We start from the raw sequence: 64,103 nt of genomic DNA on the forward strand, positions 1-64,103 counted from the left end.
AGTAGAGTTCAGAGTATAGTAACTAATCAGTGATAAGAAATATTTTTTGATGAGAATACTGCTATTMTAAGCCTCAATGTAAAATAAGCCAAGTGATGCTTATATAGTTCATCCAGTAAAAATATTTGTAGTAAGCTGTTGACTGAGTCTCTAAATATCTARGGAGTCTGGCTCAGGTCCTTTTAACAAACAGAAGGCTTCCAAATCTTGAAACACTTAATCCGTGTCAAAGCGAGCAGGAATAAATGGACAAATTSTAGGCACAGGGACACATGCCTAAATGCTGACCAGATTGTGACTATGTCTAAAGAAATGATTGCTCTAGCATCTACCAAGAACAGGAATTGGTATAATAAAGAGAAAACCAACATCATGCTTTATCCTTGTTGCCTTCAGTAAACGGAACATCTTGCCAGCGCGCATGGGATCTTTTTTCCCACCAAGAAATAAAMAATAAACATTTAAGAGCATTTAAGAGCATAGAGATGACGTTAAAAAAAGGAAAAAAGAAAAATAGAGAGAGAAAGAGAAAAAATATTTGATTGTTCATTGGATGTTTTAGTAGCTCTGGGGAGGCTATTGGTAGAAAAGCCTGTGTAGAGCTCTTGGCAAAAGGCTTCTCAAACTGAARATGCTCTCGATTCCCCTGCAGCTGAAAGAGGGAGATCAAAGTCTGGAAGGGAGATAGATAGTCTAGGTGGACACTATGTCCATGAGGTGGAATTAATACACATACCCTTGAACCATTTTGAATAATATTATTTTTAAATTTTTTTGATGCCTTTACTTGAGTTCCTTTATTGCTTCAAGACATAGGAGTATTTAAGAGCATTAATTTAGAAGTTCTAATCACCTGTAATGTAATCCTGAATTAATAGCTAGGAAATAGGACAGTGGAGGTTTAGACTGCACTCAAGAAAGACAAGCCTCTAAGTGGTAACTTTATTTTTGGTGGTATTTCCACTTCGGATTCATTGTGCTGTTAAGAGTGAGAATGACATTTGGGACTCACCATCCATATCTCACTCAGCAGCTTGACTGAGCCAAAGCACTTCACACTGTGCAGTGTTTATTTGAGTTTTACCTATATGAGATTGTCAGCCAGCCTTCTGTTTAATTACACTTTAAATCTAAATGCATGGATTTTGTCGAGYTTTCTCTTTAGCATATGCAGGTTATTTTCCCTCTCTTTTTAAGTGGTTCATGTTCATTTCTCTGCCAGTTTTTCATTTCTTGCCTGTCTCGTGACTGCTTTCTTTAATTATGCTCTCTATTTTTGTCTTATACTTTCTATTACTTCATGTGGAAGAAGTTGTCTTCTCTGAATATTAAATACGCAGTAGAACACAAAGACTGAGGAAATTCCCAAATTAACATTTCCCTGCTGTTCTGGTTTACAACCCCAGTGTTTGTCAGTACGTCCTTTAACAGCCTRTAAGTACACTGATAACTTGCTCCAGTTTATCCTTAAATATTTGTGCTAGAGGAAAAAGAGTTGTTTAGGGAATTTCAAGTGCACATCTTCACATTTCATATTATATTTACTAGAAATTCTGATAACATAAATGAAATAAATAGGAACGTGCTAGGAAAGGCTGTGCAGCATGAATTAGATTGTAGCAAGGTAAATAGGTAACACYGCTTGTGTGCACTTGGTGAGGCGCCATTAAATACTTACCAGAACCACAGAATGGTTGAGGTTGGAAGGGAAAACTAAAGAGGATACTACAAGTACTGATTATTAAGTCAGACATAATAAATTGGACTAAGACTTACCTAACACCATGTCTGACTGGACCTGTTGTTGTATTTCTTGTATTTTCAACACCAAGATGTATTTCTTATTATTTTAAAACATGAATTCAGTGAGTGTGAGCACACATGCTGGTTGGCTTCAGTTACAAGCTATCAATAAAATGGGTTATCTCTGTTTTCTTTGTATAAACACACACAAATTCCCATCTGCCATGCCAAACATCCTGGCACAGGTAAACACCAGGTAAAATTATTGATACTAGAGAAAAGTAAAAATAGAACAAATACTATTATCCATCTTGCTGTCCATATCATACATGTCATAGGTACTTCCATTTCATAGGTACTCCCTTGCTAAGTGCAATCATCTAAGTTGTGTTTAATGCCAACATAGCAATTACAAAAAGTCCTTAAATTGGAAGGTAAGACCACACAGGGCCTATACTTATATAAAATAAGCTGAAACTATATTAATACCAGTATAATTTGCTGAAACTATATTAATACCAGTATAGTTTCATCTTATTTTTTGCTTATTTTGTTGCTGTCAGAATCCATCAGAAGCTTTTTGTTGCTTTGTTGTTGCTTTCAGAATCCGTCACAACAATAAAAGGTCAATATATATTAGATTATAATTTCTGCAATATCAATAAAATTTATGCTATTGCTTTCCTCCTCCTTCTCCTTTTTCTTTTTCTGAAAGACAAGAGTCAATATTTTAATACTCTATTAATCAAAGTTCCTTGTTCTTTGTAGGGAATGGTTGAAATTTTTGAAAAGGGCTTAGCAATTAACCTCTTAGACATTGTGTTCCCCTACAACATAGGAAAAACCACTAACTTTTTCCACTAGGAAGTACCTTTAAAASGGTGTGTGGATTTATCAGCTTGCTATCCCATTAAAAGTTGATAGATAAAGCTGTCATTTATGATATTCATTTTTGGAGAGTGCTGTTGGTGCACCAGGAAAAGAATACCTTGCTGTGATGATGTTCTTAATAAGCAAGCAGTTGCACCTACAGTTTTGGCATCTGCAAACACAAAAACAGCCTGGAGAAACTGTAAGAACGGGCTCTCTTTCCCTCTGCTTCACTGGTTTCACTGTTTATACAGTCCCTGCAAGGGAACCTCAATAAATCATGGTACGTGCCTAGGAGAGGCAGCCAACAATAACRGGAATAGAATTTAGTATTACAGTAGAACTAAACTGATTAAAGGTAGGTGGCTTGATTTCCTAGTTGCAAAGGGAAAGAGATGTTTTTAGGCTGCACTTTATTTGATGGGAGGTCACTAACGCAGGGTACGGGTATCCTTCCCTAGAAATTCCTGCTTCACCCAATTCTAAAAGAGGACCCAAAGCTCTACCCAAAAGTAGTTCAGACACTGGCTTCAGCCCTGTGTCTATCTAAACTTAGGTGAAGCGAGTATCAATCACCCTGTGTGTTACTAGATTTGTTTAATCTACTTAAAAAGCTAGACAAGCCTCAGCCCAGTTGATTATTACCCATCTCTGTAGTTAATCTCAGTCTTCCACTTGCTGCCTCTGCGAGAAAGAGCATAAATTTTCCTGTACAGAAGCGTGGTCTCCAGTCTCTCACTGGCCTGGGGTTTCACATACGTACCCGTGGCTTCACGTGCGCTGAGATGGTCATTCCAGAAGCGTCAGGAGCAGGTATGTCCTTAAATATGTCCTTAAATATGTCCTTAAGCAAGAGTTACCATGATCCTGAGCATAGACTCCGTGGAGCTTGGAAGATAGTTATTACACCTTCCTCGTAATTTTATATGAGAATATGTCTCAAATTGGTTTTACTTATTGGTAGAATGTTTAAACTGTCTGAAAAGCATAACCCCTAAACTATAATAAAACAAACTCAATTACAATGCATACCTATCCAAACAAAACCAACAAAAAAAAGAGCATCAAGGTGATAAAAAGGAGACAGGTAATAGCRAAGTCTGTTTAATACAATGTATTGCAAAATAATACTGAAAGTATGTGCAAAAAAAAAGTCTCCTGTTATATGTAGCAATAGTCAACTTATTCTTTCACATGATGTTTCCTTGCATTTTTCTTTAGTAAGTCACCAACAACCTTTGATAAGGAAAGGAATTCATTAGTGCTGGGGAAATTAACAACTACGCAGTAAAGATCCCTGTGGAAAAGAGGACTGGCAAACCTGGGACAATAAAAGGGAAATGTTTGGGAAGTCGATAATCTGAGCTCTCATTCGACAGATGGCAATGTTAGGAAATAATGAGATAAAAATAGTCTATAACTGTCAGGCTGCTGCAGGCTCAGGGTTAGCACTGAAATGGATTTTCAGTATGAACACTTGGAACACCCACACAGTCTTGTCTACCAGGCGGTGTAAGAAAATAAGGAAGAAAAAAGGGGTAAATGTATATTTATATATATAAATATATACATGCTATATATACATATACATATATACACATATATATATACACACACACACACATATATATACACACACACATATATATATACACACACATATATATATACACACACACACATATATATATATAAGGCAAACAAAATATTTCTGGAAACTAGTAACATTTCATTGGTAGTAAATGCTATAATGCCAGTTGAAAGCTCATTTTCAGGGAGCAATGAGCGTCAAGGAGAAGATGAGAGATTCCAGTCTTGTCCTTACAGATCACAGGTCACCTTTAAACTCCAGTAGCAAATTCTTTACTGTCAAAGCAGAGTTTGCATTTCTGGGATGGGCTGCAGACCAGATGGCTCTGAAATTACTCTAGCCCAGAGTAAATTACTCTTCCTGGAGGAAGCCTAGACTTCCTCCAACTTTCTCCAAGCAAAGAAGCACCTTTGCTGCTAACCACTATTACATCTTCTAGTCCACAGAACTCAGTACAGAGTCTGTATTTCTACCTTTCTGTTCCAGCACTTGGGAAAAAAACAAAAAGAAAGAAATTCTAATGAATTTGTATGAAACGTTTAGGATGTTATTCCTGGGATCTGTTGCTTCTTTGGATGGTCATGGCAAACAACAGGTTATTACTTGTTTTATGCYGTTTTTTTCACTTCAGGTCTGTGACACTAAATTCTCACATGCTCTTAAAATTCACATTGTAGATGAACACAACAAGTTCAACACACTAGTACTGCAAGCACTTCTCTAAAGGCAAACAGTTCATATTTTGCTTTTCATATGCTTCTAGCTGTATATATCCTGAAAACATTTTATTTTTAAAAGATGGTATGTTGGCTTATGTTTTTCTCTCTTTTTAACTTAATCAGCTTTTAAAAYGCCAACAGGTTGTCTGGCTGAGCTGCAGCATAAAACCATTGTATAAGGCCTTTTCACAGTAGATTGCTTGCTATTTATGGCCTAAAGATGGAAAAATAAATCTGGTTATATGTCAGGTTTCTTCTAAATTTTACATAGGATTAAGTTTTAAATTTTTTTTCCCAAATATTTTTCAGCCTTGCTGCTAAGATTTTGGTGTATGATCTAAATCTGCCAATAGAATTAGGTTATGTTTCTGTATCATCTAAATACATCTCATACTAAATACTGCTACTATGTAGTATCATCCAAATACTACTATTTGGATACACATTGGATGAATATGTAGGGAAATCTACTACGTATTTTCATRTATCTCCATATTTCCTCTCAACACGTCATGAAACATTGACCCTTTCGATTGGTCTCTGAAGTAAAATGCTATGGCCAAATCACCAGAGAAGTGAGACGTACTGTGACATGTTCATTTACTAAAGATCTTGTAGGTGCCAGCAGAATCAAACCCAGGTCTCTTGAACTCCAGCCTCGACTTCGTATTTTCATACAAAATATGACAGATGAATTAGGCCAGAGAAGATTTCCCTCCCATTAACATTGAATGGAGATATGTAAAAACACTTAGCACATATTACTGTTTATCCCTTTTTCTTGAATGTTGCCCTCCAGTAACACAACAAGCTCAACCCAGCATTTCATGTAAATTACTGTACAAGGCACAATTTTTTTTCTGATATTGCTCACTGTCATCTGCTGCCTCTCAGATCTGAACAGTCATGAATAAAACCAGGAGCTGACCTCTAGCTTTTCATGTGCTTCCTTGCTACTGAAGACTTTTTCTGCCAAAACACTCTTGTTAAACCTGATGCATGGAAAGGGTTCTTTAGATTGCAGCAGGATGGCCCACACACTTGCAACTGCTTGTGGAGCTGAACTCTTCCCTCTGGTCAAGCAGAGGAAAGGGCAAAAGTCACTTAAAATCATTACACAGGCACCATCCAATCTTCTTTAGTAGAACAAACTTGATGGTAGTAGAATTTCTAATATGGAGGGAAAAAAAAGGCAATGAGGTTATCTTTCATTTTCAGTTTTAAGAAAAGGTTTTGAAAGCTATTGGGAAACATCTACAGACTCTTCATTTACAGCTACAGTAAAATTACCTTTGCTTTTAAAGTCAGGTAACACCACAGGGGAACTTCACACACTTGATTTTTATAGCTCTTGAAAATATTCAAGAAAAGTTCAGGAAAACACTTCAATATTTCTCCCTCCCATTGCTGAGTAGATGAATCATGTCACAAGCAGCATATACTTAAAACAGCTTAGACATATTTAGCATAATGTCCTGCTCTAACTCTTCTGTTGTTGTTATGTTTATTTCCTGATTTTAAATGCTCTGTTCTCCTCAGTTACAGCAACTTCCAAAACACACTTGCTCTGAAATACCAGGTGTCCCGATACACTAAACCTGGCAGCTCCAGAGCCCCTGCGCTGCTGTGCAGCCAGCAGAGAGGAAGAGCATCTGCGCCCAAACGGGCACACACAAACACACGTGTGCAACATGTAGGTATGCACACAGCTGGCCATGCAGATCAGGACAGGCTGAAAATGCAACACTCATAAGCAGTAAGTCCGTCAATAGTTAGGAATGGAGTTTTACTGAAAAAACAGGACAGACAGTGCTTATCAGACACAGGAGATGGCCAGACAAGAGCACCGACCAACCTGTTTATCTCTCCCTGAACCACCTCGATTCCTCCCTTTTCTCACCTGAGGTTTCTTCCCTACACACCCTGTACTAAGTCCTGTACAGTCCAAATTGCTGCTCCCTGTACCCCTGCCGTGTCCCGGGCCAGAGGTGGCTCCCCCTCGCACTGGTGCCCTGGGAGCCTTCCTGGGCTCAGGGTGACGGATGATCCGCCAGCCCGAGCGCTGGTCGCCCTCCTGGACAGCTCAGGCAGGGCTCCACGTCTGAGTGGGCGATTCTTAYATATTACTTCATCCTTTAACCTTCCTAAACATATTACACACCCTTCTTAAATATAGCATCCTATGCTAAGCATATCTGACATAAGTGCACAAAATAACATGGCTTTTTTCTTTCCTCAAGAATAGATTGATCAAGAGATACCCCCTCCATCAGAGACTTATGAACAAGCCCTGCCCAAGGAGAGGTGAATCCAGGAGACCAAGAGAAATTACTCAGCAGGTGAGTGAGGAAAATCATAGGCTGAATGGGATGGTCGGAGGGACACGAAGGGCTAGCATAGGTAACAGACAGGATGGCAAAGTAACAAGTGTAAGGACACACGTCTTCATGTGKTATCTCAGACTCATATGAGGTCTAGCAGAAGGCAAAGCGAGATACTGAAAACCTCACTCCTTTCAATTTACCTTGCAATTGCATCTTTACTACTATTGAGAGCATTTGGACATGTCAAAAAAGACTGTAGCTTTTACCAGGTGGGCTACTCGGTCTGTCATGATCTTTTTCCCTTATCAAGTAACCTACAGTRAATGAGGCAAGGCCTGAGAACACACAGGTTTTATCAAGATGGTGACCTGAACAGTTGTTCATGACTGGGTCCATAATACACATTGATTCTGATTCTGTAGATGGTTCTCTGCAAGTTAGATGTAGCTGATTAACTCAAATGAAAGAAAAAAGTGAAATGGGATGAACACATGGACAGCACAAACCCCATACTGGTTACAGCTTTGTAGGAGTACAGAGGGAGAGGGCAGACACACAAYGTTAAGCTGCAAAGAATGAAAGGAGGGCAGAGCGAGAGCTCCATGCCACGGAGACCCAGGAAGAGGAACTGAAAAAGGGAGTAGCAAGACAGAGCCTGTGAGCAGTGACTAAGTCGATGCAATCGAGTCACAGGATGAGGCCTTCGTAGAACAGAAAGTACCTCAGGGAACACGCCCCCTTTTCAAAGCATTGCCACTTGCAGGGCTTTAAGCCCGGGTCCAGCAAAGTGCTGGGAAGCGTTTAGCTCAACTACTGCTCAGCAGAGCCTCTCAGTACACACAGAAACCCCCAGGGCCTCAGAGAGTCAGGAGAGGAAGAAAGATTAGAAAGGGCTAAGAGCGGCAAGGCTGATGTTAGATACAAGTGCTTAAATAGTTAAAGTAATCACAGCAAAAATGTGCAAAGCTCAGGCTGCSAGGACCCTCAAAGCCTGGGTGGCTGCAGGGGACGGGTGTTGCACAGGCAGCTCCTGGCTCAGGCCTCTGCGAGGGGTCACTCGCTCCTTGCTGCTCTGCTGTCCCAGGGGCATGACTGAGATTGCATATCTGGTTTAAACTGGTTTAAACCAGAATAGGGAATAAGTTTGCTTTGATTAACTTWAAACTGGCCCTTTGTAAAATCTGGTTTTGAATTAGCCATTTATCTTACAAGGAAAACAGGAYTCCATAGCTCAAGAATCACCCACATTTTTTCCCGATTTGAAGAAGCTGYCCAGAGAAAGCTAAGAAGAGTAATTATTTTACCGTAGATGACTTCTCCAAAATATTTTTTTTCGGCTTTAACTGAAAGATGATCCAGAGATGGCTGCTTTAGTTCCAAGGACCAAGCTTTACCAGAATGACACAACGAATCCAGTCACTCCAACATACAGGCTTCAGTATCTGTGGTGGCAAAACAGACGATCCAAGTCTTTCACCATCCCAGCTATTTAACATGTTGAAAGCAAAAAGCAAAGACTACTCAGAAATCTACTTGGGCAAAAGTATTCACAACTCTCTCATCATCAAATCACAAGTCACATGCGGCAATGTCTTCTTAATTCTTAATCCCCACTACCCTTGCTTACTCCAAAAACACCTGACTGAATAGTTTGAGTGATATTACCCCCTCCTCATGGGATGGGTAAATTTTCAGAGGGAGCTTTGGGGCCCATGTAGGTCTTGGTCCCAGGCTCCCTCACTCTGATTAGGAGCTAGGCCCTTTCCTTTGCACAGAGTATTTTGTGGAGGAAGGAGTCCCTCTTTTACTCCCAAAGCAGTTCAGCTTTGCTAGATCACTGAAGGGAATGGAATAGGCCCACAAACAGAAGAGAAGTTTTGCGGGTGAAGTACAGCTGGCACAACAGCCAGCRCTGCCAGCGACTTCTGAGGTGGGCTCAGGGCCCTAGAACAAACGAGGAACCATCTCCAGAGCTTGTGAGAAGCACTTAGATTCAGCTGGGGGAAGCCCCAGTTGCTGCCAACCAAAGCAGCAGTTCTGGACTCCCAGCCTATTCCCAGACACTTTCCCAAAGGCAGAGGCAGGAGAGTACCCCATCCCAGGGCTCTTGGCTCTTCCCCAAAAGGCCAGTGATCTTTCCTGTCATTGGTGAGCACGTATCCACGTCAYGTCTGATGACCAGACCCTGAGGGGGCTGCAGCCCACAACGCTCCGATGCTTCGCAGTCACTTCATGGGGTGCACATCCCATGACGTGGAAAAGCAGCTGTAACTTTTGGTTGGTAGGTCTTTCCCAAGATGTCGCGCGGAGAAGTTGGGCATTTGCAGCCCCGTTTGTAACTAACGTCTCGCTGCCTCTGGTCTTTGCAACTAACATCATCTGCTGGAATCAACAATTATGCAAAACACTGATATGCCGTTTAGGTTTGGAATATGAACATGGCTTTGAGACTTACCTTAACCTTGCTTAGSTGAAAAAAAAAATCTTTTTTTTTCCTAAAATACACTAGTGTCTTAAAAAAAAAAAAAAAACTTCTTAAAAAAAAGCAAAAAAGCAGCTTCCCATCAACCCATTTAACATCCGTGTTATACATTTCATTCACAAAACGTTTTGTTTTTAAAGCAGTAGTTTTACTTTTCTTTCATTTAAGCAAGCCTATTTCTTAATGACATCAAAGTCAGAAGTTAAGAAGAAAATAAATCACAGAAATAAAGAAGAAAAAAAGTAAATTATCAAAACTTGTGAAATCAGCAAATACCTAGAATGCTGCAAACTTTGAGTAACTGGAAAGTTAGAGGAAACACATCCTCAGAATTCTGCTCTGGGGACAGTTATATGAAGACACTACCACTGTATGGAAAAAAACACAATATTTTATAAAATGAAATATCATTACCCCTACGTGAAACTTTTGCTCATCTGATCCACCTTTTTCCTGTCAAAACTAGAATGCGGAACAACCACAAACCTTCTGCCTAGAAGTGGACACCACTCCTTTTCTAACAACTTTACTCGGTCTCTACAAAACTTTAGTCAACCTACTTAATATGCAATRATTTTCAAATTTATGAGATGAAATTAGTTACCTAAATAAACTCCTCTCCTAAATGTATACTTACAATCAGAAAGAGTGCAAATGAAGAAAACACATACTCACCTCTATGCATCATCCTAAAAGACCAGAAGGAATTATATTTAACTCCTTGAATACTTAACAGGTCAAAACAAAACTCCTCTCCAAATTTCATAGCTTTAAGGCACAATATAGTCCTATCAAAATCAAGTAATTTTACAAAAAAAAAAAAAAAAAAAAAAAGTCATTTTATACAATTATTTCAGGCAAGATGTTCCTCCTCAGAACCTCATGGAAAGAAGAAAAAAAAAAAAAAGTGGCTACTGCCAGATGCCATTTAGTGTTTTTTGACTTTGCGTGTTCTCCATTAGTATTTCAAAGATGCCCAAAATGTTTAAATAGGCTGTTAGAGCAGAACCTGCGTAAGGACTGGAATAGCAGGAAAAAAATATACAGCTGTAACACAGCTACAGAGGCTTCACGATTGCAGTCCCTGGTAAACGGGTGCCAACAAGACAATGGGAAAAACAYCCCCACACCTGTCTGCACACCCATTTATGTGTTTCAAAGTCTCCCCCCTTTCCCCAAGCAGTGCCTTTTTATTGGGGGTTCTAGAAGTACTTTTGAAATCCAGATACTCCATACTATCCAGGATAAGCCTGCAAATGAGAATAAAAACATTATCATCTGCTGTAGCACATAAAGCTGCATGTAGTAACAGCTTTAAAAATAAGAAAAAGAAGTAACAACCAATTCTACTTCACACACTGAACTGCCTCTGTCCCATTTCCACACCAGAGCTCTAGAAAACATCCTTGATCTAAGTGTGATTCCAGCTCCTCCACGCTGCCAAGAACTTCAGGAGCCCAGTTCCATATTCCTCCATTGGCTAATGAGAATTGTATTGACTAGCACAAAAAAAAAAAAAAAAAAAAAAAACACCCAAAATGCCTGAAAAACTTTGCTTCAATTACAGGCCTGAGTGGAAGACAAGAACAATCCCATTACCAAAGAAAAAAAAAAAAAGCTATTTTTTTAAAATGTCTTTACTACATACAAGAACAAATGCAGGATGTGATGTTTGCTTAGTTTATTAATTTATTTTTGCAGGAATCTGCAACTCTGAGTATGCACTTTCTGGAGGTACCATGCATGCATAGCCTCTGAATGCCTTTGTACAATTTCATCTCTTAGTAATAAGTTCATTCACAGCATACACAAATCTAGAATGTAGACACCATATATACAGGATTAAACAAGATCGTGTCTTGTTGTTTTAATGAAAAAAATAAACAGGGTTTCACACAGCAGGAAAGATGGATTAGATACACTGGTGCCACCATAAATAAATAAATTTCAAGAACACAGTTTTAAAAAATCTGTCTCCAAGGTACTGAAAATTCAAGATTATAATATTGCATTAACTCCATTGATTTTTGATTATTCAAAACCAAGAAAAATATTGGCATTAACATTTACGGACATAAACAGCAACAAAAAGCCCCAACTGAAGAAACATGACAAATTCAGTCATGGCCAACTTCAAATAACGTTGACATTTTGTAACGAAACAGCTGCAGCAGCACGTGGAGACAGTACTGGCTAGGAGAGGTGTTATTTGTGCATGTCCTCCTTCGGAACGGGACGGAGTCACTGCAGTTTAGAGCCCGTGAGTTCTCTGATACCAGAGAGGCTGATGAGCTGATGAATTGTCTATGTCCAACTGTCCACTTGTCAGAAAAGTCATTTTCACATTCTAGGGTGCACCACTGAATTTGAAAACAAAGTATCATTCTGATAACAAGCTTTTTTTTTTTTTTTTGAACATACTTAATATTTTCACATTCTTTTTTAAAAAAACATTCTTTATTGTTTTCATTTTGGTTTGTCCTTGTTTCAACTCTGGAAGTTTATTTCAGTTTCAAGGGGGGAGGAGGGGTTACAATCAATATTAAATGTAAAAGCATTGCAGAAATTGAAAAGAGAGATGCATCACTGGGAAAGATAAATAACTGAAAGGTTTGTTTTTAAAACTGTGATTTAGTAGCATATCATTATCAGAAATTACTGAGACCAGCTCGTTTAAGAATTATTACACCTTTTCACCACACCTCCCACTTTTCAAGGGAACACACACACATACCACAGACACACGGATACACAGTTCAATCTGATCTAAGACTACGTTTTACAAAGTACTTCCTTTAGCTTGACTTCCTACCCCTTTCCTCCTCACCCAAACAAGACTAATAATGACATCAAATTAAAAGCAGATCTGAAGTTCAAGATTTCTTTTGGTTTACTATACTCTGAATCATTTTCCACAAGCCCCACTCTAAGTAAGCTTTTAAAGAACTACAGTAGTATTCTAGAATTAAAGCAAATTCCTTTCAATAGCACAGTAAATATAAAATAAGCTTTATAAATTTAATCTCATTTAACAGTGAAATAATTTTGAATATCTGAGTGTCCAGGTCAATTATGAACTCTACCAACCTAGTAGCAAGGTTGGGGAAAAGCTCAGTCATTAAAGAAAAAAGGAGACCTCAAGTAGTGCATTAACGCAGTGGCAGCAGCATCCCACCATTCACACTCACACGCGCGCGTTTTACACAATACAGTGCATTGAATATGCCAGCTGACATGAGGGTTTCATACGCAGTCAATAAATATTACACGAACCAACCTTTTTAACACCACCTAAAATTCAGTTAGGGTGTGAAGGGTGTCGCCTGCTTTCAAAAGGAAAATGGATCATCCAAGATTCAAAATACAACTTGCTTTAACAAGCTTAAAGATACTCAAGCACCATGTAAAGGTTTTTACCATTAATGTTCATATATGGACATTTACAAATAAAGAAATACAACAGAAGGGTGTTTTTTGTCTTTTTTTTTTTTTTTTTTGCACAAGCAACAAATGAGAGTAATTGAAAAGATTTAAAAAAAAATGTTACTGGTAGGATGGAAACCACTTGCAATCTAATGGCACTCACTTAGTCTTCTAAGAGCATCTTGCTCTCAGGCAGCCTTTTTTGTCTTCCTCCAACTGGTGAAAGCTACAGCTAAGACGAAAAGGTTTCCCCAAGACCCAAAACCACACATATATGATTATTACAGCTCACAGAATTGTAGGACTTACATGCATTTTTTCCCAAAGCAGCATCTATGGTGTCTGAAAATTGCACAACTGTATTGACATGACTCATCTACTCTCATTTGCTGCCATTTTAGTGGCTATCATTTTGTAATTCCAGTAAAAACTAAAGCTGCTAAAAATTCAACAGAAGTACAAATGAATAGAAAGCTGAAATAATACAAAGGCAAAGGCATCACCATGGAAAAGYCATGAAGTTCCTGGTATTGTATCAAGTATTCATGATACAGCAAGTATTCATGATAACAGCTCATCCTAGATATAATGCTTCTGCTCATTTGTTTTCTAGCTATTTTGGTTTTGTCAGACTGTCCACTTACATGAGCAAAATTAATCATTTCCTAACTTCATTTCCAGACGTTTCCCCTTGCYCCCATGGACACACGATGAGCTCCACGTATAATACTACCGAACATTAGGAAGAWGGGAAACTAGTTCTGATGCCTTTTGACTTTGTTTTGCTCATCAGTGGTGCTTACGGACTCATGGAGATGAACCGATTTATTTCAAATTATGGTGAAGTTATTCTTAGTGCAAGAGCATACTGAAAAAAATGCCGGATACAATATCAGTTCCTCATTTAAGTTTTTTTTTTTTAATTGTTACCTTTATAAACTAAAGGAACAGGAGATACCAGATTGGAAATGCAGTCAAGATACATTTTCCTCCACCCACCCCTTACAAAGGCTGCTCACTTTTAAGCAAGGATTCAGACACGAGATTGCTCTACCGCAGCTTCACACGCTATCACACATCCAGTGAACTGCGGCAGTCGACCATATGGGCACGGCTGCCACGAGCTGGGAGCAAGGGCAGCTGCGCAAGGCAGCCCTGCCTGGAGAGCTCAGCRAGCACACGGTGCCTCACGACTGCAAGGCCAGCGACGGCGACTCGGCGCCCCTGCTCGCGGCCGCCTCGGGAGCCCCAAAGCTCCCGCGCGGCGTGCAGGGACGCCCTCCTCGCTCACACACAGCTTTACAGCATAGCCATTCAGCTGCCCAAACCCACGTTGGATTTCACAGATAATGAGGGCTTTATTACAGCAACCTGAAGCATTCAAACAAACCAAGCATCACCTTTATAATACAGTATATCATATGTGGAAAGGTACCAGTATGATTTTCAGTTGCAAGTTTTTTCTGTGTTCTTCAATCTACAGCAAATATTTCCTGACCAAAATAAAAAGAATGCAGTGTGTGAGTTTTCAAGAACTGCCATCTGCTATTTTATACAGGCTGGTTTATTAACAGTGTGCAAATAAATCTTTACTGAAGAGCTATTTGATTAATTATTTTTCAGCTAACTTCGGACTGGGGCACAAAGTACCTTCTGTGCTGTAAACATCATGAATTCTTCACCAACTGGAAGGTGAAAAGGCCTAAGGAGCAGAGTACAAACACTCCTCATACATAACCATGGCTGAGCTCAAGTCTTTCAAACTGAATTTGGAGTAGTCTGCATTTGGCATGTGTTCAGTGTACTGCTAGAGAGTACAGTCTGAGAAGATTATCATCTATAAAAGCATACTTTTAGCATTAAAACACCATGGCCTAATGAAAGCATGCAGCAGTATTTCATCTGTAATGCGGTAGAATTCATTCTTAGTTTATTACCAGTGTTGATACAGCCAGGTGAGCACTGTACAAGCAAAAGGGATTGTAAAAATCGCCTCTGGTTACACTCTCTAACACTCATACAGTATCTCATTTAGTCACCTTAGGTCGCTATTTCAAACAGCAATTTTTTGTAGACATAAGTTACCCTGAAAAAAAGCAGCAATTACGAATACCCTTCTCCTTGTTTTCTATACATTGCAAATTTATGGTTGCAATTACCTGTCTTCTTTTTCAGTAGCTTACAATCTAGAAGCACAGGGAGCCTTTGTTTTCCAGCTAGCTGGGGCCAGGTAAGTCAGCTCTGGCTCTTCAGGTTTTTTTTCTGGATAATTGTAATATTTCACACCATTACCAAGAGTTCTATTTTTATTTTTTAGAGACACTAAGCAGTATCTATACCACAGTACTAGATACCAGTAGTTATCTGCCTTCCTGTATACATTCGTTCAGAAACAAATCCTTTTACATTTTCAGGTATCCTTTTCTGCTTTGCTCACTGCGATGAGATAAGAAAATATTTCACCCTTAATTTATTTGTGTAGTGTGGCACAAGCAGAAACTTCTTGACACATTTCCCCCCACCCCTTGCCATATGAAGATTGTAGATGGGCAAAGGCTAGGCAGATGGACAGAAAGGTTCCCTGTATTTCCTTCTCTTACGCCTGTTGGCTGGAAAGCCTGTGTTCGACCCAGTGCAGCCCCTTCCCTGCTCTCAGGTGTACCGTGGCATCTCACACTGCTCACAGCGATTTAGGGCCGGGTGGTTCAGAAAGGTGCAGCTATCACAATTCCACGGAGCCCCTTCAAAGTCTTCATCTCTTGGCTGAGTCCGCGGAGTCTGTTTGGAGCTGTTTTGGTGCTCTAAAAGGAAACAAACAAAAAAGAAAACAATTTATATTATTTTACAGAAAAGGATTATATTTAGATTATCACCTGGACATCAGCTCATTAACTATTCTCTGATAAAATGAATCTGGAAATCTTTCTACGTAGGTAGCATTAAATACTCAGACTTTACAACCTAGATCAGAAATTCCTGAGGAGAAAGCTTTGAAGTATTTCACTTCTGTAGGAGTTACTTAATCACACTAGCTGAAACACATTAAGAGCAATCATTACAATTAGGTCACTAATACTGCTAAAGGTTTAATGAGCTTAGAATATAATGGAAAGTTTATCAYTAGCATTCCAGCACTAGCATTCCTGTAAGAAATGACTATTTATAGGTTTAAGAGCAGCAGTCTCTTGTAAAACCTTACATTTCAATAATCCTCCTACCTGAAGTGAAATTAGTTCCTTCTAACAGTTTGACAGACATCACTTCTCTGCAACTTTTTGTAGCGTGTACCCAGGTGGAAGAGAGTACAATAAAATGGTCAGCTTGTTTCAAGACAGGACGATTGTTTTCACCTTCTTGGGGCTTTGGGTCAGGGAGCGATCAGTATTCTAAGTTTGTTTTCATTCATAAAAATCAGTATGTAGTGAATCATATATTAGCCATTAACCCATGGAAAGACTTGGTTTTCTAATGTCCGCTACAACAGCTTTAAKACCTCAGTCTACCTACTAAAAGCGGAAATATGTCGAAGATGTGGAAATATTTAAGACACTTTACGAAGTTTTAAGATTCCAAACAACATTAACAYATGTATCCTAAAGAAATAAAGATATCCATCTGCTAAACAAACAGCTGCACGATACAGTTTATTTGGAGAATTTGCATCAGAAAAAAAGAAAAAAAGAGCGCAATTTGTAATTCAAAGTGCACACATTTTATTGTGTCATCTCGTCAGAAATCTAACAGATGGTGGATGACAAAATTAGCTCAACTAATAGTGAGGTTTATCTTCAAAAAGGTGGGGGGGGAACGGGAAAAAAAAAAAAAAAAAAGGAAAAAAAAAAAAAAAAAAAAAGGAACCACCTTGCTTAGATATAAATCATCCAGAAGCTGCGTGGTCACATTAGTTCTTTGCCAAGACTAAACAGATTACTCTTAAAGGAGCCAATAGTGGTGGCAGAATCTCTTGTGCCCGAGCTGTTCTGGGCCTTCGTGTTTTTCTCTCCTTAAATATTTCCACATATTCGCTACTTAAGAAAAATCAAACAGAAATACTGGCTTCAGAAGAGAGGGGAAAATATTTCCTTCCAATCAAAGCTCAGCTTCTAAAATCATTAAGCAACTCCTACCAACCAGACTTTATTTACAATATTTGAATTTTCAAGCAGAGGACACGACTACTGTATTAGAGCATTTTTCCACAMACAAGTTTCATTCATGTTAGCTACAGTAAGAAGAGACACAGTAAGTCTTATCATACAAGATTTTTCAAAGACCACTGTCTTCTCTGCATCWGACGACATGATCCTGCAGCGGCTGTTTCAGCAGAAAGACACAAACTGTTTACACTAGCATTTCAAAGAAGTTCTTTCAGATGACCTTAGAAACTAAAAGGAAAAAAGAACTGCATCCAAAATATCGGGGACTAATGGTAAGACTGCTCCAAARAGCCCCTTAAATGCAGCAGAGTCCAGAAAGCCGTTGAGCTGCACAGCCACTAGGTGTCTATGCTAGTGAACTCRGTCACTGCAGGCTGCACTTAATAAATACCCACCCACACCAAGCGGGACTCCTGAGCACACACAGAACCTCAGTGTCTTAGGATAGATGCAAAACCTAGAGACTTCATAAGTTGCATAGAAAGTAAAAGAAAGATACATAGGAAACTTGTAAAGGTGACATAATGATATCATTTTAGACACATGTTCCAGAGTTTCTGAAGGGGTCTACATATGATTACAAGCAGAAAAAAAAAGGCATTCTGCCTTAAGGTGTCTCAGATTCATGATATATTAAAAATAATAATAAAGAGGGGTACTCTCAAATTCACACTGTACATACAAAATGTTTAAAACATAACTGTGCAAGTTAAGACATAACTAAAGCTTCTGTTATAAATTCAACCTGAAATAAATATCCSAAATTTAAAATTATAGGATGACAATACCATATATGATGAGGCTGAAAAACTCTTAATGTAAGACTTGAGCCTTCTAATTAATTTTTGAAAGACTTAAGATGTAAGAGTTTGTGAACTTCCACCTCTTCTTCCCAACAAAAAACAACATTTACAAAGAACATATTAACAAAATAATTTCAAATACCTTGACAAAAAACAAGTTGCAGGTAGTATTACTATTTTAAATCAAAATTATCTTTCTTATATAAATATAAAAATAAAAATAAAAACTGCTTCCTGCTGCAAAAGAGTTATTTACCTAATCTGCAATTAGAAAGTTTAAGTAATCTGATGCTTGCTTGACAACCTACCTTTTTTACATGGCTTTGGTGGCACAACAGGACCAGGCTCTATGTTATCGTAGAAGTTGCACGTAGCTTTTGGATCAAAGTTACCTGTCAGAAAAAAGTACGATAAGTAGGAACACATAATTCAAAGATAATTTATTAGTGTCCCAAATATCTTGGGGCTTCAGATTTTATATAATATTTATCATTATATTCTATTTTAGCTTTTTCCTGTGCATCTTCTTGTCACATATGTTCACTTCTGTGCTAATTCGAGTTAATTTTCTGCAAGTCAGTCCCATATTTAAAGAATCAAATCCACTGCAATGCTCTGGATTGCTTTAATGATATGTGAATAGGCAAAACTTGTTGTAGAACACATTCTCGGTACAAAAAAATATACTGTACATTTTTAATCTATGTTGATTAAGTGTGTCATTTTCTGTCAAAAAATCCAACCAGCCAAACAAAAAATGCGACTTGTGTATCTTGGGTAGATTTTTGGCTGCTAGCATCTTTGAAATAAAAAATAACTTTGTCAAGTACAGGTTAAGCCACCATTTACAAATGTTTTAAATGTCAGTAAGTCAAGTTTATGCAATTGTAACTGAAAGAGACTTCTTTTAGCAATAACTTGGCATCAAAAAAAAAAAAAAAATCAAATTTTTAAAGAAGTCCAGGAACAGTATCCACATTTCAGCACATTCTATGTCTAAATCATGTTTTGCAAGAACACGGAAGCCGGTACCTCTAGACTGAAGGAGGTCAACTTCTTTCAGTGTACAGTCAACATTTATCTGGAGCTGTCGGTTGAGGCTTCGCAATCTGGTCATTTCCTCCGGCTAGGAAGAAATAACCCAAAATAGCAAGTGAAGTAAAGTCAGCATCATATGTAATATAGATATAGCAATATTATGTCTGCTAATAGCTTTCTTAGACTGAAGCACCAAATAAAATAGCCAACATTACACTGTGTTTTCCTCTCCTGTCCCAATTTCTTCCCTTCAAAAACGGACTCCTCCACTTGGCATTTGAGAAAGTGAGGTGCAAAAATATAAAAACATTACCACCACCAAAAAGTGAACAACAGTAAAAATCATTAGTAAAAATACCTAAGTATGCTCATGTGTTTTACATGCCTACCTCTGCCACTATCACTACAGCCAATGTATAGAAATGCTGAAATTTGTACAAACTGAAGACTGCTGCTCCAGCAGTTCACATCAAGATCATCAGGAAATAAAATACAAATGACAGTAATTCATATACAGTAACTATATTCTTTAATTATAATTGAATAAGATTAGATTTTGTTTTCTAGGCCAGTGTTTGTAAGTCATTTAATGCTGAATGACATTAATTATTCTCAAAAGAAGTATTAGATGCTTAAGTCCATGTATTTATCATKAAGAAACCCAAAGCTGTTGGGGTACAAAATGACCTTAGTGTTAGCAGTAGCAACTACTAAAACAGATACAGGAAAAAAAATCATAACATCCTATCTTAGGATACATTCCGACATCACAGACAGAAAGTACCTGACAAATGCTGCCCTAAATACCTGGGCTGGGTGAGACGTAGAACAGAAACTCAGGTTATGGAGCCAACAACCTCTAATGATCTTTCTATCCTACCTCCGTCCTCACTGTTTATGTCAACACAGTGAACAAGACTGAACTGATTCGGCTAAAAACTTCAAAGCTGAAGTTAGTTTTTGGTCGAATGAGCTGTCATTTCAAGATTGCTGCATAGCCATAGAGATGTCCTTGCTGGAGTCTCTTACGGGTGGATGTCACCGAGACAGGATGAAATAAGAAGGACAAGACAAGGGAGAAGTGCCAACTATTTGAGTCAGTGCTGCCAATGAACAGTTGCTTGTCACATTACATACATAGCAAAAGGGAAGAGGAATGTCTAAGAGATGCACAACTATGCAAGCAGCAAAATACCTTGATTGAATGCAATACCTTTACATAAAGTGTGAAGGTCTTCTGAATGAACACTCAAGCTGCATAAGGCTCAGGCTCTTTTATTAGCCTTCACCATATACCTTGATAGGAAAGCAATTATTGTTGAGTTCCAAAAAACTGCTCCAAATACTGAAGATTTTAAATATTTTAAATACCTAAATATTTTGCCTCTGCTTCATGAAAGTATAAGAAATAAGCTTGTACCTTTAATTAAAATACTAACAAATTGCTTACTGTTGGAATTGCAGTCGTACAGCTAACTCTTCGAAGTCGCCTCTGCATTAGATCATGCTCCATACCGTTGACTTCAGCTTTCAGACGTTCAAGTTCTTCTTTCTCAAGCTTCAGCTCCTTTGCTAATCTCTCCATCCTTGCTCGTTGATGCAACAGCAAGGCTAGTATGTTTTACATGGRAGAAATAGTTACTAAAAGACAAAAACCTGGAAAACTGAACTGCTTGTTGTGTGTACAATTCATGAGTGACCTTTCTGGGAAGAAAAAAAGTGATCATAAACATGCATTCAAATATCAGTGTGAAGATGTTTTCATGCCAAATGAACTACAATTTTAGGAGACAGCTATTCCATAATAAAAAGAAAACAACACATTTTACACAGTAACTTGAAGTTGATATTACCATTTTGGTCAATGCTTCTTTTTTTTGTATTTGGTCTTTCTTGTCTCAAAAATACAAAGCACCTGTATGAGGAGAGAGCTTCTCAGGAGGAGAGCACAACCTAACTCTACTAATAATGTAGAGTGAAAAATAAATATCAGAGGCAAGATCYAAAGAAAACACATACTTAAGAGTTRCAGTTCAACAAAATCTCTGACAAACTAATGCATAAGAAGCAAGGCTGTAAGATATTAGCCAAAAAGCCAATCCTTAATTGGCTTTTACATCACAATTTCATATTATGCAGTATCATCTTTAAGCACTCTTAGCTTTTCAGAAAGCACTTTAACATCCTATACTATTGATTCACCTGCACTCAAAGGCAAAGCTACAAAAGGGGAGAGGGGAAAAAAAATACTAATAAAAATGGTAATAATAATAATTAAAAAAAAAAAAAGTTGGGGAACTCAGATCTTCCAGGATCTTTAATTCCTCTGTGATATTGATTCCCTGCTCTCTAAACTTTCTCTGCCATTAATCAGTAACTATCTCATATTACTGTCACAGTACCCAAATGCCTAACTCTCAGTTACAAGCTCATATTGGCTTCTAAAGCAGCCACCCAGTCACAGAAAGAATTTGGACTTGCTAGCAAATAATATTCAGTCTTTAGAGGAGAAGTATTTCTCAGTATTTTATCACAAGGTCAAAAYTGGACAATTTATTTAGCAAATGCTCAGCACTATCTGATCTACCTGTTTTTCCTGATGAAAGCCTACTGGAACAGAGAAAAAGAACTGGAATTTGCGCTGATACTCAGGTAAGCAGACTGCCCAGATCTTGCTAGCAAACTGTTCACCAGTTCATGCTGACAAGCAGAATTTTAGATAAATGCAGACACAATACAACCTGCAAAATGCTATTTTATACAAAGCACCCGCAAGCACCTCTACTTTTCTTCACTTCCATCCCAAACAGGAAAAGCAAAACCACAGAATATTGCAAGAATACTTGTATACTAGCTGAGAAAAAAAAGCTAGAGAAATAAGCAGCCATATGATATCCTTGGTGGAGAAGGATAAACAACAAAGGAGCATAAAAATGACAATGTTCTTATCAGATGCCACTATCCTATGTAAAATAGTAGCACTGTAATTCAGATTGTGTGTGCAACTACTATCRTCAAAGAATAAAGACTGAAAATCTTACCAAAGAATAGCATCAGATGTTGTTAAAACACAGGCTTCAAAATTATTCCCTACCTTTTAAAATTGTCTAAATCATTCAAGTTTAGTTTGGGAGATCACAGAACTAAAAATGTCCAGATATCATATTGTATGATTTTTTATTATTAACAGATCCTGTCTTAGTATGGGTCCCCTAATTTAATACCTGGTATGACTTTATTACACATCTTGATTTATACTCTAGTACAATTCAAATGTGACTCATGATACAACAGTACTGAAACTAATTACTGGTAATACTCTATCAGGGGTTCGCATTAAGGAAAAAGTTAAATGCACTTCTTCCCTATATTATACTCTTAATGTTCTTTTTTTTTGTGTCTCATTTGTGGTAGCAGAGAATATAACAGTTATTCTTTTACAATTCATTTCTATTAGGAGTTCACAGTGGAACACAGCAAAGGCTAAGAGCTCAGCTGTGGTAAAGATTTCTATAACAGTATATGTCTCCAAAAGCACCTAGCAACTAGCTTTATTATTTTTCAAGGTACACGAAAATCTAGACASAAATCCAAAAGCAAAATCAGACTTCCAGAATATACTTTTCTCCATTATGTGAAGCTATGGTTTTCCTGCATAAAGACTTTTACGAAGTTGTAATAGGAACACTATCAGAGAAAGCATATGGCCATGGAGGTACAGAACCACTGGCATTCTCTCTACTAACCATTTCTATTTGGTCTACCAGCTACGAAGCAGCTCTTCTGCTGAGGAGCTAAAATAGCTCTAAAGATGAAATTAGAACTCAAGAACAACTGGACAGCATAAACACTGATAAGCATAATTGACAGCATAAACACAGAGATTTCAGCTCTAAGGTGAAAGGAAGAATAGAAGTAGTGGTGCAGGTAGAATATACTGTCCTTTCCTAACACAAATCCAGAAGCAAAGCACATTCTTTAAATCACTGCTGCTGATTAGCATCCTGTCATTACCCCCAAGTGATCGGTTGGAATGCCTGCAGACTGACTCATTAGCTRTTTCAACTGTTTTAAATTTAGAAAGCAGATTACATTCAGAAAAGTAGCTGTCAGCTAACAGTTAGGTCTCCCCACTCCTGTTTTTTTTTTTTAAATGTCATTAGTTAAGTTACATGCATAATTAAGCCTATTTTCTGTCCCTAAGCAACAGAATGCACTTCCTAGGATCTGTAGAGTAAGATCTCTGTCCTCATTGAAAAGTGTAAGCAGAAGAGCATTTCTCATTTTTTTTTTTTCAAAATAATTATTTTAGTTCCTCTTAAAAATCTATGGTTTGCATTGACATGCAACATAACTCAAACTGCAAGYGACCTCTCTCTCCTTTTTTACTTAGTAGTCTTCAACCTAAACTAAATGAATTCTAATTCATTTTGGAAGTTATGCTGCTTCAGGTTTTATGCAATACCACACCTTGCAGCCAAACTAAAGATAATGAAATCTACACATAAATTTATGTCATAGTTCTTAAAATCAGAATCGACAAACTCAACATGTGACATATAAACAAAGTACTTCTGTCAACTGCAGTAGTCTCTTAAGAAATGTGTCACGTCAAAACCATGTCATCTTTAAGAACCTCAAAAATACTGTTCATATTAGATTGAAATTTGATAGAAATGGAACAAACTGTCAATAGATGAATTTGATGCAAGTTATTTGTGTTTGCCTCTGTACAGATTCAGTATTTCCCACCTGAGTAACAAATCAAGCTGAGAATGCTTTGTACGGTAATACAATTTGCAAAGCAGAAATATTTACCTTGAGTGTAAGCATAGTCATCTGATCCAGAACTAGAACTTCGCTGGTATTTATGGCTTCCTTTTTCTCCTCCACCTCCTGGGACTACAGAAATAGGCTGAATAGGCTCTGGCGCTGCAGAACGCTCTTCTTGGTCCACTAAATTTAAAAGATTCTCAGTCGGTGCTCGACCTACTGTGATTTTAAAAATGGTTGGATTTGGCTGAGACACCAGTACCCGAGGAGACTGTGTTGGTGCACCTGCAGGTCCGGTCGGTTGAGTGTAGGTAATATATACTGGATTAACGCTGAACGGAGGTTTGGGCTGACCTGACATACCTCTGGATGGAGAGCTTGAAGGAGGGGTGGTGGCTGTATACAGTGGGTGCTGGTTTCGCTGAGATGGTTGATTACTTATTGGAGAAGGACTTCTATTCATTGCAGTCCCGGGTCTTTGTGGTGGCTCAACGGTAATTTCTATTTTATTCATGGAACCTTTGGATAAACTAGGCCCACCATAAGGAAGATACGATACTGAGTGACTACCTTGTTTTTGATAGGTCTGGGATGCTTGCTGATGATATGGATGGGGTGGCACAGTTGAAGGACTAGGTGGCATGAAAACATGTGAAGTCTGATGACTCAGCTGAGGGGGTTGAACTTGGTGCTGAGGAGAGCCAAAAGGAGAGGGACACTGGGATGCCGGTGGTGATCGAAAAGCTGTCTGAGGAATCTGGGGTTGTTTAGGAGAATACTGAGAAGGCTGATAATTCTGTTGATGTGGATAGACAGGGAGAGGACGTGGAGTATAATGTGGAACTGGGCCCTGTGGTGACGAATGCCACTGTGTATTCTGAGGAGTCTGTCGTCCTGAAGAACTTTGAGATGTCTGTCGTATATAAATTGAGCCAGGAGTCCCATAAAGATTGCTTGGAATCTGTGGAAGAATTTGTAGAGCTCTGGGTACACTTTGTCCAGAGGGGAGGTTTTGTGATACTGTAACAGTAATGGGATTTGTACTGTACCGAGGTATGTGCATATACGTAGGAGGAGGGCCTTGCATAGCAGACGTGTTCATTCCTGGTTGTATGGAAGATGGCTGTGGAGGTGGCTGTGGAGGAGGAGTAGCTGCATTTCTATTCTGGTCATTCATGAAAAATGGATTGTAATTAGGAGAAGCTGCCACAACAGCGGGAGCAGAATGTGGTTCTTGAACTAAGCATATCAGCTGTTTACCTGCTGTGCGTTGCGGATCAATATGTCCATCGCTTGAGCTATGTACCAGTGTACGACCACCATTAAGTTGAGCTCCATCCCCTGCATGATAGCTGGTATGAGGATGAATGCCCAGATTAATGTGCAAAAGGCTATTTCTATTCATTCTGGTGTCATCAGGGCTGTGGTACTCCATATATAAGTACTTGTTGCTCTCCTGTGCAAGGGCTCGACAACAGGCATCTAGATTGTTGTTGTTCTAGGAATAAGAATGAATGTCTGTTATCACTGAAGCACAGAAAAAGCACCCACTGTTCACAGTATTCAACAAACATTCAACTGAAGCTGCACTTAAGCCCATCTTGAGTACAGTGAGGGATAACTTTTCACTGCTGCAGGTGACACAACCATGAATTTTGAAATTCATGGCCATAACATGCAAGGAGTASAGACTGCATGTTGCCTCTGAGCAAATGCTATGGTGACACTAGCTACTGCATGACACAAAAATCCGCAAGACTAGGTTAGGATAAAGCAACTTAGAGCGCTTGGCATCCTCTGCAAAGAGTAGGTATGTCTAATAGGTTACCTATTTCTAACAACACAAATCAAACTAGATCAAAACAGAAGATTCTGTAAAAGTCCAAACAAAATTACAAAGTGATTTAATAACTTGCAGAATCAATTCAGCAACTTCTGCTTTGACTTTGGTTTGTAAGTAACAGCTCTATTTTTTTTTAATCTAATTTTGCATGACTTCTTCCTTTCTTCTTTAGTAGTGTTTATAGAATCTAGACCTGATTTGTTTTACTGACTGCTTACTGTTTTTACCTGTATCTYTTTGTTTACCCAAGTATTTACTCTTTACATCAGTTTTTCTGGTAAGAACAGAATTTAGTGCCTCTAAAAAAATAAAATAAATAAAATCAAGTAAGTTATGTCAGAATAAGTTGCATGAAAGCATACTGGTAATTTATAAAGTCCTTTATAACCGCAACATCACTTCAACTTTCTTAAGAAAACCTTTGTTGTAGAATCTTTCTTGTTTTAGAAATAAAGTACTAGGAACAACTACATGAAAAACAAAACCATGATAATGAAAAAGCAGACTAAGTAGACTACTAAAGGTTTTTCATTCTACAGAGATAAAGTTACATAGACTCTTAAGACATTTTTAAACTCTTGACCATACCTGAAGCATGCACTGAGACACCACACCTTCAGGAATCTCAGGGAAACGTTGCCGGAGATCATGGAGTAGCTGCATATCGAGCTGTTGACTGCCCTGCGCCATGCCAGACTGGTGGTGTTCCAGATTATCAAAAAATGGAAGTCAATAGGCCTTCCAGTGATTATGATCTTCTGATGCTTCTGGCATTTTCTGTGAGTGAGAAAACATAAACAATTACTTCTAAGCAAACACAAAGCTTTTTCTTCACTCGCAAGTTGCATGTGTAAATATATGATTGCATTGCATTTCTAACTCTAGTTATCAAGAGAGACAAACATTTAAGTGAAGGAGTGGAAATCATCAAGTCTCAAATTATAATCCCTGAAGATTTAGCCTACCACAGGTAGGTCTACATAACAGTTCACTGGAATATGCTGGCGAACATCTTTACACAGCCCTATTGCAGCACCACACAGGAATGTCTTAATCCAACCTGCATGAAAGGAACTGTTATCAATTTACTCTCAAGGAAATTCTAGACAGTTTGTAGAAAACTGCATTTATCACAAAGCGTAAGTATTTTTGATTTTTACAAGATGCCACAAATAACAGTCTAAAAAGCTAGGCAGGCATAACTACCCGATATTCTTCTTCTACCACTTAAACCCTTTGCTCTTCKTATCATTGTATGCCTCAAAAGTTGGAAACTATTTCTATGAAACATGACAGGAAAAGGTGTTAAATGGAGTTCAAAAAGTAATTATTAGGATTATGTTAAGCATCTATTTATGATTTTTGTAAAGCAACTACTACATTCATACTAAGATGATTAATGAAAAGAAAAACTCTTTCCATTCTAGAATTCTTGTACTCAACAGCATGAAGATACTAGCCAAAAGCCAAAGAGCACTAGAAGACAAATGCTGTCTAACTGAGCAAAAACTTTTCTCTTTGTGATTCATGACCATAGCAATAATCACAGATGGCTAAGGCCCAGATAAAGATTTGCAAATACATTCCAGTATTAAAACTGTCCCATTGCCATCTTTCCAAAGATAAATGAGACATATCCTGCTGTGATTTAATAACTACAGTAATAAATTTACACTGTAAAATCATTGTGCAGTTCTGCCTACTCCAAGATGGCCACAGACCCCCGTTTCATTTTAAATGGAAACTTTTAAAAAGCTTCCACAGAGAACAATAGCTAAGGTGAAACTGCATCTACACAACTAGTAGGGTATCTTTTTTTAAAGCTAATTTTTCACACATCAAACATCCTCATCTGAATTCAAAGACACAAGACTTCTGAAAGACCAACTGACTCCAACCAAACTCTRTGTGTTTCTAGACAGCTCTCCTTCCAGGAGGCAGGAGTAGAAAGGCAATCCTGGAAGGGTCTGCTACCTGAAGAAACCAAATTTAAAATCCTTCTTCGATTTTAAATTTGGACAGTACAAGGACAGTATCTGAAATAAAAAATAATCATTTAATATTTCATTTGTACAACCAAAAGCTTTCACCATGTTCCTCTGTTCAAATGTAAATTCAAAAGATCAATAATCTCTGCATACAAGCTTTTGCAATAGTCTAAACTAAACATTACTTCAATGATTTTCCAAGTCATCCTGAAAATCTGTGGTATGTACAGCTGTAATGGCCAATTATGAAGTTATTGCAAGGAACCAAAATAATCAATCAGTTTTATCAAAGAATTCTCTTCCAGACAGGAGTTATGGGTAACAGACCTAAACTTTCCATACTCATTTTTAAGATTCAAAGCATCTCACAGTTAGCCAGATGGCCTCCAAAAATCTGGGAGAAACATGAAACAGTTGTCAGGAGAAGTGCGGACACAAAATCATTCAGGATTCCACAGATTCCCTGGTTACCATTATCCCTTCCTTGAGCCAGCACTTTGCTCGACCTGCTGTTGAGCCTTTGATCAACCCAACTCCATACTTTCCAGGCAAGTGGACCCCACACGGCTGGCACACAGAGAAGAGCTTAATGTTCCTCAAGAAGGAGGAGCAAGGAGCTCAGAAAGCCAGGAGGAGCTCCTTTCATGGGGAACGCACACAGCTAAGAGGGACAGAGTTCCTGCTAAGACTCAGGAGCTTGGAAATGGAAATAATGTAGTCTTGATTCTCTTGACAGAATGTGTTTACATATATTCAGAAGGAAATGATAACAGATGTAAAATGTTTTTTTTTTTTTTTTTTTTAAAGAATCACCTAAAATAAAGATACACAAATGATCAACGATAGTCAGTTGACAAGCTAAGTAAATGTGTATCATGAGAAGTGTTTTGAATTATGTACTGGTGTTTATATATGCAATTATAACATATGCAACAACTAAAATGATCCCTGAACAAATTTCCAGAAAATGAGTTAGAAAACTACTTTTTTTCAGGCCATATCAGTTTAACAGAGTAACGGAGGGGGAAAAAAAAYAACACGCAAGTAAATGAGTTGATTTGTAAGAGTCAACATTTCAAAAGCATCCTGCTTCTATAGCTTTTAAAACAAATTCCTTATCTTAAAAGAGTTAAATAATCTTTCACTTAAAAGTAAGAAAAACATGGATAGAGTTATGTAGGGTCAAGAAAATAACCTCAATTTTTCCTCTCAATACTAAAGAAAGAAATGTATTTTTTAAATTATATTATCCTGACTTCGAGTTAAAGCTGCCACTTGCTGATAAMAAGTGGCTCTACTACACAGTATACAGATGAATTCAATCCAGTATTTCTAAATTAATCTAATTCCCTCTCACTCACCACTGTTGATAAAAGTGTTGAAGACAACTTGTGGCCTTCAGATTCATATATGCAGTAGAAATATTATTGCTTAACATAGTTTTCTTTGCAGAGTATTTCCCCCACACAACTGACAGGCTTTTGAGAAAGGGCAAGAGAGGGCTGGAGGAAGCTGGCAAAGTTGAATGTCCTCATCTATATCTAAATATCATGGAAACTTGAGCACCAAGTTTTCAGATACCATGTAGTTTAGGCCAAAAAAAAAAAAAAAAAAAAAAAAAAAAAAAAAAAAAAGTAAAATCACATCAGCTGCTTGATCACGGGCTCTTTAGAATGCAAAATACATTAGTATTATATGCAATTTAGTACACAAAGTGATGAACGTATGTATTTTTACCAAGCTAAGCTGTGACTTCGAATTTAGTGACAACTTATTCTTGTGCAGTAAATATGAAGCAATGAATTCAATAAACAGTTATACAATCTAAACTCATGACAGTAGCCCCTATACCCCTATTATCTGTTTAATTATCACAGGGCAACTTACAACTCATATCTATTTATCATTTGCTACTGGCATTTAGGTATAAACCTAAGCCTTAATCTTACTATCATTACTCTTGTTCTGAATTGTACAGAAGAACACAGCTGAAATATTCTCATAGAACAAAAACTTTCCTTATTTTCCAGGGAAAACTGTAAGGCTAAATAATGCATGAAGGCAGGAACTGAGAGAGCAGAAATTAAGAGATTTAACATTCAAGAGATACTAAATTCTGAAACTCATTTTCATTAATCTCAACATATACAGAAATATTTTCACCCAAAACTACAGTATGATTAAAAAATGAGATCAGAAAATAATGAAACCAAAAGAAAAATATTACATGAAATAATTTCTTATCAACATTTAACACTCATTTCTAGTCACTTTACTAAAACAGACACTTCGTTTTCAAAGTCAAGCTAAATTAACATTAAGCTGGCTACAGCATGAGTTCTTACTTTGAAATGTAAGAACCTGAATACCATTTAAAATCTTTTTCTCAAAACTTACTTATTAAAAGGAAAAAGGCTGTGAGTGCCTATTATGAACAATATTCAGTTTTCTCAATGCAATTTCTATCCATGTTATGTTTCTCTCAGTTTGGTCATGATGACAAATCGTGATCATGGTCATGACATTCTTGAAATTACATTTTCAATACTGTCTCCATATTATTTTGTTTTTCTGGAGTTAGTCTTGAAAATGTTACCCCCTCATCTTTCCAGGAAAAATAACAGGAAAAAAAAAAAATCTCTAATCTCAAAGGCCACTCCTGCTCCAAGCACAAGAAAGCTAACATTATTAAACTTGCTCTATACAAAAGCAGTATTTCTAAAGTATACAGCAAACAAAGTACATACAGTGCCAAAGAAATAAGAACTCTTAGATAAATTAAAACATCTATTTCATAATTGAAAGAACCGTTTCTAAACATCTACTAGTACATTCATCTTTCATGCCTGTTACCTAAGATGTCTGGAAATAATCCAACCAAAGTCAGACAGCTATTCAACTAGGGTGGTGTTCTTTACCGGGCACAGCACTGAAAAGACCTTCCCAGCAATCTAGTATTTTCCCTATATTGATATTCATTTTATTGTACTACTTTAGCGTAAACAAAAATATCCTAGCTGCATTAAGATTAGCCTATACATTGTAAGTATGTATCTTTAAAACCTGCAGCACAAAAAAAATTCCCAGGTAAAAGTTTTCCATCACTCACAAAAATAAAATATCATCATGTCTTCCAAATAATAATAAATGCTTTAGAATCATCACTGGAAATTGAAAAATTGTGATGCAAGTCTCTTGAAACTGCCAAAGGGAAAGAATTTCAAAGTTTTTATTTACATTTGCACATAAACAAATTGAAAGCTATTCATTGATCCATGCATTCATGTTGGTCTTCTGAAAGTCATTAACCTCTAAGCAAAGCCTTATGCTGAGGAGCCTATGCTTAAGAGGCAGCCATCAACTTAACTTCTAGAAGAGACAGGCTGACAAGCTTCTGCTGCCTCCACAGCCAGAGCGGAAGAAACTGCACTTTAAAACTTCAGGTCACTTTCCCATGATTCATTCAATAATGTCCTCTACAAATACTATTTCTGAAAATTATGATTTTAAGTAGTGAAGGCAGCCAGCTCTATACAACTGCTAAGAACACAGCAGTTCAGGAGGTCCTATCTCCTTCATCTCCCTTGTCACATCAGTTCTGTGCTTGAGAATACTAGAATTCCACTGTACACTGCCTGTCTATTGTAAAACATGAGCAGACTGGAAAGTAACGATGAATTCCTTTTTCAGAGACAGATCTAGAAAGCACCAAAATGAATTTTTTTTTTTTTTTTAATTTCTTGCCAAAATAAATAGGCTTTTGGTGAATGAAGTCTACATTTCTAAATGATCACATCCTGATTCCCTTCCTGAACTTGAAGGGAGGTAGATAATTACTGTTCTATGTTCAACAAATACATGCAAAATGCATGCAAATACAAATACATGATAAAAAAGCTGTAAGAGAGCAGCATTTTCATTTAAAAAAAAACACACACTCATGAAAGACACAATATCTGAAGAAGATTCCAACAGTTTTACCACACCAGGAATTAAGTAAGCAAAAAGATGGTCATTAACACCCCATCCCACTCTCATCTACTATTTAGTAGGTATCTGCACCTAATTATAGCCTTGTAAACATTCCTGGCATATGATCTGGCTGCAGATGCAATCATGTAATCTCACCTCTAATCCTTGGGCAGCCTCTGGAACCACTACTGGCTGAAATTCAAAGATAACAGCAGTAGTCCTATTAAAGTGGACTGCAGATGGTTTAAAATCATACACTGCACTGAGAATAATAGGGAGCAGTTTTGCACATTAAGTTTTCATTTATTTAACTATTCAAACAAAGAAAATCAAAAAGCAAGCCATACTACAAACGCTACACCATTCAGATCAACCCCACTAACTCTGGACAGCTCCCTTGGCAGAGGAAGGCAAATGCTTCTGTGGCACCCTGACACCTTTACAGATGCCACCTAACCAAAAGRTCTCAAAGCTCAAATACAAGCTGAATTGTTCTAAGAGTGTCAGCACAGCAGTATTTTCCTCACAGCTGTCTTCACTTACAGCTACACAGTGGGGTTTTTTTGTTTTGTTTTTCTCCATACACCATGTTTCAACAAGAATTACTTTCCCCACGTACAGTAAAGCTACCATATTTTATTAGCTGACAACATACAGCTAAAAACTTCTCTCCCATCTTGCAAGTCACAGCGACAATTTGTTACAGAAGCTTTCTTATCTCCAGGCTGCTACATCCCACAGCTTTAGGAGTGTGCTGCCTCACAGACTGGAAGCAGGCTAGGAAAGAAAYGTAAAACAGAACTTAAAGACTTTCTTTTTTTAGTTCATACTGACACACAGAGTGCACCAAAACATAAGGAAAGCAGGCAATGTTTAAAGTTGAGCTCACTTGCTGCTGTCACTGTTATGAAGAGAATGACTAAGACACCAAAAACATAACTGCATGGTTTGGCAGAATGTCTTATTCTTATACAAGCGCACAAGTGTTCAGATTCATAAAGCTCCTGGATGGCTGGAAGAAAACAGCAAAGGATAGTGAAGAGCTGCACAGCAAAATAAAACTGCAAAAACAAAGCTGACAAGCTTTACTACTGACCAGCTGGTCTCTTACATTGCAGTCAAGTTGAAAGCTCACATGCTAATTCTCAGCTTAATTTCTGCGTCCATTTAACCATGCAACAGATGAACTTGGTGGATTAGAACAGCTCAAAGCATTGAAATAGAAYGCAATTCATTTTCATCTATCCTCTATTTTTGAAGCAATGATAAAAAAAAAAAAAGAAAAAAAAAAAGGAGAGAGCTTACAAAAGTTTCTAAACCCTTTCAGTTACAGCCAAAACACAGACTACAGAGAAGCATCAACTTCACAATTATTGTGACAGAAGCTATTTCGGTGTTTCTGACAGTTTAAAGAATTAAAGGAAACTCTCACTCAAGCAAAGCAAGACCGAATCTATTAAATAGACTACTACTTTTTGCTCTCAGCACTAYGTGATTAGTCACATACAATGATGACATTGTATGGGCACCTGCCTAATCCTTCAGTTGCACATCTGCAGTTTTTAGTCATGCTGGGAAAGCCTGCATGAAAATAGTATTTATTATATTATGAAAATACTATTTAAAGCAAACAAATGAAGCAATGCATAAATTCCTTGTTCTTATTCACTAGCTTATAAACAAATATCAACTTTATCGGTGTTCAAAAGCAATTTTCACAGATTCTACAAATGAGCAATATGATGATGCACTGAATATGGTGTCTTAATCCAACATGCAATTTCAAAGCCAGAGAAACTTGGAAAGAAAAATTCCATTTTTGGCACAACAGTGACACTGGCTGGAAAAAGGACTACAGCATAACAAGATCTCTTTTGTGATCTGAAGGGAAGCATGTTAATAAGATCTGTTAAGAAAATTCAAAAGTCTTAGGCATGTATTTTTCCTGCTTTGTACTTTGCCATTTGTTTTGCTCTTCTCCTGTCATCTTTGCAAGGCATCAGATCATCATCTTTGYCTGTCATCTTTGCAAGGCATCAGATCTAAACAGACTGGTGTTATCTATTTATTGTTCTTCTTATTCTATCAGAAGTAAAAGCTATCAAAAAAGTCACAGGACCACTATAAATAGTTTAGCATTTAAAGAGATATCATGGACAGAGACATGCCCATGTCTCTGACAAGAGACAGCCAATATCAGACAGAAAACAGCCAATATCAGACAGAAAATTTAGAAGTCTTTCACTACAAAAGCATAACATTTTCAGAACAAGTTAAACATTTGTCTGCAGCCTGGTCATGGTTAAATTTCTGTCCTTTAAGATAGGGCAATTATTTTCAAGCAGATCTTTGTCCAAACCAACTCTGCCAACGCTACCTTTTAGCGATTGAAATCTCCAGAAACTGAAAACTACTTCTGATAACTTCACAGTATATTATACCAGCAAACATTAAAAACTGAATGACAGTGAGCCTGATACTCTGGAAAATTGATTTTTTTTTTCCTGACACTACAAAGTCTTTGACAAGTAACTTCCCTACCTTTTGTGATGAGGAAAATCATAATTTCAATCATAATATATTTAATAGAAAGTCTAATTTCTTTCAAGCAACTAGAGGCAGCTCTGTAATGAAAGCTTCTATGGAAGCAAAGTTTCAATGCAGTGAGACAGGTCAGGTACTAGGTACTGCGCAGAAAGGACCAATTTMCAGACCTGTTCCAGACAGGATCAGGTGAAAGAACTGTAAGCTCTAGTAACCACAATGACTGCATTATTGCAAGATGATCACAAATATCACACCCTTTCCCCGACACTAGAATACCTACACTAAAAAGCTAATACTGCAGGCTCTGAAGACTGAAGTTTTCCCAGATGAAAGGTTGTGTACAGGAATGCAGCKCTCCTGCACTCTCATTATCAAGACGACAACACAGTGTTTCTGCCATGCACAGTGTTAGCAACCAGTGTTACTTTTGTTTCYCTGACTGTATATTCCTCTCCTCAGCCCAAGAATCAAAAACTTAATTTCACATTCATCTCACTCATAGCAAGAGTAGGAAGTGTGAAGTAAATTGGAATAACTGGAATTTTAAATTGCAATGTCAGTGTTTAAAAGTCTATTTGCACACCAATACACCTTGCTTAGATTTGACTAGAGCTCTCTATAAAAGAATAGATTGTTTTAAACTACTTGCCTTGTGTCGAAAACTTAGCTAACAAATGGTAAAAAATACTGGACTGTCAAAATAAAAACTATGCCATAAAGCAACCTTCCTCCTCAGAAGTCTAATATTACTATTTCCCGGAGAGTTAATGTCTCATCATATTGCTGTTATTTGTAGGCCACCAAATTCATTCCTGATCAGCTTGACAGGAGTTAAACTCTATTCTGAACTAACACTATTGACAGTTCTCACACAAGGCAAGTGATTTTCAGCATTGGCTCTTGCTCCTACATCACAAATGTACTGCTGCATTTTGAAATTGCTTCTAAGATGTTCACAACAGGTTTGTTTCAAAATGAATTTTTACAAGGCAAAATACAGTGAGTCCTTCAGCAAGAGACTTCTGCAATATGACACACTGCCATTTCTTTTGCAGGAGTTTCCAGGATTTGCTGAAACCAGAAGTTTAAAGATAACTAAAGACAATAACTGTGATTTTAAAAAAAAAAGTATGAAACTGTCATGTGGCTTTGATTTCCCACATAAAACCGATAAAGTTTTAGCATGAACCACACTCAAAATCCACTGCCACACGTTCAAATTTCTACTCACATAATCACCATGTATTCCTTACTTCTGTTTACTGGCTTCCTTTGAGTTTGTCTTCCTCCAAATAAAAATGCTTCCTCTAAATAGATAACTGGAGGTGCTATTCAGATATCTAAATTAAATTACAGCCCATTTGCTGAGTAAAAGCAATGTAATCAGGTAAGTCCTCTGAGACTGCTTACATTTCCTAGAAGGCACAYGGCTGCACGTCACACATTCAGGACATAACATTTGAATTTTTAGCTAGTTACTGTTTACACAGGCAACTCAGAATAAAATATTTCACAAAGAAGTTTAAGTTGGACAACTCTTATCAGCTTAAGCTCCGAGAACTAGAAGACTGAAATTTTCTCATTATGGTCAACCATGCCACAAATTAGCAACAGTCAGTGAACAATGGTAATAGAATCTTTCCAAAATAAAGTAGGATTAGTATCAGTTCTACTGCAGAAAATATTTCTTTTGCTATTCAAGCACTTCTAAACTCAAAACTAAAATACAATTGAGATAAGTTTTCCCTTGAAAAAATTATTTGCAGGAAACCTATTTTTCCTCTTATGCACTCCTTCAGCTATATGCAGGTTCTACTGGTGCTTTTTCCAAAAGGAAAAAAAAAAAAAAAAAAAAAAAACACTTCAGGATCACATGGATAATTTAATTCCCAAGCTGTGAAAAGGTGAGTGCAGTAATATTTTAGAAAAAATACTGCCAAACACATTTCCTGCTTCTGAAACATCACTGAAAGATTTTTATGATGTACTAACAAGAGTAACAATGTAACAGCAACAAACAAAAGTTTAAATCATCACACTATCTGATGAGCTTCTCAAATGTTCATGAGACAAACTTTGAAAATATTCTGTATTAAATAGAGTGACTAAATAAAGTGTATTAAATTAAGTACCAAAGATTTTTATTACAGGCTAGGATAAAGACAACAGTTGTAACACACTTTCTTAAAGTTTAAAATTTTGCTGCACTAGTAAAGCGAATGATCACAAATTACATTTATACCTGTAAAGTAGTATTTGGTTACCTGCAGAAAAGAGCTACTAACTAATCCACATTTCAATTTAAATCATCTCTGTAAGTTCATTAGAGGCCTGTCTGGCAAAATAACACTGACATTAGAGATTTGTCTGTACTCGCTAGTTTAAGGAAAACTCATACCTCAGAAGAAAATTGTGAGAGAAGGGAACAAAACTGAAAAGCATTAACACCAATGCAACACTATTTCTGGTCTGACTACTGCTCATGGCCTCTCCTCATGGCCACTTTAAAACTAGAAGAAAAAAGAAATGAGGTTGAGCAAGGGGAGAGTAAAACCYCAGTTCTGGATCCATGGCACAAACAGACTAACGGAGGATATGACTCTACACAGAGGAAACAGAGGAGGGAAGTGGAGAGGAGAATATGAAGGGGAACAAAAAGATACAACAGAAACTGGGAGGAAGCAAACATAAAAGAAGGAACAGAYAGAAGTTAATACAAAGCAGTGCAAAAAGCTCAAGAACAATAGAGAGAAACATGAACAGAACACTTTAATTACCAGAGAAACAAAAACTTCTGTTTTTTAAAATTCAATTTTGGTTGCCTGACTGCCTAAGCATCTTTGACAAGTCTAAATGCTGTAAAATAATGTGAAAGATTTATACAGTATGTCTGTACAACAACAGTGTGGACTCTGCCTATTTTGCAATATATTTTAGAAGACATATAGATGAATATGCCTAAGTCTGTCACAACAGGTCCTTTCATGTTTGTGCATATATATGTACCTGTATCAGAACACGTCTGTGTATTTATGCCTACATATATGTGCATGTTGCCTATAGATATATATAGATATAAAAAAAATACAATGCTGTACAATGTTGATGAATCAATCACACATAAGAAACTGCTATACCAGATTTCCTAGGTAAAGAGAAAAGGGATGTTAAAACAAAAGCACTGCCTGCCAAATAAAATACACACATACACACATATACATATATATCTCCAGATGCCATATCAGCTCTAGATAGATGTTTATTTAGGAGTGCTTTAAAAATGATTTTGGTTTATGTMATTCTGTTTCTCTTCTTCTAAGGTCATGTTCATCTTCTATTACCATAATTTTAAGATGAATTTTTTTACCTCAGTTTAGTCCCAAGCCTTTCTGTGGAGATATAACTTGGATACTAGAAAAAGGGTGATGTTTTTAATGCTTTCATTCTGCACAGGCTTCAGCCTTCTATACACAAAATTAATATCTAATATTAATACAAAAAAAAAAAAGTTTGTTGAAAAGAAAGCCATGAGTTTGTTTCCCTCTTCCCATATACCACCCTATACAACAGCAACTGTGGAGAGAATGTTTAAATAATCAGTTGTTGCATCTGTCTGTGGGATTGTTTCAGTGGCAAATCTCCATGAGGAAGTATATATATTTCAGAGTCACTTATTCCATAATCTTAGGCCAGAAATAGAACAAGCCAAAATAGATATGGAAAGACTGGAATTTCAATAAAATTGTTCATTCTAAGATGCACTAACACGTTCCTGCCAGAATTCTTGCACAGCTTCAATGGGCTTGAGCAGCATCCAGTGGCTTAATTTGACAAAGCCTTAGAGTGTCCTCTTCCTTACAGAGAACCTGGCACAAAATCAGGTATTTTAATGCCAACAAGTGCAGTCTGAGTGACTACAGATAACAGAGGCAAAAGGGCAGACACCAACACTGAACTTTTTTTCAAATCATATTCACTTCCACTTCACACTGCCAAGTAACTTGTGCTTTTCTGTGTCCTCAGAAAACTAACTTTTCTGACAATTTAACAGGATCTTTATGAATCTCAGCTACATGCAATCTAGTATGAATTGCCCATGAGGATCATGCTTGCTCTCTCCCTACGAAGCTTTAAGCCCTGAATCTAACTGGTTAACAAAAACTACCCTTGCAATCCTCACGCTTCAGCTCCTTGCTGGCATTGTCCTCAAAATGGCTCAGCTGCTGGGCCACAAGTGACATTTGTTTTTCTTGGTTTGGTACCAGGTTGGGAAAGTTCAGACCCAAATGATAAGATCAAAGCATTTTGTGACTGGAGCTTGATGTATAGCTGAGTAATAAGACCAATTCTATGATGACAAAGAGTAAACAAGCTACTATATATTCCTCATAAAAGTCATGATGCTGTCTTAAGAACTCTGGCTCTGAGAAACAGGGCTTACAATTGAAAARTTACAAGGAAAAAGGCCCTTTAGTGCTAAACAGTCTTTCCACAGTTAGCAATTCACGGCTGGTAGAGAAAAATATGAGCAAATCTCACTTTCACCAATACAGCGATAACAAACTAATTGGAAATAGATGAGAACACAAGGCAAAAAGAATTAAGCATATTTTCTAAAGGCGACTTTGGCTTCTTTAAGGATTTCATTCAGAAGAATCTGCATTGACAATCTTAGTTTTAAAAYATAATACCTTTACTCTATATGAAGAATATTCTCCCAAATGAGAGTTAAAAATGCATATTAAGCACTTGCAGCTGTCAGCACCTAGCACTCAGGACAGATCATTTCTGCAGTGATCTGACCTGGTCTACTCCATTAAGGTTGGTAGGATAAACCACTCTTGATTTCATTTCCCTTTTAGGAAGCTATCCTCCTAATCCTGCTTTAGAGGAAGAAGAAAATAGGGATCAGAGACTGCACTAACTTTAAATAGCTACAAACTCATTCTACTCTTAAGGAGGTTCAGATTATTTTACTTCTCTCTCTCTTTCTCTCTCTCAAGCAGACCTCTCTGTGGAGAAGCAGGTGTCTCAGGGGTAACTTGGTAAGGCAGTAGCAAAAGAACTGCCTGAAATATTATTTACACTACTTTAGGATTTCTCTAATATTTTACTGTGCTCAGTGCTATTCACCCTCACAGGAATGGAAGACTGCAACCAACACCAATACTTTTGGGTGGCTCCTGACGCAAGCTACCAGAAACTTGAAGTCATCTTTCAACTGATGCAGTATGCCTTTGCTCAAAAGGATCTGAAATAGGTAATACTGCAGAATCTGTTAACAGAGTTACATTTTAGTATAGAATTTCAGTTATCTCTGACAAAGAGGATACCAAGCTCCATTCAGGGTACACATAAGACTTCGGGAACTCCACGGCCCACTAATTCTTCACTTTGTACATAGCTTTACTTAGGATTTTAATCTTAAATAAAATATCCTTTCATTATATATTTYGCCTGATTTTCAAGTTAATTAGAAAAATTTCAAAAAATTTTGAAAAGAACAGTTACAAAAGATCACACACTCCACTTGCCACAAATACTTGCTCCAGTAGAAGATCTCTTATTCTTTGTCTGAAAATATGTCAGGTTTCTAAAACTAACCATACAGGTTGATCAGAACAGTAGAGTTTATATACTTGAAAAGCAAATTAACTTGAATATAGAAAAAGTAGTCTTCTAAAGAGTTGCTGCCTGAACAATCAGTAAATTTCAAAGTATACCTAATAGTAAGGACATTTGTTCTGTGGTCACACATGCTCAAATTAACTGAATTAGCTCCAGGAAAAAAAAAAGCCACAAAAATAACTGTAAGTAAAAAAGGAACATTCCTTTGCATTACAAGGATGTAGTTTTGGCTATCATCTATTTATGTCAGAATACTTACTATGAATATCAAACTTGTCAAATAATTACATGCCATTCTAAAAGAATCAAGGAAAAGCATGTTTAAATTGTACGCAGAATTAGAAGTTTTAATAATTTATGAGGTACTACAATAAGCATTTTTTAATATTCAAATGATTACATTTTACTTTCAATTAAGAGTTGAACTGCATCTATATTTGAATAACCAATTTTATTTGCCTATTTTTCATTTTAAATGAGTTTTTAAATCACTAGAGTTAAAAAGTCTCTTTAGAAAAGATTATATAACAGAACAGACATCATGGGCAAATTTGGGAGTCAGTAGATATACGCAACCACTAACAAGTTCTTTAGTATTAGAACTTCTCATTAAGAAGCATCACCTAATGAACTACAGAGCCCAGATAAGAGAGAGATAGCCAGGAGAGAGGAAGACCTCCCACTGGTCGAGGAGGATCRGGTTAGAGATCACTTAGGCAAACTGGCCATCCATAAATCTGTGGGCCTGCATTGGATGCACCCTACAAGTGCTGAGGGAACTGGCGGGAGTTATTATTCAGCCACTCTCCATCATCTATGAGACATCATGGASAGGGGGAGAGGTGCCAGAGGACTGGAATAAATCCAGTATCATTCCAGCCTTCAGAAAGGGCAAGAGGGAGGAGTTGGACAACTACTGGCCAGTCAGCCTCACCTCCATCCCTGGAAAGGTGAGGGAGCAGCTCATCCTAGGGACCATCTCTACACATGTCAAGGAAAAGAAGGTGATCAGGAATAGACTGCATGGATTCACCAAGGGGAAGTCATGTTTGATGACCCTGATAGCCTTCTACGAGGGATGATGGGGTGGATGGACGATGGGAGAGAAGTGGAGATTGTCCATCTTGACTTCAGCAAGGCTTTTGACATCGTCTCCCATAACAGCCTCTCCATAGGAAAGCTCTAGAAGTGTGGACTGGACAAGTGCACAGTGAGGTGGATTGAGAACTGGCTGGACGGTAGAGTTCAGAGGGTGGTGATAAATGGTGCTGAGTCTAGTTGTAGGCCTGTGGCCAGTGGTGTCCCTCAGGGGTCAGGACTGGGCCCAGTGCTGTTCAACTTGTTYATCAATGACTTGGACGAGGGCACTGAGGGCACCACGAACAAGTTTGCGGATGACACCAAGCTGGGTGGAGTGGCCGACACTCCGGAGGGCTGTGCTGCCATTCAGAGGGACGTGGACAGGCTGGAGAGTCGGGCAGAGAGGAACCTCATGAGGTTCAATAAGGACAAGWGCAGGGTCCTGCACCTGGGGAGGAATAACCCCAGATATCAGGACAGATTAGGGGTCAACCTGCTGGAGAGCAGCTCCACGGGGAGGGACCTGGGAGTTCTGGTTGACACCAAGTTAAGGCCAACGGGATCCCGGCCTGCATCAGGAGGAGTGTTGCCAGCAGGTCAAGGGAGGGAATCCCTCCCCTCTGCTCAGCTCTGCTGAGGCTRCACCTGGAATACTGGGGGCAGTTCTGGGCTCCCCAGTATAAGAGGGATGTGGAGCTTCTAGAGAGGGTACAGCGGAGGGCAACAAAGATGATTAAGGGACTGAAACATCTCTCGTGTGAGGAAAGACTAAGTGAGCTGGGCCTGTTTAGCCTGGAGAACAGAAGGTTGAGAGGGGATCTGATTAATATGTACAATTGTGAAGGGTGAATGTAGGGGCCAAGCTCTTCTCAAGGGTGGCCAGTGATAGGACAAGGGGCAATGGGTGTAAGGTGAAACACAGGAAGTTCCATCTCCACATGAGGAAGAACTTCTTTCCTGTGAGGGCGACAGAGCCCTGAAACACGCTGCCCAGGGAGGTTGTGGAGTCTCCTTCTCCGGAGGTCTCCAAAACCCACCTGGATGTGACCCCGTGCCACATGCTCTAGGTTTCCCTGCTTGAGCAGGAGAGTTGGACTAGATGATCTCTAGAGGTGCTTTCCAACCACAACTATTCTGTGATTCTGTGCAAAGGCCTTTCCAGAATGAGGGTAATTGCTCCCACCTATACATGAGTGCTGCAATCTATTTTATCTCCTCTACAAAGAGAGGTATATAAGGAATGATAAGAGCAAGAGGGTATCCAATACACAAATGCTTATACCTTTTTTTCTCTTTTTTTTTTCTCTGCATTTCAGGTGTCATATCTGAGAATAACAAATAAACAAACAAAAAATGCAGAAGAAAGGCTTCTCTTGATACTGTTGTTGAACTCCAAAAACAATAAGAATTGAAACAAGAAGCAAGCACAACACACAAAACAACCTTTAACTTCAGGAAATTCTGGAGGGGATGGGGGGAAGCTGGGGAAGACAGCAGAGGTGGAAGCTTTGTTCAGGTAAAGATTTATTAGCTTAAAATGCTTAGCTGGAGCACCAGCAACCATATTAGCTGTTCTCCAAGAGGCAATAAAAATTTTTGATGTATGGTCCAACTGTATTACAATTACTTTACAGCAGCAAAAATACACCATACTACTGAAAACTTGTTTCAACTTTCCCTTGTTTGCTTGTTCCTCCTGACACGCTAGCACGAATGTTTGGGGACCAAATGGTGACATGACATGAACCTTATTAAAGCTTAACATTTATCTACAAACCTCAAATGTTAGCTTTATTTGAAAGACTTCCTCAATTAACCTCAAAACCACAACAAACCTCGTGCCTTGATCAGATTCAAAACACAAAAACAGAAACAGGCAGCAGCAGGAGAACGAGGTGTGCTAGATCAAAATGACCATGGTAACACCTCACTGGGGGAATCTCACAAGCAAACTCTCCTTTTAGATAAGGTATAAAAGGCTGCTGCACTATTAGTTGCACAGTTAACAGCCTTCCTTCTCTCTGGGATACCCAAGTATTTCATAGTTGAGATAGAGGTAGGCTTTGGAGAAACCTGTACAGGTCAAAATTTTCTAAAAAATTTAGATAACATTTTGGAAGATAGATTTAAGTGATAGAGTAAATCGTATCCTTGTGACRTCCAAAGGACTTGTACTCAAGCAAGTGAGCAAGCTAAGCAACAGGGAGAGGTATGCTGTTTGTTTCCAACTTCCTTGAAAACCCTTTTTTTGTGAGTCTACATATATTTTTTTCTTACTTAGAAGAATGAGAAAAAACAACAGGTCTCAGCAATAATCTCTCTCTCACACACACACAAAGCTGAATCCAATTTGGTTGTGAAGGAAGGCCAGAGGATAGCAAACATGAGTCATGAAACAGACAGAATAACTGAAGTAATAGAGCAAGCTACCAAAATATCTGCCTTAAACTGGAGGAAAAGTAGTGTTTCAATATGAGGTAAATAGAAATGATACAAGCTTAATTCAGTGTCATACAARAACCTAAACAGCTAAAAACATGTTTACATTCCCTACAGATTAAAAAAGATCCCTCCCCAACAGTTACTCAGCAGAAAATTAATTGTATTAATATTATACTCTGAAGTACTTTATCATGCTTGACTACCTCTGAAGTTGTTTCGTAACACTGACACAAGTCAAAAATATGCTTAATAATAAACCATTTCAATTTTGATTTTTACACCTTCATAAACTCACTCAATGAGTAATTACTCATTTTTTTTTTTTATAGCTGCAAACAAAATTACCTGTTAAAGGAACCCTAGTTGAAATCTGTTTCTACAACTGCTCTACTGGTTTTTAAAAACACATTACCGAAACAACTACCAAAACATTTCCTGAATATTGCAAAAACAAAAGTTTTTTAGAGTACCTGTCTACTAGATAAGTCTTAYATGAATTTACTGCTCATAAACAAATAATGCAAAACATCATATTCTTCTGCTTGTTTGCATTTTTTAATTATAAATTTGATAAAAATTAAGATAAGATCACTCATTATTATGTAACATAGCTACATAATTGACAAATAACTTATCAGGAATAACTTGCCACACAAGTTTAAACAAGTGTCATACACTTGCCCACAAAAAAACAAAGCAAAACCAAAAAACTCAAACTCTTCAGTAAGAAATGTTCAGGAAAGCACACAAAAAGGGGTATTAGAGATCTAACTGCATTTCCCCTAAGCATATGAATTTTTCGTTCGCTAAAAAAAAAAAAAAAAACATCCTGAGTAACCTGTACCATTGTACCATAAATAGCTTCATTTAAAAAATGAGTGCAGCTTATGCAAGTATGCAGCAGTCATCACATTTTTTTTTTTTTACTAATAGCAATATAAAGAAAAGTGGCAAAAAAAAAAGTGTAAGCATGCTCAGTTCAAAAGGTAACAGTTGGAAGCAAATACTCCAAATACTGGATTTACTATGAACTACTACTAAAAAARAGTTTAAGCTCAAATATTTGGTAAAAGGGTAAACAAACACAAGAACTACAGCACCTCAATGTCCACTCTCAGGTAGTTGAGGGCGGGGGGAGGCAGGGAAGAGAGAGAGAAAAAAAGAAAGATTTGCCAATGTCATGACAGCCTAATCTTTACTGTAAGGCATGTTACTACTACAGACCCTGCAATGAGCTAACTGGCTTGATGGATGCTGCCAGGGCAGGGAATGCTGTTTGCCTTGACTCCAGGAAGGCTTTAGCCACCGTCTCCCATAACATCTTCAGAGAGGATGGTAAGGTAAGGCTAAAGAAGCAAACATCAGGTGAACTCAAAACTGCTTGAGCTGCTGGGCTGACAAGGTTGTGATGAGCAGCAATATCCAGTTTGAGTTAAGTTACTAGCAGTGTGCCCTGTAGGTCAGCAGCAGGGTCAATACTGTTTAATATCAAGGGATGATGGGACTACATAAACCCCAAGCAAGAGTAGCAGATACCCCAGAAGACTGAACTGTCATTCAGAGAGAACCTGATGGACTGGGGAGATGGGCAGAAAACCTCAAAAACTTCAAATAAGGGAAATGCAGGGTCCTGCATCTGCATTTCTAGCCCCAGGCAGCAGGGCAGACGAGGAGCTAATCTGTTAGGAAACAACTTTGCAGAGAAAGGCCTCAGTGTCCTGATAGACAAATTTGCCACAAGAGCATGTTACTGGCTCATGGTCAAAAAGGCCAGTGACATCCAGGGCTTCAATAGGCCAAGGGGTTACCAACAGGTTGAGGGAGTTGATTCTTTCCCTTTACTCAATACTGTAGTACAAGACAGACATGGACTTACTGCAGTGCACCCAGCAAATGACCATAAAGATGATTAAAGGGCTGAAGAATCTTTTTTTTTTTTTTTTTTTTTTTAAGACTGGCTAGCAGAGCTGATAGTTTCGTCTGCAGAAGAGAAGGTTCAGGGGGGAATCTTATTAATATTATAGATATTTCATGTAAAGCTATCAAAACTGGCTAGCAGAGCTGATAGTTTCGTCTGCAGAAGAGAAGGTTCAGGGGGGAATCTTATTAATATTATAGATATTTCATGTAAAGCTATCAAAAGGACAGGACCAGACTCCTCTTGCAGTATCCAGGACACTAGGCAATGGGAACAAACTGAATGACAAGGAAAAAAAAAAAACACACACAAACACACGCTTGTTTACTCTGAAGGAAATTAAATAATGGACCAAACTACCCAAAGAAGTTGGGGAACATCTATACTTAGATATGCTCAAAAGAAAATAGGATATGGTTCTGAGCAACCTTTTCTAGGCAACCCTGCTTGGACTAGATGAACTCCAAAGGTGCCTTCCAATCTAAACCTCAGTGAACATACTTTTTTTCCTCCTCTCCTGAATTAAAGACTGTGATTTTTTTTTTCTTTCTAGAGCTCTCTGAGTGRTCTATAGAAAGAATAGGATGGACTAAACAAAGCCTTCATATATACTTYAACAGGAATCAGTGCAAAAACATGGAAAGAGAAAAGGCTTGACTTTTCCTTTCTTGAATTGCATTCATGTAAGATGAGAGCTGCAATTTCTTTTGATTCTTTTCTCTTACATCCCCTCTCATTCAGTCCCTACAGATTCCAAGGCTACAAGCAGCAATCCCAACAATGACCTCTTCAGTGAGACCACAAAGGGTAATTTAAAAAAAAAATGTTTTTTTTTTTTATTTTTTAAATTACAATAGAACAGGCTGTCTTAGAGAAGATGCAAATTACTTAAAAAGTGAGAGAACAAGAGCCTCTTTCCAAGGAAATAGAATCTGCCAAACAGAAGATCCCTGGCCAACAATGTCAGGTCGGTCCTCCTGCTAGAAGATAAACACAAGTGCAAACTACACCACAATTACTAAGAAGAAAAGGTCCCACTACTTAATTGTACAGATAGGAACCAAGCAGTGCAACTTCTTGCCTCTCTATCCTGATCACATCTTGGGTAACATATGTTCTCAGGAGGCCTGTCACTCAGTTTTGTTACAACTTGTACAGAAAGCGGCATCAGTTCGGGAAGAGCAGCTTTCAAGCAACTGAGTGTTCCTCCAGAAATAGCAGTACTGTTTGTCCAAGTATTAGTGATGTCTGTGTTGCTGATACTACTGCCTCACTGAGTAACTGGAAATATCAGTGGAGATCTCTCAATGTCAGCATTAGCAGAGAGACAGAGAGATGTCACCCAGTTAATGGTAATAAAAGCACCAAGGCTTGCTCCAGGTTTGCCAAGCATAAGTTTATTTTTTGCTTTTGCGTAACTCAAAGCTGTCCTCTACAGAAGCTCCTATTTTATCCACTCAGAGACCTTTTCCTCCTAGATGGAAAAATTCTTTTGAACACTTCCTTGATTGACTTCTTTGCCACCTCCCAGCTTTTCTTTTAAATATATACATATCTATATAGATATATACACACACACAAACATCTTCTACTATATATGCTTATGCATATATATAGAACTATATTCTATTAAATATACCTATTATATCTGTACTAAATACACTAGATATAATAAATATATATAATGTATTGTAGAATAATAGTATTTATAATAGTATCTCTATATTAGCATCTATATATTATATAAATATTAGTAGAAGGTCAGTCCTAAAGAGTGATCAATAAAGCTGATATCATTTAAGTCTTCTTTAGGGCTAAGGATACCTTCAGCCTCATTTATTTTAACTGAAATCTGGAAAGAAAACATTGGAAGGCAGAAGAACACCTACCTGATTGAAATTTTCTTTAAAAGAATTATTTACTGTATCCAGCAAAACTTTCAGAAACACTGGTAAGGATACAGATTTAACCAAAGAGGATCTATACATGCTGTATATCAAAATACAACTGTAAACCTGTAGCTGTACAGCCATAAGGCGCTGTACACCTTATAGCTCTTTACCTTACTAGTTTTGCTATCTCCTATGGCCTTTCCTATCTCCTTTCTTTTAAATTGGATATCCAGTCCTCTCCAAGCTTATCACGAAGACATTAAACACAAATGACTGGACAGGACAGGGATTTCATCTCACTGTCCCTGGCTGCTAACAGAACTGCCCTTAACGGAAACAAGAGAAAGTGCAAAGCATTTATATCATTGTGAACTGTTACTTAAAAGCTCATAAGCTCACAAGACATGAAGCATTTGCTGGCCTACAGTGAGATTCATTAAAATGCCTGCAATGAACAYTGATGCATATCAAAATGTAAAGTAAACAAACTTTTACAACTGCACTTTCACAATGTTGTTATAAAAGCAGGAAACATAGAAAAAATTCAGAATAAAGTTCCTGTTATCACAGGCTGTTCACCTGAAGCTTTCTGACGAATTGCAAAACTTAAAAGCAGACAAAAAATGTTTTGTTTTAAAATCTAAATTTAGCAATTCTACAACCACTATAATCAAATCAGTACACTGCTGATTCACCTAGCAACTAAAAAAAAAAAAAAACCTGTACCAGGAAAGGTCCACCGTGGAATGCACCAGAAAACAATAGAAAGTTTTTAACACTTTCAACTCAGCAACTGGAAGAAAGGTAATAAACTTCACCTAGCGAAGTTTCCTATAACTCATCTAGTAGAAAATTAATCCATTACCATTTTTGAACAAGCATAAAGTAACAGAGCAAAACTGTATAAAATCAATGCTTTGTCTTATTTGCACATGTCATTTTTGGTCTGGCATTAGCAGCATTGAAACATTAAATCCAGTGCCTGGCACTACTAACTATTTCTGTAAGTTGAATTTCATGAAAAACAAATTTAAAATCCCTTTCTAAACTTGCACAGAATCCACGTAAACAAAGAACAACATCCTTCACTTTTGAACTGTTACTGATCCCCTGACCAATGCTGAAAACCAAGGAGGATCCCTAACTCCTAAGTACCAGAAGGAAACATCTACAGCTTGAGTTAAGCCACAGCCTACAAGCTTTTTTTTTTTTTTTTTTTTTTCAATTACATTTGAAGATTTATACATAATGCAACAAATGCTATGATATACGTAGAATAAAAGAGATCTTTTGCCAGATATTTGCAAGCTATTTTCAGAAAACTAAGATGCTGTAAACTAGTACAATTTTTTCAAACAAATGAGACTTCAGGAAAAATACTTTAGAAGATAACCAAGAAAAGAATGAAACCTTCAATTTGCAACTAGATTAAACTAATAGCACTGCTGCGATCTTACCATCAAATTTGAAACAATCATCACTGAAAACAGTTTAGAAAAGTATCCATATTTTTCTTGCTACAATATCCAAAACAAATACTGGTAGAATTATTTCCCCCCTCCTCTCTCCTGAAAGTAAGCATGGATTGAGCACGATTTCACAGGAATTATGCCAGTTATCAAGTTAATATACATTTTTAGTGGATATGCAATTTGATTTGAAAGCAATCGTTTTGCTAAATGTTATTAAGTGTGGAATAGGATTGATTAAATAAAACCTGCTAAGGAGCGTTTTTTTAAAAAAAAAATCTTAATTTTCCATCAGTAAGTCCACAGGTAGGAAAAATATTCTTAAAGTATGTTGGTTAGGGTACTGAACACTATTATAATAAAATAAATTTAACTCTAGTCTGTAGCTTCACCATGTGGCTTATAAACACATTTTCCTCTTTTCAGAGGTTGCAAAGGGCAAATAATTTTTTTCTACTATAGAGTTATATGACAAAATCTAATAATATATTGAAGATGACTTTTTAAATAGCACTATTTTAAATACAGTTGCTGAATAAAATAAAGCCTACCTGCAATCCAAGAAGCATGCTGCTTAAGAACACAAAACTATACATAAACTTAATGAAGATAAAAAAAAAAATGCAGCATAAAAGAGAAAAAATCTGTTGGCCATTGTGAAACACGACTTGAAGGGGGAAAACCATTCAAATTAATAATCAACCAAATGCATGAATACTGAAAAGTCAGTTCAATCCTGACATGAAACACGCACATGATATTAACTCACTGTCCATCCTGAACTACACACTTTATTGGCAGCATTCTAACTTTGCCTCAGCACCATACTACATACTGAATTTTGCAAGGTATAGTTCAGTTTCTCCTACTAATAGAGAGGCCTTGGTGATGCTTTTATGGTATACAAGAGACTCATATGTCCACTACAGTGCCATCTTTTAAGTACTGACCAACACAGAGTGGGAGTAGCTGACAACCCATCCATCTCATACAGACTAAGAAATCAGAAGGGATAATCAGTACCATTGACCCTGCTAAAAGGGAAGTACCTGGTCTGACTTGTGTCTTTTGTCTAAAACTAGAGACACATATTTGCATAACACTGCTAGCGTAATTCGGAAGCCTTTCAAAGGACAGCTGTGATACAATAATGTTTGGCAGAATACAAGCACCTGCTCTGGAAATGTTCTGAACCAACATGTCCAACCCTTGCGTAAATGAGACTAAACTTTAAGTAAGAATACCTAAACTCTCATCTTTCCATCTAAAAATAATGCTTTAAACATATGAAGTGGACTGCAACATCACTGTACATTCCATTCCAACAAAATGATCTAAAGATTAACATGGCTAACTTTAAACAGAGTTTAGTCTATTACATCCACAGTGAAATAATAAGTACATTATGCAGACCGCTGCAGGACAGCAAACAAGAAAAAAAAATCAGAAAGTTTGATGTGATTTAAAAGTAACATCCCAATATCAGTATGCTGTGCTAATCAATACTCCCAATTTCCAATATTTTCTGTTTGTGTAAAGAGAGGGACCAAAAAAAAAAAAAATCAGAAAACCACAAGGCACAGTGGATAGCTCTGCTTTATGAGCTTCAAAATACCTGCATTCAACAGCTGTCCACAAGGTTCTTATGAAAAAGTCTGAGGCTGTATACAAACTCTCCATTAGTTTCATTCTGTTACCTGCCTTTTAAACGTCTCAAGTAACAAAAAATTGAAGTATTTTACTACATACATCTTTATTATATGTGTGCACACACCAGACATCACACTTTTCAGACTCACTGCAGTGATTAAGAGTGCCTATACAATATTCTTCAAGTAAAATGTGTCCTACTGTACTTAAGTCAGATGACTAAGCATATAGATTGAATGCATTTCACTTTAATCAAAATTTGTTGGATATAATCAATTCAGGATCACCACTAAAATATCTTTATTAAAAGTCTTTGATTCTCTTCTTTAAAGAGGTGCTAACAATGTAAAGACTTAAATTCTTATTCCATTTGATGCTAACACTTTTCTGAGAAGTAACAAAATAACTTCACAAGTTTTAGGCTTATTATGCACTGCACAGTACATATATAAAAACATAAACCTGACCCCAAATCCAGTATCTAAAATCTATAGATGTTACCCGACTCTTGATGTAATTGACCAAGAATATTTTCCCCAAGCCATGCTTTAGGGTTAGCCACGAAACTTCAAAGTAACTACAAAATGAATAATCACAAGATTAAAGTGAATAAAAGTGTCTACAGGCCAATGAGACCAAAAGCTTTATTTCATTCAAGCACTATATGGATTTGGGGTTTTTGTTTGTTTGTTTGCTTTTTGCCTTTTTTTTTTTTTTTTTTGTGTGTGTGTGTGTGTGCGTGCGTGTGTGGAGGCAGGAATAGGAAAGCTATTACTGCAAAACATTGAGAATTATATTAATGCATCCTCCTGGACAAACTCAAAGGAATAATTTATAACTAAAAATTGTTACTCTGCACYTCAAAGGAGAGAGCACAGATATCACCAAGCTATGCATTGGAGAAAAATGGGGAATAGTATCAACTTGTCTTCCTTGAAATGAAGATTCATGAAAGAAGAAAGGAATCTAGAAAGCAACGTGAAAGAATGGGCACAGACCTCACAGTGCTCTCATTACAGCTAGCACTTACAGTAAAGTTTATGACCCAAACTAGATAAAAATAAATAAGCAAAGTTGCAGTTCATAACCTCCATCCATAACGTCCATCATTTCTTTCCATTCCATTGTACCTAAAACAAAGATTTAAAGGCAGACTGAAATTCTGATTTTACTGCCTTTTACCAGGAGATATAAAAACTCTGATAATAATTTKATGGGCGGTTTTATGACAGTCAATGCATACATTGATATAGGCTGCTGTACCATTCTTCAGATTGCTGCTGTCAATGGACACAGGCCAGGATGAAGAGCAGACTTTAAAAATAAAATATTTCACAATGTTTGTTAAGAATCATGTTCCTTTCTCACTAGTAAGAGGAAATGAATTCAACATTTCTTCTTTTTACATGAAATAMGTCAACTTAAAATATACTGGGGGGGGAGGAAGGAATGCTATTCTCACAGAACTGAAAAGCAAAATCAAAGCTGTCAGAAGAGATGTTGACCTTTGATCACCTCACTAAATCCTCTCAAAACAAAACAGATCAAGCAGACCTGTTACAGAACACAAGCCTGTAAACTTCCTACTCAATTTCACAGTCGTGATCATCAGCACTAAAAATAATGGACCTCCCCATCAATAAATCATCAAGAAAGTTTAGCCTATTTGCTCTCAGTACTTATTTAGAATGGAAGAAGAGAGAAAAACTACTGTAATATTTCAAACTGATGAATCTTAAAATGCTATAAATGCATCACAGAGTGTTATCTTTTTAGCTGAATTTTAAGGCAGAAAAAAATACACTATATATTAAAAGCTTATTAACAGCATCTTGAAACCAGTTAACATTTAAACTTCAAAGGCAACTTATGCATACACAGACCTATTTGAATGCAGTGCCTTTTCTTATGTTTTGCCACATGTCCCCATCTGGCAAAACTGGGCTGTACCATGTTTTTGGCACCAGGGATCCTCTAAAGTATAGTTACTCCCAAGCCATTAAGCAACTGCCTTTCCTCCCTTTGTTTTCTCCTTGCTAAAGCAAAGGAGAGCCAATATTAGACTACAAATCATCCCTGAACGAAGGGAAAAAAAAGCACCAGCCACACAGCAAAATAACATACTGAAGCAGCGGGATGCCATAGAGTAGCATCCTTCTACTATAAGCATCTATTTCAAAATGAAACAAAATGATTAATCACAGAAATACATTTTTTTTCCCTCAGAACAGATGACATAAACAGACAAGATGACAAATTGAGGACAAGACCCTGGACAGGGCATAACTAAGGCCTAGCCACCTCTGGGTGCCAAAGCACAGCAGCATCAGCATCATATTGCAGTCAACACGTCCAGATGGCAGGGGCAACTCTTGCTCGTTTTGACCCGCACTTCCCACATTGGGAACAACGAAACGGGTGTCTGCGGCCCAGCGCGGGAACCCCCCGCTCCAAGCACGCAGCCCCGACAGCTCCGCAGAGCAGAGCCCGAAGTTTCCCCGTGCGCTCGCTGCGTGGGCGGGCGGCAGCACCACGCGAGCCGGATCCACACGGGCTCCCTCCCCTCCCCACGGCGCTGCCCGCTCCCCGCACCGACACCAGGGCAGCGCCGGCGCCGCTCCCAACCTCCCGGCCCGGGTGACGGTTCCGCCCGCTCACCGTGCTGCGCGAGGGCCTCTGCTCCAGCGGCGGCGGCTGCATCGCCCGCCCGCCTCGGCCCCGGGGCCTGCGGCGGGGCGACCGTTACGGGGCGCGGGGCGACCGTTGCGGCGGGGGAGGGGCGGGGCCCCCCAGGTGCGGCCGCGCGCCGAGGGGAGCGGAGGGGGAGGGGAGGGGGCGTCTCCGGGTGCCGGCGAGGGGGGGAGGGGGCCGCAAGGCGCTTCCGGGATGGGCCCCGGCTGAGGCCGCGAGCCGCGCGGCGCGGGGAGGGGCTGCCCTGCGCCCGCCCGCCACCAACATGGCGCCGCCCGCGCCGCGCCTCTCGCGAGACTTGGGAGGGGGATTTGAACGTGCGCGGTAAAAAACGGCCGCTGGAGAAGGGTGGGGGACGAGAGAGAGGGGGTTTGGGTTTTGTCTTTCTTTCTTCTTCTCCGCATGGAATCTTTGTGTGTCGTTTTCCAATAAAGTGTGTGGACTTGAAGTCTAAATAATACAGCCCTTAGTGACACAACAGGGGATAAATGCCAGCATGAAAATGCCCACAAGCTGCACTCCTACGTTAAACTCGACCCACATTAACCTCTCACCATACTAAGCTGTTCCAAATAATGTCACCTCTCTGCTCTCAGCACACTTGSACAGGCGGGACCAGCTCGGCCTGCTCCTCGGCGCCGGAGGAGGCTCAAATCCCCTTCCCGCGGCGGAGCGCTCCAGGGGGCTGCGTGTGCTTAGTGTCCCATCCACACACCAGGCCTTGGATTGGTGTCAAGTTCCGCTCTTTGGATGCCTCTCTAAACTGTTCCACAGTGTCTCCTTCAGAGGGATAAAGGTGCAGWTTGGCGTTTTGCATTTTTGTTTTCCTTCAAATGCTGTTGTATGTTTAGTAGCATCTGCCATGCATGTATTATTTTTCATCCTACCTCCAAAAGCGGCAGAAACACAGTGTTGCAATAAACTTAGTAATAAACTTAACAARCTGTGAACTTAATAAAAGCAGATGTAGAGGTGCTGTAACCACCTTGTAAAGATGTGGGAGATGCAGGGGAAAGGCTTAGAAAGGTCGCGTGCCTTGTATTGCTCCTACTAAATCTTCATATCGTCTTCCATATAGACCTTGGCCTCCCATGTCAAAGATTCCTCTGAATAAAATAAAGTTTGTTAAGGATTCTTGTCCCAACATCTGAAACAAATCAATCCCAACAAGTGTTCTGGAATAAGATGTAAAGCTAGAAGACATCATATTAGTGTGGCAGTGCTGTTAGGCAACAAAGACCAGTTCTTKTCCTGTGTTTGGAATTAATATCAGGCTCCCAAAGTGCACACTGGTAATTTGCAAAGTGTAATTTGCAAATACAGATGGGTGCCTTCTGAACCAATAAATGTTTTCAGAAAAAAAAAATATTTTTTTTTCTGATCTCTCACTTTCCTAAAATGTAAGAAGCAGAGCTTTGCCRTAGCTGCTGATCCTTATCACGTTACAGGCAGTGCTAGTATGCTTAATCCAAGGAAAAGAGACTCCATTCCCTGGATCTTACATCCTATCACTGGCTGCTATAGTTGTGTGTATGGATTGTTGTCTAGCCACTGTCTTAACTCATTGWCTTTCAGATCTTCCAAGATAACATCCGAGTCAAACATTTTCACCACTGTTTCTCACTGCCCGTCTCTAAACCCCACACTGCAGCTCCAGGGTGCCCTGATGTGTTTTAGTATCATCTTTGTCATCTGCCTTTAGCCAGTCATAGGTCTTGAGGGCACAATTATGCTACTGGCAAATTTATCAGTCCTGAAACTTAATGAGTAATCATAGCTGAGAYGGTGCTTTGCTCAAGAATTCGGAAAAAAAAAACCCTCTAAAGGGGTATTAGGTGCCTGATTACCCTAGAAATCATGCGTGTTTTGTTGTAGATATTTCAACTTTGCTGAACACATATCTACAAAGAGTTTGTTTTGTTGCTAATCAAATTGCTCTGTCTTCTCTTATTCGTATAACAACTAAAAGAATTGATTATACAGAAAAGTAATGCCTGGTCAGTGTTTGATGTATTTTTAGCTGCTGCTAATGGGATTTAGCAGCTGGAAACAAGGAGAGTTGGTGCTACATAATCAAGACAGTATTCCAGCAGCTGTTTAAGAAGCAGAGTATCAGTGCCATGATTTTTTCTTTTTTTCTAATATTTAAAAGATGCAATATATACTATTTAAAAATAGAGAAATAGAATTATTAAAACAGCAACTCAAAGTAGAATGAGATTCATTATTAATCCAGTTCTGAAAGAACTTCTAGATGAAAATTGCATCCTTTTTAAAAAAAAAGTAGTGCGTATCTTAATGCTTAATACCCATCTTTGAAAGGCCTTAAGTTCCTATTTCAGTTCCACAGAACACTCCTTCTTAAGTAAAATAAAAATGTTCTGCCTCCTTTTTTTTTCTCTTTATGAACAGCAACCTAAGAAACTCATTTTCCTATTTTGGGATAAAGGCAATTTTCTGCCTGCTTGTGCCTACAAATTGTAGCCAGAAAAGGATCTGGATAAAGTGCTGCTGTAATATTCCACATTTATTTTATCTGAATAGTATCTATGCGGAATTAGTTCTGTTTACAAATCTGAAAGAGTGGATTTTTTTTAATATAAGCACTGAAACTGCATCTTGAAATTAAAAATCAAAATGATTTTTTTCTCCGTCTTACATCATGATCAGTAGTGTGCATTTTGTCACTGAGACAAACTAATGACCTATCTGATTACACTCAAGCAGGTGAATGAATTGGTTATATTTTAACTTACACTACCACTCAAAAAGAAGTATCTTCTTCTGTCTTTTTGCAATTGAAGTAGTAGTCATTATAAAAAAATAAAAACAAAAAAAAAAAAAAAAAAAACCTAAAAAGTCTAGAGTAAGGAAGTATTGTTTTTCATTTTCATATGAAAGGAAATTGCCTTGGAATGAAATCCAAACCAAGTCATCTGTAGGCCAGTTATATGTCATGTTAGTGTCAAATCCTACTGATTGTTGTGATAGTTTACATACATACAAGAAGCTGCAGACTCAAGTATCTAACCAGCATATAGAAACGGACCTATACAATTAAATAAAGAACTATAGTCTTTGTATAAGTCAATTTAAAGTTCTCAAACCATCTAGCTACTGTTAAAAAAAAAAATGCCATTAATTTGTAAGGTCACCTCACTTCTGTTTTCCATTACATATTAAGGAATATGACCTTGACCTTTACTGGCTCTAACGTTTCTCATAGGATTGAATTTACTAAAAACAATGCATAGAACTAAATTATTCTAAACTCCTAATTTTTTTTAATCTTTATTAACCTGAACACAGGCATCACCTTTGCAATTTTCCTTTTGCAGGAAGGCTATTCTGACTCTAACACATGCTCTAATWACTTTCCCATGTCAAATTTGCAGCAGCCATATGACTTTGAGAGGACAGTAGAAAATGTTTATTTTAGCAGAYATCACGGATCAATACTCTCATCATTTCAAAATGAAGATCATCTTGAATTTTTTTAAAAGTAACAGCAATACTAAAGTGGAAAAAACAGAACCAGTCTGTGGCAAAATGGAGAAGAGTCATGTGAACACTCAAAAATCTTCATGTAGATGTGAGCACTCAAAAATGTTTTACTTCATTGTGATGTAGAGACCCTTCCCTAAGTTAGGTAGCGCAAATGAAAGCAAATGCCCTTTGACAGCCCTTGTCGGGGGCTGGCTTTCCATTCCGCACCCTTGGGTGTAACTCCATGYCCACACGGATGGACGTGCAGACGGGATTATCCTTTGCTGTGCTCTGTCGTGCGCCTCCGCTGTCCCCGGCGTGGAGCCCCAGGGCTGCTGCCATGGCAGTGCCGGAAAAGCTTCCAAGGTCTCCCTTTGTGCGCTCCACYGCCGCAGCTCATTCCCAGGGCGGCGCGGAAGCGGCGTCAGGACTGGGCTGCTGCTCGGAGCGCGGTCCTTTGCCACAGAGCGCACACTGCAAACAACTGTAGGACCAGGGCCAGCAGGCACTTTTTTTTTTTTTTTTTTTGGCTTTGATTCTTGTTTGCAAAAAACGCCATAGAACAGTCCCTATTCTGGTCTTTGCAGTTTTTGTAATTAAGTTTGTGCTGTTTTACAGATCATTAGGCTGTGAATTGGAGGAACTAGGCTCTGCACAAGCACAGCTTCCTCACAGGCACGCTTGGAAACATATGAGAAACTTGAAGCGTTCCTTTGTAGAGTCTTCTACAGCTGGCACAGCCTCAGTGTAATTGTTGTCACGAGAGCTACTTGGTTCTGGAAGAGGGATGAAACAAGCCAGTAAGAGCACATATATAATAAGTGYAGTAACTTAGTATTGTAGTGTGTATATAAGTGTATATAAGTGTAGTATTTTCTGAATGTTTGAAAGGACATGTATATATATAGGACGAATGAACTAGAATTAAAACTTAAAAACATACTTGTATATGTATGCATTTATGACCATGCATTTTTACTATAGAGCCGAAAGGATTTAATGGTTCAATTCAAAGAAGATTAGCGATTTTCTTTTCTTTTTAAACCTACATGAAGTCTGTATTTGTCCTTTGGGTAATATCTATAATTGATTCCTTTGGGAGTATTTTTTATTACAACTAAATTTGGTGCACTAGTGAATTCCAATTTCTAAATATCTAAACAGTTTCCCCACAGTAGAGGTATTATTAGTCATTAAGTTAATGATATTATTTAYTCCTTGTGTGCTAGTCCTGTTCTGAGGAACCACTCTATTCTATAAAGTTAGCTGTCTCTTTTTTTTTATCTTTGATATAAGCAGTGGACTAAATGTCTGCCAAGCTCATTTTACCATTTGTGTTATACAGGAGTACCTAGACTGGTGAATAGGTGTTTTGTTAAACTGTAGGTAGAAGCTTTTGAAATTCTTATGGCTAAAAGAGCTTACAATTGCACTGTCTGATAAATGAAGAGAGCTTATGTTTTTCTTGACTTTATGTAAGGATGCTTTTGTGGATTGCAGTCCATTCAAGATTTGAGTAACATCTTTTACTATTTTTTCCTGCAGTCAGATCTGGTTGTGTCAGAGTGACACTTCCATCTTGCAGACTTTTCACTGAGGTGCGACATTTACACGGGCACTGAACGGMCTGCCTGTCTAAACTCATCATCAAACTCTGCCAGTCACCCACTCGTTGCTCTGTGTCAGTTTATCCTGCGAACACTAACACCGGCAGGTAACATTATCACAGCAGGTATGATTGCAAGTAAGACGGGTCAAAACAACTGAGTCAGAAAAATCTAATCTCTAGAAATGAAAATCTAGTCCTTATGGAAAGGTATAAGAGTTATCTGCAATGTATAGAATGTGTTATTGCCTCAGGATCAAGTGCTACTTATATTCTTTTTCTCTTGTGTTTCTACTCACATGGATCAAGCAAGAGAAACCTAAGCAATGTTACAATTTTGTTTGAGAGGGGAGGAATAGTCTGTGATGCAAATACTCCTTTTTGGTGTCTGTCATTATATTCTTGGTAAGGTATGCAAAGTGTACTAGAAAATTATTTTCAAAACATAATATATAGTAAGTTACAACCATGCTGCAGAAGATGAATAAAAACACAAATACATACATAAGGATTGGGGGGGTGGTTCTTGTTAATGAAAATATAAAATTTCTCCCTCTGTGATCATTTTGATTGTCTTTTATAATCTGTTATGGAACCTACTAATTTCTTCCTTATTAAAATATTTTATGGCAGCAGTAAGTATTCTAGAGGGCAGTAGATCTGAAAAAAAATACTGTTAGCATTCAGTCATTTATTCATAATTAAATAGTTTAAGAGGAGATAGATTCCATTTTATGATGACCTTTCTACTACCAAATAACACCTTACAGCCAGAGTAAGTCCATAAGTCCAGGTAATTACCACCTGGAGAGGCAAGGGGGAATTCCTGAGGAGCACTAGGTGTCCAGGAAGAGTTGAGGCTAAGGTGGCTTTTATTTTAAATCCTTGCTTGTGCTGCAGCAGTTTATTAAAATAGTTCTCTCAGTTCCCAAGCAGCTAACCCTTAACTCTGAAGACACCTACAACATCATATTTCCAATATCCCACCTCAGGGAAATAATCAGTTAAGTATCAAACTCCCAGTAGCCTGTGATATCTGTCAATATAGCAAATACCTGAATAGAATCCAATTTGAGAGCAGAGCACGAGTGTTGGGAGCTCTCAAGGACTGTGTGCACGATATGACCTCCATGCTTATTACTGAGTCTTTCTGCAGCCTTTAACGCTGTGTGCTAGTGTGTTAACAACACACTAGCATTTTTACTTATAAGCTTCTCATGTAGAGCTTCCCAGAGTTGTACCAGGTCATATTGTATTTGACTTGTTAATAAATTTGTATACTGCCTCACATTAACTTTCAAATGGGATTTGTTTCATCTCCCACTGATTGAAAAACATTGTCCCTTCTTTCTGCTTGAGGGTGTGATCCAGGTTAGCGGCTGCTGCCGTCGCCTCCAATATAGTTTATGATAGCTGAGGTGAAACATAGAGAAAGGTGGTGCAGAAGTCATCCTCACTGCTTCACAGATCTGCTCCTCTGCCCACTCTGTCCATTTCCTGCTACTGGACGTTCCTGAGTCTTTAAAGCAATTAATAAATGAAGCTGCTCTTCCTACAGGCCTCYGTGAGTCTGTTTTGACATGTGGATCACTGGCAACTGGGAAAAGCTGGTTACAGGACCTAATATAAAGCATATGAAAGCTAGAATACAAAATTCTGCTGATGCCAGAGGCAATATATACAGATGAATATTGAATGTTATCATTTTTAGGAAATACTACATCTTCTCAGATCTAGGCTTCATTTTTCTCCCTAATAAAAAATAAAACAAAGAATTTAAGAACATTTTAACTGCTGTCAGTATAGCATAGAAGACTCAGAATTTATAGAATTGGACAACTATTCCAAAATTCACAGCTTAGATGCACATGTACATGAACTGTTCAAGACAGTTCAACCTCACAAATTCTTCTCTAGATAGTTTCGCAAAGTGCAGAAGCAGGTTCTCCTTAACCCACTGTCAGGTGGTCCAGGAATAGGAGCACCCAAAAGAAAGGAAAGAGGATTGCAGCAATTCTCTTGAGTTGTTCCCAAGCAAGATTATGGCAAGTGGTTACCTTTAGGTTAGTGGTTTGAAAAGCTAAGCCAAGTTAATGGAGAAAACAAGTGAATACTGAACATCAGAGACATAATTCAGGAAAGCAGTATCTTTTAAATAACCTTTTTTAACTGACATGCAGTTTTCCACTTGGCAAAATGTTTTTTCCAAGCAATCTGTTTTCCCTTGTGTCAAAGTTTGTGCCAATGCTATAGTAAAAATTAAAAAGAATGAGAATGCTTAATATTGCACTGGAATTAATGAAGAAGAATATGAAGAATATTCCTTACCTCAGAGAAATGTTATTAGGAAAACAAATGGAACAGTAAACAAATTAGAGTGAATAGTTCACTCAATGTCATTAATGACATGATTGCTGTTTTTCTTCAGCCATCCCTGCTTTCAGTTGGATGTAAAATGAGGCTGTTAGTTATTTCCAAACACAGATACCAGTGTATTGTTAATATGCATTTCTACATAGGTTTTAAATGATTCTACATGACTATAAAACACAAAAGAATGTTTTAACATATGTTACATTTTTCACATTACAAAGTAATTGATGGCAGTGCCATTGAAGATTATGCTTTAAAGGGACTACAGGTATGGACTTTTTGTTTGCTAGGAAGTCCATTTATGCCTTTGAAAACGTACCTTGAGCTCTATAATAACTGGAATTATATTACTTTGAAACACGGACTCCACTCTACCACTGGCACTGAAGTAATATTTTGTCCAGTTTCAAGAGAGTTTTTTTCATTCAGTTTTACAATCATCAGAAAGTAGAGTGAAGTTTAAAGAACAAACTTTGACAGATATAACCATTCTGAACAGGATAAACCGGCAAAGAAATTTTAAATTAAAAAATCTGAAGAGAGAAGACTTGAGCTGAAACCTATGTTTTCAAAATACGAGGCTCTCAAAACTTACCCTATTTGTGAGTTATAGAGTACAAACATTCATAAATAGCTGCATTTCAATTTGCCTTGCCTTTCAAGTGACTTACAGAGGGCCAGACATTTGCTAATGTGCAAGTCAAGGCAAAATTATTTGTGCTTACTTTGGCGCAGAAGCTACTCCTCCTGCATCGTTTGCCTGGGAAGGCAGCCAGCTGCAAAGTGTGGACAAAACTCCCCTAGACTTCCCTCCACGGAGAGCCTGCAGGACTCCTGGCCCTCTGCTTCTCTGAGCAGCAGCACCATAAATCTTCTGGGAGCCACCGGCAGAGGGGAGGCAGGCTAGTTTTCCTCTCTTCTATTTCCTACCCCTTTGCAGTCTTTCAGCCAGCAGATGTGTCGGCCAAGGTTTACATGGAGCTGGTGTAGTTCCAGCAGTGAATTTGCACTGTYGAATCCTGCCAGCCCTGCAGCTTCACCGAGACAAAAATGTTCCTGAAGTCAATAAGCTTGCAAGGACTTGCAGAAGCAGAGTGATGTGGTGTTGGTTGTGCTTAAGAATGAAGCAAAGAAAATGAAAAGAGTAATTTTTAATTCTAAATATAGAAAAATAGTATTTCAGTCTAATATCTTTTTTCATATGTGTAACTTTCTCCAAGCTCTTCTTTCCTTTCTTTTTTTTTTTTGCTGTATTTTATTTTCATCTGTTTCACCTTTGATCATTGATATTTTCTATAGTACCCTGTTATCATTGTATAGAAAAACCCCCATTCTGCATGAACTCTTGCTCCTGCACGGTTCTTGCTGGTTTCTCTGAGGCTCCAGCATCTCACAAAGTTTTACTAGGCCCCAGTTGCTGTTGTTGTTGCTTTCTTCTGCAACTATTTCTAAGATGAATATAAACGTTTAATAATGTTGATGTCTACCACCRGCTGTAGAAATGCTCCAACACTAAGAAATTTGTTTGCATGTAGGCACTTATTTTTCTTTGCCTTGGATATCTGATAGTTTACAAACATGAAGAGCAGGGCCAAAGTGTATATAGAACACTGACTTGGAATAACTGGAATTTTATCCTCATTTTTTCACTGGCAGAAGAGGCTTTTTCTTTCAGTAGTATGATAAATAACCACCTCAGTTATATCTCTGCAACTTGAGTGACACCAGAGCATTCATTATGTATGTAACTGAGTCTAGAAGWTAGCCTAGAAATGGTGAGGCAGTTTGAATTTTGTCATACACATTATTTTGCCAATAAAGTTAAAATATAACTATTCTGAAACATTTTCTCACCAAGATGCAAAACACCTCTGTTTTGCTGTCCGAATGCTTCTTCAAAACAGATCATTTGGCTCATATTCTGTAATTGTTTCCTAGAAAATAAATAGCAGAAACATTTTTCCTACCTGATATTCCATTTGCTCGTCCGCTCCAAAGTATTTTGAGTCTATAATTGACACTGCATGATTAGAAGCACGTTTATTCTGTGTTATTATGCAGCCTTTAATTTTTCAGTCATATAATTTTTCATAGTTTGCATGCATTGCAGCATTCTTTGAGAGCCCTTTGCTCACTGAAAGCCTTACATAGGATTTAGAAAATGCCCTATCCTTCAGGTTTAACCTCCTGTGCAGCAACACAGCTGATGGAGTTAGATAACACACCTAAGGGGAGCATTGCTTCCTATCAAAAGGAAACATTTGCTGAAGACGGAGGTATCTGCTACACCCCATATCTTTTTCTCACAGCTTTACCAAAAACACAKCATATTCACAGTCAAACTTTCCACATTCTGGGATTCTGCAAATTCTCCATGAAAACTTGCATCCTACTCCCACTGCCAAGCTAGGGGCCTGCATGTTTCTAAAACTGAATGCAGGATTCTGCTTTGCAGTATTAGCTTTGAAGTGACGAACAGGCCCTGTACGCTGAAAGCATTTAAGCACGTATTGTACGAAGAACTTGCATTTGCTCATTTTTTTGAAAGCAAATGTGTTTTATGAACACACTGTTTAGAACTCAGTAATCATTTTCTGGTATTAGGTAAGGTGAACACAGGCAAAAAGTAGTTAATAAGTTAACAGTTCTGCTTTTATGTCATCTGCACGTTTTCTTTTTAACAGATATATTGCTAGTAAGAACTTATTTCCTAAGTGAACATCCCCTTTGTTAACAGTTTTAATTCAAGTCATGTAGAATAATGGCCATATTCTGTATTTAGTTTCACATGAGGCTTCAGCAGAGAATTAGGTGGGGAAAAGTAATTTCATGCTCTCACTGCGCTCTCTGAATTCTGGGCTTGATCAGGTCTGTTTGCTTCAGGCCAAAGAGCCCAGGGGTTTGAAGTCATAACTATATAAAATTCAGGGTCCATGTAAGAAGAAATAAAACTCAACAAAGCTTGGCACTGCTGTGAAATGATTTTATGAAGGGGCCAAAAATCACCTTTGGTTATAGGTTATAGTTCTGATACCTCACTGAAGTGAACGGTGTTGCCTGGAAGGGGCACGCAGGACAATTCCCCATGCTTTTGATGCTCACAGATCATTTTGGTAAACCTTATTCTTCCCAGCTTCACTCAATTTTTCTTTAAGAGAGGCCTTAGTAGATGAATCTAGTGCTGTGCTCTCTCTGTGTTTATCCTGAGGTCTATTTCTCTCTGATTTAGGGACTCTGTGAATTTATTTTTTTCTCTCCACTACAGAAAGTTCACTGGAATGTGTAGTGAAGTAATTGCATTTATACCACAGCTTTTATACCACAGCTAAACCTTTCCTTGTTTCTGCTGCAACGTTACTTCCCCCCACATAACTTTTTCTTCTGTCTTCCTTCTAATTCACCATGTCTTAACAACAAACAAACAAATAAGCAAACAAAAACAGTCAAGGAAGTATAGAGGAGGATTAAGAGAAACAGTAGCCATGAAATAAGTCAGGTTTCCATTAGAAAGGAAGGGGATGAAATGGCACCATTCAACGTATTGTTAGAGTGCCATCTCTCATAGAAATGCTAAATATTGAGGGAGGGAGAGAGG

General features: G+C 38.0%; 1 protein-coding gene across 1 annotated transcript; it reads right to left on the bottom strand.

Annotated features, from left to right (window-relative positions):
- Window positions 1-13,615: 13,615 nt before the first annotated feature.
- TAB3 (TGF-beta activated kinase 1 (MAP3K7) binding protein 3) lies at window positions 13,616-53,043 on the bottom strand. Its single transcript, XM_026047297.1, has 7 exons — window positions 53,011-53,043; window positions 26,355-26,543; window positions 23,969-25,421; window positions 20,601-20,761; window positions 19,145-19,238; window positions 18,421-18,504; window positions 13,616-15,953 (listed from the first exon to the last, which is right to left on the bottom strand). Exons 2-7 carry the CDS (start codon window positions 26,454-26,456, stop codon window positions 15,805-15,807), a joined length of 2,043 nt encoding a protein of 680 aa, XP_025903082.1. The 5' UTR covers window positions 26,457-26,543; window positions 53,011-53,043; the 3' UTR covers window positions 13,616-15,804.
- Between the last annotated feature and the right edge of the window lie 11,060 nt (window positions 53,044-64,103).

Source organism: Nothoprocta perdicaria, unplaced genomic scaffold, assembly GCF_003342845.1.
Source record: "Nothoprocta perdicaria isolate Ctin4 unplaced genomic scaffold, notPer1 scaffold_49, whole genome shotgun sequence".
NCBI lineage: Eukaryota > Metazoa > Chordata > Aves > Tinamiformes > Tinamidae > Nothoprocta > Nothoprocta perdicaria.

Coding starts and splice junctions, on each gene's coding strand:
- TAB3 (XM_026047297.1), bottom strand. CDS start 26,456: ATGGCGCAGGGCAGTCAACAGCTCGATATGCAGCTACTCCATGATCTC. Junction 25,422..26,354: donor TGTCTCAGTGCATGCTTCAG/GTATGGTCAAGA, acceptor TCTTATTCCTAG/AACAACAACAATCTAGATGC. Junction 18,505..19,144: donor TGACCTCCTTCAGTCTAGAG/GTACCGGCTTCC, acceptor TTTTTCTGACAG/GTAACTTTGATCCAAAAGCT.